At 40.8% G+C, this 72,089-nt stretch overlaps 2 protein-coding genes, 1 long non-coding RNA gene and 1 other non-coding gene across 4 annotated transcripts; 1 reads left to right on the top strand and 3 right to left on the bottom strand.

The window, feature by feature from the left end:
• Positions 1 to 108: 108 nt before the first annotated feature.
• LOC141636562 (small nucleolar RNA R71) lies at positions 109 to 214 on the bottom strand. Its single transcript, XR_012541168.1, has one exon. It is a non-coding gene; the product is annotated as a small nucleolar RNA R71 (small nucleolar RNA).
• An 18,672-nt stretch (positions 215 to 18,886) lies between these two features.
• Positions 18,887 to 19,426, bottom strand: LOC141632730 (uncharacterized). The gene has a single exon (XM_074445247.1). It carries the CDS (start codon positions 19,424 to 19,426, stop codon positions 18,887 to 18,889), a length of 540 nt encoding a protein of 179 aa, XP_074301348.1.
• A 34,019-nt stretch (positions 19,427 to 53,445) lies between these two features.
• On the bottom strand, positions 53,446 to 55,380 carry LOC141626944 (uncharacterized). Its single transcript, XR_012536509.1, has 3 exons — positions 55,170 to 55,380; positions 54,291 to 54,377; positions 53,446 to 53,634 (listed from the first exon to the last, which is right to left on the bottom strand). It is a non-coding gene; the product is annotated as an uncharacterized LOC141626944 (long non-coding RNA).
• An 8,944-nt stretch (positions 55,381 to 64,324) lies between these two features.
• Positions 64,325 to 65,158, top strand: LOC141632732 (uncharacterized). Its single transcript, XM_074445248.1, has 2 exons — positions 64,325 to 65,045; positions 65,103 to 65,158. The coding sequence occupies exons 1-2, from the start codon at positions 64,325 to 64,327 to the stop codon at positions 65,156 to 65,158; spliced, it is 777 nt and encodes a 258-aa protein (XP_074301349.1).
• Positions 65,159 to 72,089: the final 6,931 nt, after the last annotated feature.

A 72,089-nucleotide genomic window follows, 5' to 3' on the forward strand; every position in this document is an offset into this window, starting at 1 on the left:
CCAGGGAGTGGCTGACTGATTTGGACCGCATAGCTGCGGGGGTCACAGACTGGGAGACCCTTGCTCTTGCTTTTTATAAGAGATATTTCCCTCCGCAGCGCACTAATCAGATGAGGGCCAAGATTACCAGTTTCAAACAGGCACCTGATGAAACTTTCTATGAAGCGTGGTGCCGTTTCAAGAGGTTGGTGAGGTCTCTTACTCACCATGGTTTTGATCCGTGGTTCCTATCCAATCAGGTCTACAATGGGTTATACGATGATCACAGAGCCATACTTGATGCATCATCCAACGGAAGATTCCAAAATAACATTGACGATGATAAGGGATGGGCCCTTATTGAAGAGATGGCGACCCACTGTGCTGAGTATGGGAACCCGAGGGATAGTATTAGAATAGTTCATGCAGTCGATAAGCAAGTTGTGGCTCAGCTGGAAGCCATGAATGCTAGATTTGATAAGTTGGAGTTGCATTCTGCTGGGGAGCCTCAGACGGTTCATGTGCTTACTAGAGGGGAGGTTGTCACATGTGAGAGGTGTGGGAGCAACGACGATCAAACTGCTGTGGGCTGTCTTACAGAGAAGGAACAGGTCCTTGCTTTTCAACAATACAGGCAAGGAGGGGGTTCCTATTATAAAACCAAGGGGCAGTCCATCCCAATTTTAGGTGGACAAGTCAAAATGTGCTCAATCCTACCCCTCCTCCACAGCAGCAGCAACCATATGTCCCTCCTCATAAGGCTCAACAAGGCTTTCATAAGCCTCCTTCCTTTCCTACACCTAATCAAGGTGAATCATCTTCTGGTGGGGTAAGTGATCTAGGTGAGTTGAAGACGATGTTGCAGTCTTTGACAAAGCAGTCGCAGCTAAGTGACCAATAAAAAGATGCATCTATCAAGGCACTTGAAACTCAATTTGCCCAGTTAGCCGCGAACCAGTCCACAAGGAAACCGAGACATTTACCGTCATAAGCCGATAAGAATCCACATGAGACGGTGAATTTAATTAATTTGAGGAGCGGTTATTCATATGAAGGACCGAAATCAGACCCGAGGAAGGTAATTACTGCTGATGAACAGTGCACTGTCGAAGAAAAAGAGCTGCCGACAAGGAAAGTACTCGATCGACTAATTTCTAGAGGTCGATCGAGTAAAAATGCTGAAGAAAGGGCTCGATCGAGTGGAATTTCTACTCGATCAAGTAAACAGGAAAAAGAAGAGCTCGATCGCATAAATAAAACTGTTCGATCGAGTGAATTTGCTGAAGAATCTGCTCGATCGAATGATATTTTTGGTCGATCGAGTAATGCTGATAAAGAACAACTCGATCGATAGCCTTCTAGTGCTCGATCGAGTGAAAAATCACCTGAAAGACAATGTTCGAGAGGAAAGAAGTCTGGATTGAAGGAGTTAGAGCTTGATCTGGCTGATACATTGGAAGAGAGGAACAAAGGGCTCGAAATACCCATCACGGTGCCCTTCCCGAGGCGTCTGCAGAGTACTAAGGCTAATCAACAATTCGGCAAATTTGCCGAACTCCTGAAAAGCTTGCAAGTCATTGTGCCATTTGCCGAATTGCCGACACATGTACCCTCTTACCTTGAATTTATGAAAGAAATTTTATCACGTAAGAGGAACATTAACGACCATGAGATGGTAGCTTTGACCGAGGTAGGGACGACCCTAGTTCAGAATAAGTTACCTCCCAAACAGTCAGACCCGGGCAGTTTTTCGATTCCATGTCATATTGGTACCCACTTAATTGATAACGCGTTATGCGATCTTGGCGCTAGCGTGAGTGTCTTACTGCTGTCTCTGGCTAAGAGACTTGGTTTGACCAAGTTTAATTGCACAAATATGACTGTTCAGATGGCCGACCGTAGTATATCACGACCACTAGGTGTCATAGAAGACATACCTGTTAAGATCGGGAGGTTCTTTATTCCCGTTGACTTTGTTATACTTGACATCCCCGAAGATACCCATACCCCTTTCATTTTAGGGAGACCATTCTTATTTACTGCCCGTGCGGTGATAGACGTCGGGGGCAAGACATTGACTTTCCAGGTTGGGGACGAGGAATTGATATTCCATGAGTCGAAGTCCCGAAGGGCTCGCATGCAAGCTCAGCCTTGCAATGCCCACTCTTCTACTGACCCTCCTATTGACACTCCAAATGAAGATTTGGAATATTGTGCTGTTATCGTGACCCCTCCGCCTCAGATTGAGAGCAAAAAGGAGGAAAGTTCGTGTGGTTTCCTTGCTGCAGGTACAGATGAAAATAATGAAGGAGTTGTCAATGGTTATTTTGCAATTAATATCAGTCAAAGTGGGAGCGATGATGTTAAAGCTGGTGAGAAAGGAGTAAGGGCGAGAAAAGTTCGCGCGTATGTGGACGTCAACTATTCTCCTCCTAACGATTCAAGTTCAAGCTACTGGAAATTGAAGAGGACGATTAATGTTGCTGAGATGATGTCCTCCAGTCAGAAGCCCTCCGAGGGGCTACTGAATTGCTTTGAGAAGTGAGCGGGGAAATGCCCGTGTACCAATTTGTATAAACAATTTTTAATTTTCGTCGGATTTGTTTATTGCATTTAATTAGGACAATTAGAATTTAGACATTTTTTAGCATAGATTAGAAGACTATAGACTATTACTTTTCGTATTTGGTATTTTGGGATATTTTTGCGAGTGTTTTTATGCAGGTTTGGGGAACTATACGCAAATTCAAGAGCTTACACGAGGAAAAGACCTCGATCGAGTACTTTTTGTACTCGATCGAGTGGAATTTGTTCGATCGAATGGGTTCCTGTTGCTCGATCGACAAAAGCAAAAAAAGGGAGTTCTCGATCGAGTAACTTTTTACTCGATCGAGTAGATGAATACAAGAAGTTCTCGATCGAGCAGTTCTAAACCACTCGATCGAGTGAAATTGGAAATTACACGCAGGGAGTCTCTTTAACTACCTCCTTTGTTTTATTATTTCGTTTCTTCTTCATTATTTCGCCCCTTCTCCCTTATTTGCGATCAAAAAACCCCAAATCCGCCATTTTTCATGCCCATTTACCAAATCCACCACCTACATTTTGCTCCTTGCTAATTAATCGTCATTTGCGCTCTACTTGCCCTTTGATTTACGCTATTTTACACGGTCAATTGAGGATTTTAGGGTTTCGCTATTTTTCGATCAAAAATCGTCATTCTTGCTTGTTGATTGTCGATTAATTTCTATTTGTAGGTTCCTTATCATCAAGTAAGTAATTCCTACACTTCTTTGCATTTTAATTTCATTAATTTTGCTTTTTATGAAGTGAATTAGGAATTAGGGATTCGGTGCTCATATTAGGTCGAATTTTTCGACTATAATTGTAATTCTTTGTCCAATTTATCTTATTTGATGATTAATTCCCATACCTCATTGATGATTAACATGTTTAATTTGAAATTTTTCGGGAAATTTGTGATTAGGGTTCATCCTAGTCGAAATTTTCGACTGTCATTGGGTCTATACTGCTGGCCATGCTTAATTTGTCTCAATTGTTGATTAAATTGCTGCCAATTATGCCTGTTACCCGCACCCTATCACGATTTACTTGTGTTATTCGAATTTGTCGAGGAAAATTTGGGAATTTTTGGGCTGTTAGTCGAATTTTTCGACTTTCTTTGGGAATTTTCACGCTGTTTACATGCTGTTTTCTTGAAAAATTCCCATGCCCTATTTGTTTAGGATGGATTCTAGCTCTGTGCCTTCTACGAGCTCGACTTCTAGTTCGTCCTTGTCTGAGACGGTGGTCCATGCTGTCACCACCGCCTCCACTTCTGTTAGTACCGCAACTCCTGTGTTCTTAGTCTCTGCTGCTGGTACTGTTTTTACACCTGCTAGCACTGCTGCTAGCCCTGTTTTAGCTACCACCTCAGTCACAGCCACTACTACTTCTAGCACTGCTGCTAGCCTTTCTTCCTCAGTGGTGGTCACAACTGCACCCACCTACCTCTTGACCCGGTGAGCACACCCGTGGCGGACTCACCGCAGCACCGCAAATCGCTTTTAGGGCGGCCCTAGTTCCTCGTACCATCACTGGACGGTCTTCTACTTCAGGTTCTAGCGGTCGCGGTCATGGTCGTGCTACACCTGCTGCTGGCCGTGTCACGATTCGAGTGGACGACACCCTCGACTCCCACCTTGCGTTCCCCCAGGTAACTTTTATTAATGGTGTTCATCGTAAGAGGTTTTATGACTTAGTTGACTGTGACTTTATCCCTACGCACTTTCTTTGTCGTACGTCACTTTAGAGGCTCGACTTCTACGAGCCAGTCCGTGAGCTTCTACGGGGCACGGGGATGGCCGGACTTATCACTATGAGTGGCCACACTTTTAGGGAGCTGAGCCTTGAGTTCTTCAGCTCCTTTACCTTCTCCTCCGGGGCACACGACGCTGTCCCTACTAGTCTTTCTGTGTCTTTTCGGTTGTATAACCGGACCTTTTCTATGACACTTGAGGAGTTTGGTACCCGACTCAGCCTTTCCTTTACGGGCGCCATTGTTGCCCCTAGGAAGGTCATTAGTCTGCTTTGGCACAGACTCCTTTTCACGAGCGAAAGCTCGCCCAGGTCCACCTTCCCCCCGCACGTTACTTCCTCAGACTGATGGAAAGTACTATCTTTAACCGAAAGGAGCCAAACAACATCAACAACAACGAGCTTTCCATCTTAGACGGTTACCTGAACATCGACGACGAGGGTCCCTTTACCCTCAACATCGCTTATTTGACCGCCAAGTACTTCCAGGCTCAGGGAGAGAAGCTTATGGGCACTATTTTCTGCGGTGGCATAGCCACCTTTCTTGCCCGTTCTCTCCTCACTGTCTTGCCTCGTGACTTACCTTATATAGACGGTGATAGGTATCTGAGCCTAGCCACCATGCACTCTCAGACTTGGCTGAACACAGACTACCAGACATGGAAGATAGATGGTTCCCTGTCAGTAGACCTTCCTTGTGACACTCTCCCCCGTCTAGCCCCTTTGCCTACTGTTGCACGGGGCGCCCGACCACCACCTCTAGCCGAGTACCACCTCCATGTCCGCCCACCTACTACCTTACCCACCGCTAGGAAGCGGTGTAGACTTGAGACCGGAGAGGGATCCGCACCTTCCACGGGTGGCCAGCTTTCCACGGCCACACCTACCCCGATCCCTACTCCTACTCCTACTCCTACGTCTGCTGACCAGACACAGACACAGCCGGTTCTACCGGCTAATTTTTGTCCTCCTCCGCCCATTGAGGCATCCTCGGTCATGGACCAAGGGCGCCGTGACGGTTTGTTAGTTGAAATTGCAGAGAGACATGCTCGTATGGAGCAGGACATAGCTTTGACTTTGTTCCCTCTATACGACTATCACATGAGGCGACACCGTCCGATCCCAGAGGGTTGGCCACACCCTTCCTTCTACCAGTTCCCAGCTGAGGGGTATTCGGAGTCCGCTAGTGAGGAGGAGAAGGAGGAGGACGAGGACCCGGTGACGGCGGCGGAGAGAGCTCGAGCTGAGCAGAGGAGGAGGATAGAGCAGGAGGTGGATCCGGACTACCCGGTGGAGGACGTGCGTGATGACGAGCCTGACGAGTAGCTGCTGGTCTACTCACTTCCCTAGTTTTCTGGCTGGTTTGGGGAAGTTCGTATTTTGTATGTCCCATCTCACTCTTTTATTTTGTCTCCTTTTTCTTTTTCTTTTTATTATTCTTTTATAGGTTGTATATTCCCGTTCCCCTGTATATATCTGCTTGTGTATGCTGGAGGACAACGAGGGCGTTGTCCGTTTCGGTTTGGGGAGGGTATTGCATCCTTTTGAGTCTGCATTTGCATTTGTTTTGCATTCACGTTTATATTTTCAGCTTGCATTGTTTATTTATTTCATTTAAATTTTAAAAAAAAACCAAAAAAAAAATTAGAAAAATTTCAAAATTCAAAAAATATTCACGTTTATTTTGCATATAGGTTGAGTCGGAACGGTTGATTCCCGTGATGATATTGCACTATAACTTGTCATTTTACTTGAGCCTTGCACTTTTGTTGATGGTTATTAGCTTTGTCATACGCATAGTCTACGAGTTTTTGTTCAAATATAGCTGACTGTTTAGACTTGACCTGATAAATTGTCAATATACTTTACAATTTTTGAGATTTAGAGCCCACAACTGGTGACATTCATGACCAGTTCATTAGGAATTGAGAGTAGTACTCCTTGCATAGCATGTTCATCTTTTTTGCACTTATATGACATTCGATTTCTTGTCAAATGCACACATTCGGGTTTGTGGCCGGTGTCACATGCAGGGGGGTGCTTGCAAAATTTCCCTTTTTATTATATTTTTCACCCATTTAGCTCCACTTAAGCCAAAACTTGCCTTTTTGACCCATTAGATACATCCCAAACTGAGCCTGCCTAGTCAAGCTAGTTTAGTATATCTTATGTGGTATGATTTTTCCGTCTGCAGTTTGGCCCGTATCATTTTGTTTGGAGTTGGTGTAAATAAAGGTAGAAGGAAAGAAAGAAAAAAAAAAGAATTGAAAAAAAAGAAAAAACGTGACGAAAAAGAAAAAGAAAAAAGAAAAAAACAGAAGAAAAAAATGTTGATTCACGTGAAAACCAGAGGCATGAACATCAAAGAATTTGAGTTGGTTTGATTCATGAGACCGTATGTGCTACTTTTATCTTGTGACGGTCTCACTCCTCCGTGTTATTCTATACTTTTAAGGAGATAGTGTATGTGAATAGTGAGTTGTGTGCCAAAGAATTCGGACGGTCTTATATGGTCTTGTTTAGGAACTAACTTGACGCTTTTACCTCCATATTACCATAACTTGTTTTGCCTTTTCTCACATGAACGTCACTATTCCAATATCATTTGTAAGCCCTCGGCTGTGACGGAAATTAATGGTTGGAGTGTGTGCATTAGTACTTGAATTGTCTTTCATTTTGTTTGCATGCATGCTATGTAGGTCGTAGTTAGGTGAGTGACTGTTTCTCTTTCTCCCTTTCACATATTTTATTCACCCTTTGCTTCATGAGGGAAGAGTGACCACGTGAGAGTCCGATTTTGTTGGTCTTGCAAGGTCGATAAGTTGGCTATATTTCTAAAACAACTTATAACTCGTTTGCGTATCGACTGCTTAGCTATAACTGTTAATTTTTGTTGCATTAAATTGGTTCAAGAAGACAAGTTAAGCTAGCTCTGAGTTTTCATTTCCGTTCCATTAGTTGCATTTTAGTTTACTCTAGGACGAGTAAAGGTTCGGTTTGGGGAGATTTGATACGTGCATTTTGTATAGTGTTTTTAGCCTATTTCAGCACGTATTTCCATGTACTTTTGTACTGTTTATATAGTATTATGCCCCGAATTGGCTACTTTGGTTCGTTTTGTCCATTTTGTAGAAATGAACGTGGAAGTAGTAGAATCGCACCATTTGCGTCCCTTTTTGCATGCATTTTGAGGAGACGGGATTGTTCAGACTGAGATCTTGCATTGGGATGCGTGAAGGAACGGTCTACGGAGCAGTCGGTCAGGAGTTTGAGCTGTTTTGGAGGAAGAACACTCGATCGAGATGTTTTATTGGTTGATCGAGTGGTTTCTATGGTTGAGGTTGGTCGATCGAGTAGTATTGTACTCGATCAAGAAGTGCTGGAATTAGGCGTTACTCGATCGAGTAACAATTTTGGTCGATCGAGTAGATATTTTGGAGAAGTACTCGATCGAGTGGTTTCAGACTACTCGATCGAGTGGTTTTGGCTGTCATGGGCTTTAATTAGTCCGTGAACGTGTTTTAGCTTATGGACTTGGTAATTTTCTATTTAAACGCATAATAACTAGGTCATTGGCATTGAGTTTTTTTCACCTATCATTTTTGACATTACGCTTGAACGCTTCTCTTTTCCTTTCACTGTAACTTTGCTTTCGGGGTTATTTAGCTCGGAATTAGTCGTTCTTTACGCCGGATTATTGCGATTGTAATCTCTTTCTCCCCTTTTAATATTAATCTCTCTTTTATTCATCTTAATTACTTGTTTTGTTCTTTCTTAATTTTCTGCCCTAATCTTTGTTTATGCATTTTCATTATTATTTCATCATGCTTAATGTTAGTTATTTCATTGTTATTAGTTTTGATAATATTAATAGCATGAGTAGCTAATCTATTTCATGTTAGGATTAGGGGATCTACGGTAGAAATGTGTCGATCTAGTAAATAGGTTAGATGAATTAATTGTGAGACTCTATCCCCATAGCAATATAACTGTATTTACCGACTTAGTTGAGTGCACGCTTCTGAGTATCCCTTTTAATCTAGTAAAATTTAATACTGGATCGGATGATTGGACTAAATAGGCCTGCTATGAACAGTAGACTACCCTGACGAGGACGGAAGTTAAGTTAGTTGTAATTTAGGATAGAAAGTGGACCGGAAGTTCCATATCCGTCTCGCTGTAATTTATTTAAGTTGTTTACAGTTGAGTCACTGGACTGCCGTAGTGAACCGAAATCTTGACATGTCCCCTCTCTATTGATAGTTTATTCTCATTTTCTGTCTTTATTGCTCTTTCTTTATTTCTCTTCCTTTAAACCCTTAATTAGTTTAGAACAATCAAATTACAAACCCCCCCATTTGTGACCAAATAGACGGACCTTTACAAATATCTTGTGTCCCTGAGGAGATCGACCTGACTTCCCTAGCTATATAGTTAGTTTAGTTAGTTATTATTGATAGGTATACGACAGCCCTGTCACTAAGACCGACTGCTCACCATAAAGGATCACGGCGGACACAACAGAAACAAACAAGAAACAACCACACAAGGTCAGTAACTGAGGCAAGACACAACATCAACTACCAGCATGCTACATATACAACCAGACACACACACACACAGAGCAAGTCACAAGCACTCCAGCCAATCACCGTCACCGACTGTCCACTGGACCAGCCCTGCCAGTGGGGTACCGCAGCCGTTCCCACCTAAGCCCCGCTCATTACATCGAGCGATAACCCTGTCCCATTAATGTGCAAATCCCCTCCCCTGGCAGGTTCCACGGAGGGCGAAACTAGGGCGTGAAGCCACTCCCGCAAGTGACTCCACTTAGCCAAGGACGCACCTCGAGAACCATAGACAATCAATCACAGTCATCTGCACCACAACAACTACCAACGAAATAACACTAGACAACAAACAGAAACTGAGTAGGCGAACCTACCTTTAGCAACCACAACGATTCCTCATCCTATCACGCAGCACTCATCAATCAAGCAACACCTATACATACAATACAACCCTCCATCACTCCTATTCCAGCCCTAACTCAAAACACAACAACAATGATGATGATGATGATGACATACCTACGCATAGAAATCCGGCAAAAAGAACGCTACCCGACTCAAGTAATCCACTCCTATGGCACAAGCATCCTTAAAGGCTCCCATGGACGGATCTATGGTGGAGGGAAGGTGGAGAGACGACATTTAGGTTTTGGGAAATAGGCGGAAATGATTTGCGGTTTCTCAAAACACGATATATAATTCCCCGCTAAAAAGCCACCACTCTATCGAGTAACCAACTTACTCGATCGAGTGAGCCCTACTCGATCGATTAACCTCATCTAGATCGAGTAACAACCAAGGTAAAGGCTATATCGCCACTAAACACCACTCAGAAGGTTTCCGAAAGTCCAACAAGGCATCTAAGGTAAGTCAACATTGGTCAAAGGGTCCCTAAAAGGACGGGTATTACAGTCTTCCCCCCTTAAAAAGAACTTCATCCCCCGAAGTTCGACTCATTCTCCCCCAAACCACACGACAAGAAACCAGAGTCGACACCAGCGTTTACCCGACACAGGTCAACAACACTACTCAGAAATATTAACCCCCTTATGTATGTCCATCAAACATCATCATCGTCAATTGCCCAACACACACCACATACCCAAGTCTCAACGAACCACTACTTGAGTTACTGAACACATCACATGCACCAACACAACCGACTCGACTATCGTTTATACTGCTACATCAAATTATTCAAACATGCATCAACGCAACTTCGAGACTGTACTTTCACTGGTCGCAAATACCAATACCAAACATGCAACACAACGGTCCTATCCACAGATTCACAACAATGTATGATTCATAGCCGCACAACGCAAAACCACTACTGACAACTAACGAAAGATTACTGAAAATAAGAAATAACGACATGTCATCTTGTTCGACAATTACTCATTCTCACTTAAATATACAATTTCCTCAACCAAAACTATTAAAACAACCATAAACTCGTACTTGGAATGTAGCAGAGATATTACAAAATATTACAAGCATACGGCAAAATTGTTATAACTGTACCTTTTTTTTTTTTGCGACATTACTCTTCCCTTGTAAAAAGGAACTTCGTCCCCGAAGTTCACCATCCGAAGACCTCCCTGTCTCTTAATCCGACATCTATTACATCTTATTGACATTACTTATAAACCATTCAACACAACTTTGCTTACCCGCACACCACTTCTAACGGACATTATGTTGTTACAACTCATATAAACATGAACTCTAGAAATTACACACTTCCTCTCAGACACATAGACACATATCTCACGTGACAATCCTAGCAACCTTTCCACAACTCGATATGAAACATTACTCTGAAGAAATGGAAATATTATAAACATATTACTCGATTAGTCATGACAGATGGTATGTGCATACAGATCTCAAGGTAGTACGAATACCACTAAAACAGTGTAAATTACTCAAGTCCCTATCCACCCATGACATCAAACTCTACATAACCATTACTCATAAGCTATGGGTATATACACCTGCAAATATAAACTTAAACGACTTCTCTTGCATGCCAAATTCCCGTAACAATATGTACCATCCTCCCGTCACATCTATATCTCACAAAACTTCATTTATAACGTAAGCACGAATCAAAAAATAACTAATAATGCGACCAAAACATGTTACGAACCTTCAACGGTCATGATAAATATCGAAACATCCAAAAATAAAAGCATTCAAACATTTTAATTTTTGAAAAGTGCCTGTAACAGTGTCACTCGATCGAGTGGGTTAGGCACTCGACCGAGCTAGCCCTACTCGATCGAGTATCTTAGCTACTCGATCGAGTAGCCCAAGATCAGAATACTCCTTAAGTAGACACACCTGCAGCTACTTGATCGAGTGAGGGACACTCGGTCGAGTGGCTGCAGGTAAAAAATGCTCTAAATTTCAAACACAAGCTATAGAATTGTATAACCACGAGTCGGGATGATATCCCGACCACTAATCCTGTAAAACAAGTTTAAAATAAGCAAGTACGGCCTTATGGCCACCGATACAACCAAGTTCCAAAATAAATTACCGACCGAAACAACTAATATCCATCAAAACCACAAACATAAAAGAAATGAACGGAGTATCACTCCTTCTGCTGCTGCTCGTTCATCACATCCTCATCTCCACCACCACCCAAAGTGCCTGCTGCCGACGTACCCAGACCCGCATCACCACCGGCTCCAGCATCTGGCCTCACGTACCAAGGGGTGAAACCATCGTAAGGGTACGCCTGAGGCTCTCCCCAAGTAGACATGTCCACCCCGTAAGAGTGGAAAACCTCGCTGCTGTCCTCGACTCCCCTCCACCAAACCGGATGAGCTCCCAAGGTACCAATACCCTGAACATACCCCATCTCATGCAGGTTCCGAATAGTCAGTGTAGAAGACACTCTCAAGGCAAGGTAGCTCTCACGCCTCTCCGGGGTATAAAAAAGAAGGGTAACCAGGAAACGGATACTGTGGTGGTACCGGCTGCTGTTGTTGAGTCTCGGCCACTCTCTCTCGCACTCGGCGTGGCCCTTTACCAATCCTAGGTCGATCCTCCTCAGCCCTCACGTTCTCCCCCTTCCTCGGCTCAGGCATGACTCGGAGGATCTCTGGGTCGATGAAGTACGTCTGTCTCGCAGGACACGCATCCCCCCTCCTCCTCGTCAGAATCGGAAGATATAACCGCCATAGGTAAAGGCTCTGTCGGTGGGAGGTGCTCAGGAGCTGGTATCTTCATCCAAGTCATGCCCGACACCCTCCAAGCTAAACTATCATCCTCCATGGTTCTCAACCATTTCAGGTCGAGGAAATAAGCTCTATCCATGGTAGGTACCGGGGTGGCTAAAGGGGTGTAGGCCGAATAAGCCTCAAAAGAAGTTAGCTTCTCAGCCAAACGTGTGGCAATGGCACCACACTATGGCGGGAGCACTAAAGGTCACTCTCTCAGTCCGCTCGGGGTTAAGGTACGCCATCAGAAGCATCAACTCATGTGAGTTCAACTTACTCACATTTAATCTCTCGTAGAGGAGGCACGACAAAGCACGAAGAAAGATTTTCAAAGTGACATGTTGCACATCATTGATCAACATGTTGCTAGCAGTGGGAGCTGATTTCCCGGTGATACAAGGCATAAGACTGCTAACCCCACACTCGGTCGGTATGTCACGAAGGGCTCCCTTGGTAGGCTTAGCCAAGCCAAGGTGGGAAGCAAACATGTCCATGGTCAAGACAAAGCTGGTATTCATGAGACGGAACTCCACAGTTTGTTCCACCGGCTCGTATTTAAACGAGCTCATGAACTCGAGGGTCAGAAAAGCATACGAATGCTTTCATAGCCGATAAAGTCTGGTCAACCCCAAGGTCTCAAAGATGTTCCTGACATCAGTCTCAATACCCAGATCATCCATGAGGGTCGTGTTAATGCAGCAGGTCAGTCTCATCTTACGAGTCTGTAAAGCCACAAACTTCTTTCTCTGTGTGAAGTCAACAAATACCACAAACGGGTATTCGGGTATAGCCGGGACTACCGGTCCACTCCCCTCCCCAATTTCCGGCTCAGAAGCCCTGCCCCTCTTACTCTGTCTGGTTCCTATGTTTAGTCTCGGCATCTGTTTCAACATACCAATCAAATATACCACCACATATACACTAAAACGTACCAAGGCATACACATTTGATTATAAAAGAATCATCTAAGTACACACTATCACCAACAAGTCCAAAATTACAAGAAAATTTTCCAATTCTTATGAATCAGACGGTCTCAAACCTTCAAAACATATTTATATACAACCCAAGTTCACAATAACATGAGACGAATTTCAGTTTGGGGCACTTTTAAGACGGAGTTTTAAGACAAATTTTGGGGTGAAAATCACAACAATCGACTCCATACATGATATAAACGACATAGATTACTCAATTTTCATCCTTTTACATACAATAGACAACCAAAAATCAATTCAATTCCTCAAACCCTAAAATTTTCGGTTCATAATACATCCAATTTAATTCGATTTTTTTTGCATACTTGACAACAATAAACATCAAAGGAAAGCATCTGTATCATATTGCAACAATTAGAAGCAAGTTTTAACACATGTAAATCCATTTTTCGACACTTTTCATCATCATATATGATTTTAATTGATTAAAAACATTAAAATAGAGTAAGCATTCATACCTTAATCAATTAGGAAGTAAAAAGAACGAATTTAAGCAAGAAAATCACCAAATTGAAGCACCTCAATCACAAGAATCAAAGGATTTGAGAGGGAAAAAATGGATTAGGGTTTGCGGAAATAAAGAAGAAATAAGAGAATGAATAAGAAAAAGGGTTTATGAAGCCACAATTCTCCGGGTACTTTAGCTTACTTGATCAAGTAAGTATCTTACTCGATCGAGTGGCCTCCACTCGATCGAGTGGGAGCTACTCGGTCGAGTTTCCGTAGGGGATTCCAACTTTCTCGACGTTATAGCTTCCTAACTAGATCGAATGAGGTCCACTCGGTCAAGTAGGCACTCATAATCGGTCAAGCAAGGCTAAATACACGGTCGAAAATACAAGATTAATTAAAGTTCCCTGCAAAACAGCAACGCGTGTCGATTCCAAAATAACTTTGGAAACCGTCACAGATTATCATACTCATTCACGTAGTATTACTACCACACAAGCTCAAGAAATATATTCTCGCAAACACACTACTCCACTAAACACCTTCGCTTTTATTTTATGACAACCGTTAACCGATTAAATGTTTAATCTCTTAGTTTTATCACGCACATTTTCACACATGTCCTCTTACTTCTACTCGTGTCTATAACAAAGAAATTCCAATCATGCATTAGTATCTTTGGCAATGCAACCACAAATCATATCATTCTAAGCATTCATTTAATCATTCAACCATTATCTGCCATTCAACTCTACTAGAAATTTAACCATGCCACAACATATACAAACTAGTTTACTCAACTTAATCATGTCACATGCGGAAGCATTCAACTAATCATCTATCATATTCATTCAATATTACTTTGATAATCATCACCACAAATCCACGACTCATAAATTATTAGAATTACTACACACACAAGGCTCACAAATTCATCATATTGACTACTAGCACCAACTATCCGGAACAAACACTACTATAAAAGTTTCACCGCTTTTACTCCTTTCACACGCACTTCCATCTGTGCACAACTTTCACTTTTCTCATTATCATCACACACATGCTAGTTTCAACAGAAGTTTTATCAAAAACAATTCTAGCATAACCATCACACACATCACACACATTAGGCACATAACTGCCGAGTCAACATCCCCATACCCGGTGACTGGCTTAAGCATAATGGGGCCATGATTTTGAAATGAGGGCGCCTACTCACCCAAAATCTAGCATCAACTGGGGCTCCCAAGATACATACACCAGGTTCATTTTATTAGACTCTCTACGTTCATTAGGTTCATTTGTTACAGTTTCCAAAATCGTCTCTCTGATACCACTTTGTGACACCCTCATATACCAAGGAGCCTTAACAAGGCCTTCCGTAGCATATAAGGACCTCGTCATCTCGGTTGCCCGAGGAAAGTAATCATCAAAAGTCGATAAAAGAGCATTTATAATTATATTACAAGTGATTAAACCAAAACTACTGATACAAAAGATACAACTCATCAACACTATGTAGACTACTCCTGTCATGGCTCGTGAAGACTCATCCCGCCAAGACTCTGGCCACCATCCAAGACATCACCTGCTAAGACCGACTACTCATCATAAGGGATCACGGCAGACATAACATAAACAAACAAAAAACAACCACACAAGGTCAGTAACTGAGGCAAGACACAACATTAACTACCAGCATGCTACAAATACAACCAGACACACACACAAGTCACAACCACTCCAGCCAATCACCGTCACCGACTGTCCACTGGACCAGCCCTCGCAGTGAGGGACCGCAGCCGTTCCCACCTAAGCCCCGCTCATCATATGGAGCGATAATCCTGTCCCATTAATGTGCACATCCCCTCCCCTGACGGGTTCCACGGAGGGCGAAACTAGGGCGTGAAGCCACTCCCGCAAGTGACTCCACTTACCGGAGGACGCACCTCGAGAACCATAGACAATCAATCACAGTCATCTGCACCACAACAACAACAAACGAAACAACACAACACCAACCGCTTATCATAATCAAGCAACCACACTGACACTACAATCAACACAACAACCGACACACTAGACAACAAACAGAAACTGAGTAGGCGAACCTACCTTTAGCAACCGCAACGATTCCTCATCCTATCACGCAGCACTCATCAATCAAGCAACACTTATACATATAATACAACCCTCCATCACTACTATTCTAGCCCTAACTGAAAACACAGCAACAATGATGATGATGATGATGATGACATACCTACGCATAAAAATCCGGCAAAAAGAATGCTACCCGACTCAAGCAATCCACTCCTATGGCACAAGCATCCTTAAAGGCTCCCATGGACGGATCTATGGTGGAGGGAAGGTGGAGAGATGACATTTAGGTTTTGGGAAAGAGGCGGAAATGATTTGCGGTTTCTCAAAACACGATATATAATTCCCCGCTGAAAACCCGCCACTCGATCGAGTAACCAACTTACTCGATCGAGTGAGCCCTACTCGATCGCGCTCCCTAGCTACTCGATCGATTAACCTCAGAAGGTAAAGGCTATATCGCCAATAAACACCACTCAGAAGGTTTTCGAAGGTCCAACAAGGCGTCTAAGGTCAGTTAACGTTTGTCAAAGGGTTCCTAATAGGACGGTTATTACATCCTCGGCCCAATTTGCTAAATAAACCTTGATGGGCTCATCTTCATATTAGGCCAATAAGCGGATTTTGGCCCAAACATTCACTCACATTCATAAACATCATCATCCAACTGTCAACACCATCGAACTCATAAACATCATCATCCAACTGTCAACACTATCGAAGTATTCTCCCATTCCTAAACATCGCACTACTACAAGCACGACTGTGACCTTTAATAATATCAACCACAATATAAATCCATCCTTTATTCTATGCCAAGGCTCAAACTTCCAATTATACAGCAACATGTACAACCATTAAGCTCTCTTTGTCGCATCCTACTCCTCTTAAGATAAGTGTTACGTCCTCGTAACCCACTAATACTAAATCTTTTGCTATACTTTCCAAAATCCTCATCACCACCGCATGTCAACGATAACCGACGAGAACCTCAACACCTACAACAATCCCTATATCAAGGTCTCTCTTCCTCTAACAGTCCTCCTTCCTCAATTCATTCTGCACTCCATCTAATCTATACCACAAAATCCTTAGCATAACCAATACTCCAACTCTTCCACATTACTGCAAAACGACATACCTCTTTATCTAAAGCACCTATCTCCAAAAGCATAACTCACGATCCAAACTTGTTACACACACTCACACTTGATCTTCAAGTTCTTTTCTTTCATTACCGCAAAACTCATCCATAACATAACATGATACTAATTTCCAACACCCTATACTCACTGTCCCAATAAATGATTATGAACCATCTGCAGCTTCCAGATATGTACAACACATGTTCCACAAATCACTCGCCATTACTATGTCAACCAAAGCCTCATCTAAAAGAAGATCACAAGTACTCCAACAACCTCTCGCAACTGTGTCCCATCAACAGGATATCACTATACCATGAAAACAATGGAAACATACACAACTCTCTTCCATATCATACTCTACCTTCACTCTGAAGCTGAAACTGGTAAGAAAAATCAACAAACAAAACAACCGTGTATTTGTCCAAACCGAAACTCGCAGGAAACAGCAGTAAACAAAACAACAATCTATGTATAACTGGTATGTACTTTCGAAAACTCGTATCGTAATCATCCCTCCCACTCCACCACAACCGATGACGGCATCGCAACACCGCCACCAACAGCCGCATCGCAGCGCGAAAATACCCGCATCACAACACGAAGTACCGTGCCCGGATTACCACCCGAGGCACAACAACCACATCGATAGTCATCACAACTTACACAATTCCCATAAACACTGACTCAGTATAACTTTCCGGACAAGAAAACTTCCTCAACACCACTTTACTAGATCACAACACAACATATTACACGGAATAAACATATATCATTAATACACATACAAGTAGAACTAGCCATGCCAGATCACCCAAACTATCACTTTTGAATAACATTCCATTAGGTTACCATACCCAACATATATTACAGAACATTTAGATAACAACTTTATAACAATCACACCATACCACTTCTCGTGAGGTCAGAACCTCACACAAACATTTATACACATCATAGACCCGTAATCACATCCAACTAGTCAACTCTGATCACATAAGTTACCACTTGATAAAGGTTACCTCTCGCCCGAGATTATTCGTATGCCCCTCATAACACATTCTCCATTCGCATAACCGTCACTTCCTGCCAAATAGAACCATACCACTAATACTCCACTACTAGCATCCGCCTCCTATAACCATATCATACTTCCTCACAACTCACAACCATACATATTAGTCCGGCCTCTACAAAATCAACCACTAGTGACAACACCACAACACCACCACTATCCGTATAACAAATCTCTTACACTCACCTCTAAATATAACAGTTCCTTTCCTATCTTTGGTTAGCATTCCAAATAACGAACATCAAACCCATCAACAAAATTCACCTCAACATTCTTCCCAATTCTATCCTTAATTGTATCGTCGCCTAACTCTCCACCAAAATCTCATATCGTGCAGATACTCTACCAACTTCTTACTCCCTTAATTCCTTGAAACTCATGACTAACATGTTGTTTTGAAACTCCTATATAACCATTAACTCACATCCTCATGATAGTGTCATACATCTCGACGATTCCTTACTTCTATATCACAATACTTCGGTCAACATTCTCCTAGTTTACTCCCCTCATTCGTTTCTTTTTACACTTGACAAAATCAATTAACGATTCAACTCCTTATTCCTTCTACCTAACTCTTTAGTGCTCCAGTCACCTTCCATTGCTACAAAACTCAAATCCCTTTATTTCATATCAGTACCATCTCACTGTTAATTGCCCAAAGAAATCACACATTAGTTTCACCCCTTGATAATACAAATTCATAAACTCGACCATTATCTACACATCGCGGCACGACTTGATCTCACTTTACACCATTCGTTTCCATCCCTCATTAACGACCTTCCATCAATTATAACTGTAATCAACACAATCCTAACCATCTCCCTCCATAAATCCTTACACATCCCAATTTGCCAATATTTGCATCCCTCATCTCAACCTTTTCATTCTTACATTCCTTATACTTTTTTTTTAGGTGAAATGTGAGTATGTATATTGATATTCCAAAAAAGAAACTATTCCCAATTTACACTTTACCAAAACTGGAAACACAACTCAAAGGAAACAAAATCAATCAGAAATCGAAACCCAGCTGGTTTCTCAATCCCGTCTCATCCTGTCCATCTCTGAGCTTCACAAAGCTGCGAATCCTCTGCTGTATCAGCTTCTTCATCCTCTCAGCAACTAGCGCAGGCTTTACCACACTAAGCTGTATTCGGGCTTGATTTCGATGATACCAAACATAATACCGGTAAGTATTCAGAATCATTGCTAAAGCTTTCCATTTCATGGAGTTTCTGTTCTCCGCCATCAAATCATTGATATTAGGAAAAGGTCTAGCAATCCAGTCTTCAATGTGTCCACGAACTTTGCAGCTAAATGTGCAATCCATGAATAAGTGGTCAATTGTTTCAGCATATTCATCACACAAGATGCAGGAATCATCAGTACAATAACCATAGGCAAAGAGCTTAGATTTGGTGTTAATCCCTTCTTGTAAAATCAACCAGGAAATGAAAGAGTGTTTGGGCAAATTCCAATCATTCCAGGCAACTGTAGTCCAATTTTGTTTGGGTGCTATGCCAGTGAGCCATTCATACCCATTACCAATCATGTATCCTTTCTGATGGGGTGTCCAGCAGCCGTCAGTGAACCCACTCTTAAGCTACTCCTTCACCTTACAGATAGTTTTCCAGGTCCAAGTAGCATCATTTGCAGGTGTGTATTCATGCCAATTTGTGCCTTTTAAGTAAATACTATCCACCCATTTAATCCATAGTCTGTCAGACTTCGTATAGATCCAATTTACTAGTTTTCCAACAGATGCTATGTTCCAAATACTAGCCTTCTTAATGCCTAATCCTCCTGCAGACTTTGCCATCGTAACTTTATCCCAACCAACCAAAGGGACTCTGTGATATTCAGTGCTACTATCCCACAAGAAGTTCCTGCAAATGGCTTCAACTCTCTTGATGGCAGCTCTAGGTATGACAAACATCGCAGCCCAATAGTTATACAGTGTGTTCAAAACTGAGTTGATAAGAACTACCCTACCAGCATATGACAATTTTTTGGCTCCTAAACTCTTTATTCTCATCACCATCTTCTCCACAAGGCAACTACAATCTTTTTTAGATATCTTACCAGGCTGGATTGGGACCCCCAAGTATTTAAAGGGCATTGTTCCTTTCTGAAATCCTGTGACTGATAAGATATCCCTTTGCAGGTCTTCTGTCATACCATTGAAAAATATTTCTGACTTCGTGTTATTCATCTGCAGGCCTGAAGCTTTTGAGAAAGAAGTGAATGCTCTCATCAGGAGAAGTATAGAGGGAGCATCTCCCTTGCAAAACATTAGCAAGTCGTCAGCAAACATGAGGTGAGTAAGCTTTATCCCCTTGCATAATGGATGGTAATGAAATGGCCATCTAGCAGTAGCATAAGCAATGAGTCTAGTTAGGTAATCCATGCAGATAGTGAAAATAAGAGGAGAAACTGGGTCACCCTGCCTGAGGCCTCTCTGTCCCTTGAAATATCCAAAGTTGTTACCATTCAGAACTAGTGTATAGGAAGTAGTTCTGATACAAACCATTAGGATCTTGATGAATGATTCAGGAAATCTCAACCCTATCAGTAATTGTTCCACAAAATCCCATTCTACTGTGTCATAAGCTTTCTGCAAGTCTATTTTGAATAAACATCTTGGAGAGACATTTTTTCTTGAATACTGATGCACAATGTCCTGACAAATCAATACATTCTCAATAATGGACCTTCCTTGTACAAAAGCCCCTTGACTCTCATGGATTATGTCTGGTAGAACCATAGCTAGTCTATTGCATAGAAGTTTAGAAATAACCTTATATAGGACATTACAACATGCAATGGGTCTGAACTGCTTAACTGAAGTAGGCCTCTCACACTTAGGAATCAAGCTAATATTTGTTGCATTTAGCTGAGTAAGAAGTTGACCTGTATTGAAAAAATCCTGAACAGCCTCCACAATGTCCTTTCCAACCAATTCCCATGAATCCCTAAAGAATCCACTAGAGTACCCATCTGGACCCGGAGCTTTCTCAATAGGTATAGAGAAGACTACCTGTTTAATCTCCTCAGCAAGCACTGGAGCATTCATAAGATTGATGTGCTCATCAGTACATAGTTTGCCATACTCCAGCACTGATTGCCTCACAACTTCAGTTGGTTTTTTACTGCCTAACAGACCAATATAGTACTCTAGGAAAGCCCCCTGAATACTAGGAGTATCAGTGCATCGTTTCCCATTCTGGTCTTCAATCTGAATGACAGTATTCCTCATACACCTTCTTCTAATACTAGCATGAAAATAGGCAGAATTAACATCTCCCTCCTCAGTCCATTGTATCTTAGATTTTTGTCTGAGAAAGCTATCTCTAGCATTAGTCAATTCTCTGAAGTGCTCCATAGCTGCCCTCTCCCTAGTAATAAGAGCTTGGTTGGTGGGGTCTTCAACAATTTGCAATTGAAGTTCAGCCAATCCTTGTTCAGCTTTAGCAGTCTGTAGTTCAATGTCAGAAAAGCATTCCTCATTAAGACCCTTCAAAACAGTCTTCAAACCTTTCAATTTCTTGGCAATACAAAACATTCTAGTCCCAACTACTGGAGTATCCCACACTGCCTTGATCCTAGGCAAAAACTCACTTGCACGACTCCACATGTTAAAGTACTTGAAACTTCTAGCCATTGTGGTACTTAAATTCTTATTAGAAATAACACATGGGTTATGATCAAAAAGCCCCTCAGGATGAAAGTGACCCACCATTTCTGGATACATGTTTAGCCATTCATCATTAACTAAAAACCTATCCAATCTACTGAACTTTCTATGCTCAGCATCCTGCTTGTTTGTCCAGGTGAAGAAAGCCCCAGTGGCCTGAATATCAGTCATCCCACAAGAATTCAGACAGTCTATAAAATCTTCCATATCCTCATCCCTAGTCTGTCCCCCTAATCTCTCTTCAGGATTTAACACAGTGTTGAAATCACCTGCTAGAGCCCATGGTCCAGAGCTGGTAAGGGCAATCAGACTCAAACATCTCCATAACTCAATTCTATCTTTGCCCTCATTAAAAGCATAAATCATAGTTAAGAAGAAGCTTTTCCCAGTAACTTTAACATTGATCTGTGCATGAATAAACTGAGGATTATATTGCAAGACTTGCACATCAAATAACTGTGGTTGCCAAAGCAACCACACCCTTCCTCCCTTATGAGTATGACTGTTAGTAGTAACACACCAACCATCAAACATATTAAGGGATATGTTTGTCACATTTCCACCATTTATTTTTGTCTCAAGTAAGCCAAAAAGACCTACCTTATTATTATGCATAAAATTTTTAACTACTTTCTGTTTATTTACACTATTTAACCCTCGAACATTCCAAAAACCAATGTTATTCATGAGAAACAGGCTGATTTGGAGGGTCACCTGCTTGCTTTGCACTATTCTGTTGTTTCTCAATTTCATCCAAATCAATAGTCTCCTCAATATCACTCTCATCAGTGTTCTCACTCTGTTGAACAGGGTTATGATTTGGTGAACTCTGCAGCACAGGGAACTCAGTTGCTGAAAGAGTAGATTGTACTTTAGGCACTGGTCTCCACACCTTCCTGGTAACAGGGTGAATGTTTTTCTTAGACTGACTTTTCCTACATTCTTTAGTTTCATGCCCCATACCTTTGCAATTCGTGCAAAGACTAGGTTTCCAGTCATACTCAACTTTAATCTGCAATAGACATCCATTTTCAACCTTAAATTTAACACTACTAGGAAACTGATGCCCCACTTGTAATTCCACCATCACACGGGCATAGCCTAGTCTAGTTCTGGCCTCAGTGCCTTGATCAGGCCGAACATAAGGCCCCACCAAAGCAGCTATTTTGGGCAAACACTTACCCCAAAACTTCAAAGGCAGACCATACAACTTAATCCATGCTGGTACCACCTTAACTTCCTCTTTAAGAAGATCCATATTACTTTGCCAAGCTTTAACTATAAGAGGTTTATTATCAAACATATGATACCCAGCCTTTAGAACCTCATCTTTGCTCTGCACTGTCTTAAATCTGACAAGAAAAATTCCATTTGGAAGGAATGATATCTTATCAACTCCATGTTTGCCCCATATCCTGTGAATAAACCCTTCTAAAACCTCCCATGGAGGATTTGCTCCTAGGACAAAACATACAACAGCCTGATTCCAATATGTCACCTCCTCCTGCACATCCTCTACAGTGAATTGCAAAATATCTTCCTCTATGTTTTCAGGTTGTGTAGGAGGAGTCTCCACCAGGTTTGTGCTTGTCTCAGTTGTATTTTCTATATCATTCTGATGAACAATTTGCGAATTTGTATTAGGTTTCTTACCACGTTGTGTCACAAATGTTGTGTTTGCAGCAGGTTCCTCTTCATCATCAAAGGACAGACCAACCTTCCCATTGACTTCATGCATAGGCTTGGTGCGCAGAACATCACTATCAGATGGTCCCTTCTGTCTTCCTCCATTAGGGCTAGGTCGAACCTTTTTTATAGACCTTGCAGCAGTTTTATTCTTAGATTTAGAAGCAGAATTTCTAGCCATAATGAAGAAACAATCAAACCCTAACAATGGTGAAACTTCGAAATTTTTGTCTCCCTGTAATCGCCTGTCATATTTTCCATATTCTCTTACATTCCTTATACTTATATCACCCCTCGTCCACATACACTTACCTTTACATTACTCCAACTCGTGATTATATCACTCACCACAACTCACAAAACATTCTTCTTGTCTCGGTGTACGCATCCATCTTCCTTTCTTTTACCACTATTCATCACAACACCATATAACTCATGTCCTCCCCATCAAACTCATACCCATTATAAGGTGCTACTCTTACATCATAAGATTGGGTAACTTACGCATCAGAACCAACACATACGTAAAACAATGCATAAAGAAGTAAAAGAACATCTTTCAATTAAACATGATATGCGATGAAGTCAAAAGATAATCATATGACCCAAAACAGGGGTCACTATATCGAGTACAGTCTACTTGATCGAGTAGGTGAAGGTCAGAAGCACGTACAACAAATTACCAGGGGTACTCGATCGAGTAACAAGAGGTGCACTCCGATCGAGTATCCTACACATTTTTCAGCACTGTCTAATTTTCGTAAAACGGTCATATCTCACTCGTTTCTTGGTCATTTTGGGCATGCGACCTATCGTTAGAATCGTAAATGAACACGTTATCACCTGCAAGTGGAATCACATCAAAATCATATATATAACTCAAGTTATAACAGTTTAAAGACACTTCTTTGTAATTGAGCAACATAACTATTTGATTTTCCATTTCAAACAACTTAAACATCAACAAAGTGAAAAAAAGCGACTCGATACTTGTAAAACCAGTACCCCAACCACATGTTACTATCTACCAAAAGCCAAACAATAACATCTATCATGCTCATATAATATTCAACTTATCAATCATGTACTATCCGCATGCTTTAACTTTATAACTTTTCGTAAAAGAAAACCTACTTATACATTATAACTCCTATTCCCATGTTACTAATACAACAATATTACAACTCCACTTCGTCACCTAAACATATTCTTAATCACGAAACTCATATTCTCATGCAATTGCCACTCCATCTTTTCCAATCAATTCATCCATTTCAACCACATTCTTCATCCAACATGTGCATATGAAACAATAGTAAACAAGTATATAACTTTATCATATAACTTTACGCAAACAAAATCATGTATAATCATATCACATCCCCTAATCACATGTTACTAGTATAGCCACATTATAAATTCTCCCTTTCATCACATAACAGGCTCTTAATCATAAATCATATTCTTATGCAGTAATTACTTTATCTTTTCCACCAAATCATCCATCATACACTTTATCCAACATATGCATATGAAATAACAGTAAAGAAGTAGCTTAACCACTAATCATATTACCATATACGATTACTATCATCCTTTCCACCACATCCTCCATTCAACCATATACCATTCATCCAACAAATTAATATATATACATATTCATCCAACATATACAATAGAACATTAGTAAACATATAGCGGTCCCATAACACCCCATAGTGACCGGTTTGAAGTTCTAGGGCGAGTTCGCGACTTTAGGACGTCTCCCAAGTCTTTGCATTAGCTCCTAAAAACTCCTACGCGGGTTCATTTTATTTTGACTCCCTAGATTCATTGGGTTCATTAGTTATAGGTTCCAAAATCGTCGGCTCTGATACCACTTTGTAACACCCCCGTACACCAAGGTGCCTTACCAGGACCTCCTAATGCATGGAAGTGCTACCATCTCGGTTACCCGAGGCAATGTATATCAAATTGACCATAAAGAAACATTCTTTAGATAAATAAGTTTAACTGATTACATATCCTAAACCCAAAACGGTAAAGTAAAATACAACTGCTCTCAAAACTGTAAACCAACTAAGTGAAACTGCCTTAACAAACACAGCGGAAGACTAAAGACTCTGATATGTGATGACTCCATTCCGAGCTAGATCCCGCGCGTATCCAAGATATACCTGCTAAACAACTTCTCACCACCCCCGAATGGATCACCACAGTTTTTAAAACATTTAAATGGGGTCAGTTACTGATTACACAAAACACAATATATAAGATACAACACACACATTAACCAAACTCCATCACAACTCCACACACCTGACTACACACTAAAGTGTGTAGTCCTACTAGAATACCCATCGCAACAGATATTCCTCGCCGCCAGAGGAGGACCGCAGCCGTACCGACCTAATCCCCGCTCATCTCATCCGAGCGATAACCCATGTTCATTAATGTGCACATCCCCTTCTCTGGCGGGTTCCACAGAGGGCGAATCAAGGGCGTGAAGCCACTCCCGCAAGTGACTCCACTCAGCCGAGAGCGCACCTCGCGAACCACAGACAAACAACAATAACTATGCAACAACAACTCCAACACAAAAAACCAACATGTTATAGATCAACAATAAACACAATCACCATCAACACTTATGTAACCAATAACCGAGTAGGGAAACCCTACCTGGAAAGGCAACCATTAAGATCGTCACAATCAACGAATAAGAAACCTTCCTCTACGAAATCACCTCCTATCAAACATACAATCATACAATCACCATCTAATAAACACAATACTCCCAAAACCCCCAATTTACCCAATTAGGGTTTCAACCAAAATCAATGAAACTGATACCGTCATCAGGTCCCAAAAATAAATACCTAAGTACAACTAACAAAAGTCAGCGGTAAGTAGGGTCGATCTCCACAGGGAGGCGGTCACTATCTACTTGTCAATTCGGTCTGTCTATGGTCACGAAATGGGAGTTTTAATTGTTTGAACTAAACTAATCAAGATTAAAGGAAGAGAATTAAGGGTAAGAGGAATTAGCAAGCGAGAGAGAGAACTAGGATTGTCGGGTCATCAATGAACGTCAGTTAATTGCAACTAAGATCGTAGATCGGTCGATGTGTTGGTCTAAGGGGCAACGAATATCTCCTTCCGGTCTCAATTCGCCCTAAAATACTATTAGCTTAGCTTCCGCCCTAACTAAAGCATCCTATTATGCACTGCGGGTCTCACCCCTTCCAACCTTCCGGTCTAGGTCAAGGCTTACCAAGGTTAAAAAGGCTAAGTGCATCGATTCAATTAGCTAGATACAAGTATGAGCAGTGATTAACAACATAGCGACAGCGAAAGATCTGTAAACTAATTAGTAATTAATAACAATCCATTGACTCCCCTAAATCCTAGCAGGGGAATTAGCTAGACATGAATAAGAAAAGAGCAAAAGATGAGAAAGAAACAAACATTGCAAATTAAATAAAGTGAGTAAAGGGAGAGAGAAAGTTACAGATTAAGTTCCAGCAACAATAAAGAAAAGAGGTGTTTAACAGTGAAAAGAGAAAGAAAAGTATCATAAGTGGTGAAAGAGGAGTCAAGGAACGGTGTCCAAGATGATTATGACCTAATCTCGACTTCCTTTATATAGGGAAGTCATTAGTAACATAAAATAAACCTAACACGGGTTAAAAATCCCGAGTATATAAGCTAATCACTCGATCGAGTAACTTTATATCACTCGATCGAACAAAACCAAGCTAAAACCTCTCGATCGAGTACTTTAGGTACTCGATCGAACACTTATTAAATAGGCACTACTCGATCGAGTAGAAAAAGGGGTCGATCGAACACAATTGTACTCGATCGAGTACTTTCCAGCGCACAATTCCTGCTTCGCGCACTGAATTTCAAACGGCTGCCATTTCTGCGTTACTTGGGCAAACAGGGCGTTTCCTATGGCGTTGGAAAGCTAAGTGGACAGGTTTTCATCTCCAATTAGAATCACCTGAATATCGGTATCAGAACTCGATATATGGCTCTTCAAAGTAGGCACTAGTAATTTGAAGTTCTTCCTTTGCTCGCCTAGCTATCTTACTCCTTTGCGCATGTCAAAATAGTAGTTTGCAAGCTCCGACTCAACTCATCTCCCAAATGCATGCATAGGGACATGGTTTAAGCTTGATTATGCTCATTTCCGATTTATACCTGTAAATAATACAACACAAACCAAAGTAGCCAATTCGGGGGACATTTGTAGCTAAATACTACACAAAATGCATTGAAATGCGTGCAAATGAAGTACAAAATACCTATATAAAATACACGCATCAAATCTCCCCAAACCAAACCTTTTCTTGTCCCCAAAACAAACTATATGCAAAATAATGGAACGGAAAAAGAAAGCTCAGAGCTAGCTATAACTTGTCTACTTGAACCAATTTAATGCAAACAAAAATGAACAGTTACAGCTACAATGGTCATTACGCAAACGAATTATATGATGTCCATAAATAAAGTTGACCTATCCACCTTGCAAGACCAACAAAATCGGACTCTCACGTGATCCCTCTTCTCTCATGAAGCAAAGGGTGAATTATATATGTATAAGAGAGAAAGAGAAATAGTCACTCACCTAAACTGCGACCTACATAACATGCATGCAACAAAAATGATAGACGATTCAAGTACTACACATACATTCCAACCAACAATGTCCGTCACAGCCGAGGGCTTACAAATAGTATGGGAAAGTGAGGTTCAGGCGAGAAAAGGCAAAACAGATTATGGAAATGTGGAGGTAAAAGCACCAAGCTAGTTCCTAAACAGGACCATATAAGACCGTACGAATCTCAACTGACTATAAAATAAAGTACAAGTACCCTTCATTGGCACACAACTCACTGTCCAAATACACTATCTCCTCAAAAATATATGAATAAAATAGAGGAGGGAGACCGTCACAAGATAAAAGTGAACAAAAACGGCCTCAGTTGAACTCAAACCAAAAATTTCCAAATTTTTCATTCTTTTCTTCACTGATCACACGTGGATTTGTTTTCTTTTTCATTTTCCTCTTTTTTTTTCATCCTTCACATTTTTTTTCTTTTTTTTTTCAATTTCTTTTTTATTCATTTCTTCCTTTCTTCATTTTCCACCAACTCCAATAATGAAAACAGGCCAAACCGCAGACGGAATACACATACCACAAAAGACATACTAACTAGCTTGACTAGGCAGGCTCAGTTTTGAATGTAGCTAATGGGTCAAAAAGGCTAAATTTGGCTTAAGTGGAGCTAAATGGGTGAAAAATGTAAGAAAGGGGAAATTTGCAAGCGCCTCCCTGCATGTGACACCGACCACAAACCCGAATGTATGCATTTGACAAGAAATCGAATGTCATAAATGTGCAAAAATGATGAACATGCTATGCAAGGAGTACTACTCTCAATTCCTATGTAAACTGGTCATGGATGTCACCAGTTATAAGGCTCTAAATCTCAGAAATTGTAAAGTAAGTTGCCAAATTATCAGGTCAAGTCTACACAGTCAGCTTAATTTTTGACATTAACTCGTAGATATGCGCAGGACTCGGCTAATAACTATCAATTAGATGCAAGGCTTAAGTAAAAATGACAAGTTAAAGTGCAATTTCATCACGAAAATCTACCGTTCCGACTCAACAAATATGCAAAAATAAACGTGAATTTTTTTGATTTTTCGTTTTTTTTTTAAATAAAGAACAATGCATATGAAATATGAAAATTAAACGTGATAACAGGAATGCAATAAAAGCTGAATCCAGACACAGATATGGATGCATAACCTCCCCAAACCAAACCTTACAATGCCCTCATTGTACCCAAAAATAGGGAAAGGAAATGCAAACTAAAGGGAGAGAGTGGAGATGCAGAAAACTCACAAGATAACGCGAAGTAGGGGAGGTCGCTAAATAGCTCCAGAACAGCGTCATATGAAGCAAATCAAAACGAATCTACTCGATCGAGAGGGAAGAGGACTCGATCGAGTAAAATGGGCTGCAACAATGCTCGATCGAGGAAACAAAAGGCCTCGATCGAAGGGTCATTATCTGTGGATGCTCGATCGAGAAGAAGAATCATTCGATCGAGGGTGTTGAGTACTCGATCGAGTAGAATTGCGCTCGATCGAGAGTTTCCTAATGCGCGAACTCCTAGGCCTCGGTGAAATACCTTCAAAAGACGCGAATAACAACCACAAATGCAACAAAGGACCAAGCCTAAATTGTTCAGAGTCTATGGTTCGAAAACCATTTATTACACACACAAAACTGAAATGTAAAAAAGCTAAAAAATTTTCTGGGATGCCTCCTGGGTAGCGCTAGTTTCAGACAGGTCCCAGCTTGACCATCTTTTCTTCATCCAGCTGCTCCAGTCAGTCACGATCAAATCAACTCAAAGCCCTTAGCATTAGATCATAAATCTGCGCATGTGTTAAACAAGAGCATAAGTAGCACCAAAATAAAAAAGGAGCATATGAAAGAAATCTAAAGTATCGTCTGAGCCTAACAAATTTCCGATGCCAAATACGGTGAAACATTATTAACTTATTTATCCAACTGGGGGGTGGAGTATTGAAATACAAACCATAGGTCATATGAGGTAGTGTACTTTTTATACCAATAATAAAATAATTATCGTTAATTACCTCAGGTTGATTGCTCCTAACGTCGGAATCATTGACAAAAGAGTATATTACCTCTTCCGTGCTAGGAACAATTACTGACTTAGCTACCATCTCATCTCCCTCCTTTGTGGGTTCTGTCCCATATATCGCAGCCTCTAAAGCATCCAACTTGGCTTTGAAAAGGGGAGATTCACCGTAATCATTGTCCTCATCAAAATCGTTATCCAAAACGAATCAAGATGACATTTCATTACTCTCCATGGCCAAGATCAAAGGTACTCAAGCCTTCCCTTTGACGATCTTTTACCTAGGATTGTCTAGTTAGGACCTGTAGGACCTATCAAAACAACACTAGAGAAAAAGATGAGAACTGCCTCAAGAAATTAATCCCTTGAGGATAAAGACAGACAAAAATAAACAAGCAAATAAAATAGTTGCCTCTCCGGCAACGGCGCCAAAATTTGACACCGTCGTCAGGTACCAAAAATAAATACCTAAGCACAACTAACAAAAGTCAGCGGTAAGTAGGGTCGATCTCCACAAGGAGGCAGTCACTATCTACTTGTCAATTTGGTCTGTCTATGGACACGAAATGGGAGTTTTAATTGTTTGAACTAAACTAATCATGATTAAAGGAAGAGAATTAAGGGTAAGAGGAATTAGAGAGAGAGAGAGAACTAGGATTGTCAGGTCATCAATGAACGTCAGTTAATTGCAACTAAGATTACAGATCGGTCGATGTGTCGGTCTAAGGGGCAACGAATATCTCCTTCCGGTCTCAATTCGCCCTAAAATACTATTAGCTTAGCTTCCGCCCTCACTAAAGCATCATATTGTTCACTGCGGGTCTCACCCCTTCCAACCTTCCGGTCTAGGTCAAGGCTTACCAAGGTTAAAAAGGCTAAGTGCATCAATTCAATTAGCTAGATACAATTAAGAGCAGTGATTAACAACATAGACATAGCGACAGCAAAAGATCTATAAACTAATTATCAATTAATAACAATCCATTGACTCCCCTAAATCCTGGCAGGGGAATTAGCTAGACATGAATAAGAAAAGAGCAAAAGATGAGAAAGAAACAAACAATGCAAATTAAATAAAGTGAGTAAAGGGAGAGAGAAAGTTACAGATTAAGATCCGGCAACAATAAAGAAAAGCGGTGTTTAACAGTGAAAAGAGAGAAAGAAAAGTATCATAAGTGGTGAAAGAGGAGTCAAGGAATGGTGTCCAAGATGATTATGACCTAATCCCGAGTTTCTTTATATAGGGAAGTCATTATTAACATAAAATATACCTAACACGGGTTAAAAATCCCGAGTATATAAGCTAATCACTCGATCGAGTAACTTTATATCACTCGATCGAACAAAACCAAGCTAAAACCTCTCGATCGAGTACTTTATGTACTTGATCGAACACTTATTAAATAGGCACTACTCGATCGAGTAGAAAAAGGGGTCGATCGAACACAATTGTACTCGATCGAGTACTTTCCAGCGCACAATTCCTGCTTCGCGCACTGAACTTCAAACGGCTGCCATTTCTTCGTTAATTGGGAAAACTGGGCGTTTCCAATGGCGTTGGAAAGATAAGAGGACAAGCTTTCATCTTCAATTGTAGTCACCTGAAAATCAGTTGTAGAACTCGATATATGACTCTTCAAATTAGGCACTTGTAATTTGAAGTTCCTCCTTTGCTCGCCTAGCAATCTTTCTCCTTTGCGCATCTCAAAATAGTAGTTTGCAAGCTCCGACTCAACTCATCTCCTAAATGCATGCATAGGGACATGTTTTAGGCTTGATTATGCTCATTTCTCGTTCATACCTGTAAATAATACAAGACAAACCAAAGTAGCCAATTCGGGGGACATTTGTAGCTAAATACTACACTAAATGCATTGAAATGCGTGCAAATAAAGTACAAAATACCAATATAAAATACACGCATCAGAAAAAACATAAAAACTTTACTAGGATCTTACCCACAATACGACGGTCTCAACGGCGTAAAGAATACAACAATCCGACGAATCTAGCCTTGAGGATTTGATAGCAATGATAGAGAGAGAAGCTACGTAACTTTGTTTTATACTTGTGAAGTTTAGAAAAGTGTAAAAATGAAAAGAAACTGACGGATTAAGTTTATATATCTTCCTCACGTTGCTATCAAAATTCGTTAAAAATAACCCGTAAAACCAACTTACTCGATCGAGTAAGTAACTTACTCGATCGAGTACCCTTCAGCAGAACATTGTTTCATAAACCAAACATACTTATTTGACAGAGTAAGCCCTACTCGATAGAGTACCCAAAGACATAGAAAACCGTAGTATTACAATTTCCCCTTATCTCCTTATTTTCACTGGATCTGGCCAGGAATAAGGGGATAAAAAATTAGGCCAGGCAAAAAATGAGAGACTTACCGGAAAAAAGTTTGAGTTCTATTCAACTTCTTAATGGCTAGTGTCCATTAAATGAGGTAGGTTCATCAAACCCTAGGAGATTCATGAATTGAACTCATCCACTTGTGTTATCCGTAAGCTTGATTTGTGCCTATAAATTGACTTAAGCCATCAATTATTCCTTACTTTCATTCTTCCAACTTTCCAAACTTTTTCTTCCTCTTTCTCTGATTTCCTTGTAAGATAAAACACCGTTTCAAAACTTCATATCAAAAAATGGCTGGTGGGAGAAGAAGAATTGATGCACCAAAAACTATAGAGGCTGAGCAACCTCCGGTGGTGGTTGATGTTCCTGACGTCATTCCTGAGGATGAGGTGATTGAAGTTTCTGCCCCTGCAGAAATTCTGGCACTTATGCATAAAGATGTCAGCTTTGCCCCCTGTAAAGTCGTTGTCTGCTTCATTTCCCGAGGCTAAATAACCCAAACCCTCTTTTGAACAATATTTAAAGGGTAGAGGTCTCCTTCCCAGTGATGCTGAGGTTTGGGTTCTAGAAATTGGTCCAGTCAGGGCCAATTGGTATAGTCCTGGCTAGTTTTGTATTTTCGAATGGGCATTCAAGGGGGTTGTAAGCTTCCTTTTACTCCGTTCATTGTTGATATTATGAGGGCTATCAAGGTTGCTACTTTCCAACTTATGCCTATGGTGTGGAAAATTGTTCAATCTGTTGAACATTTGTGTGCCAAACACAACTTGGTGATTACTGTTGAAGATTTCAAAAATGTCTATCACCTTAAGAGTAATACTACTGGGCGTTTCAATTTTCACGTCAGGGCGAAGATGGCTCACTTGATAACCAACTTTGATTCAGGCAATGATAAGAGATGGGCAACAAGTTATATGTTTTTCAGGGCAGATTCTATTGCCCCTGACCTGGAATATCTCAGTTATCCAGCCGTGGAGGGTGGTATGTATTTCCCTGTATACAATTTAGAACATAATGATCTGTAAAATTTTTAATATAAACTTACTTGTATTATACCTCAGTTGTTAATTGGGCTTGTGATCCTGATGCTGAAGGGTCGGGTGACCGTATTGCAACCTTCATGGCCCTGTCAGAGGAGGAGAGGACTTGGCCTACTTGCCTTGGCCAAGAGCCTGTGCCTCATTTTAAGAAGGCTAAACTGAGCACTTACAAGGCTGCCAAGGGTGTTAAGGTTTCAGGGCCCTCAACATCTAGAAGTAAGTTTCATTTTCCTGCGTTGATATTTATGCCTGAGGATATGTTAGTATTGCTGATATAGGATTTCGTCGTTGTTTTAGCAGGATTTTCCTGGAAGGAATCCGGCCTGATAATATAGTAATCAGGGTATCTAGTTCTATATGTTTGGAATAATGTAAGTAAAACAATAAGGGAGGAATTAAGTATAAGGAACAGTGTTTTTATTGTCTTGATAAGCCGAGTACAATATTGTAAGTAAATCTGAATATTCAAGAGTAGAAAGAGATAAGGTGTAAAATCAATAAAAATATAATGTGTCTCCCCTTACAATTGCTTAGATTCTGCTATTTATAATTCTCTACCTCCTCCCTAACGTTACAATGAATAACGTTATAAATGAATAACGTCCTCCCCAAAGGTAGGAGTTGTTGCCGGATTAATAGGGCATGTCCCCTATTAATCCGCTTGACTTATTCTTATTTTAACGAACCTTGGGCTCTTTCTCTTCTTTCCGTCCAAATTCATAATTGATAGAGTCTTTTGGTTGGACTTGGTCTTCCTTGAATATAGGACACGGTTATTTGACTTGTACAACTTTGTATTTCTTGTTTATCTGCTCAATCCAGTTTGCTTTAATAGTTTGCCAAGTCATTCTATCTTGACCATCAAGCTTCTCTTCCAGGATTTAGTAGCCTGCCTACCATAATATTCTTCAACAGCTAAATAACAGTTAGATTTGTCCGGTCTTCGCATTCTTCAATCAGCCTTGTAAGGTCAGGCCAGGTTACGGTCAGGCCAGGCTAATCTGGGCCTAACAATTGCCCCTTGACATTTTACCCGTGCTGGATCAGGCCAGGGGTGAAATGTCAATTTTTACCGGGCTGAATAATAAAGAGACTTACACTTAATCAATGACTCTTAGACTCCTAGTTACCGTTGAACACTATAACGGCTAGGTGATGTCATGCTGAGAGTTTTGCAATCCCTAGGGTTTTCACACCGTTATAGATTTTCTATAAATACGGTATTTAGGGCAAGATTATCTTTCACCAAATTTCCTCCACTTTCTTTGCTAAATATTCTTCTAAAATTCTTCTGAAATTCTTCCATACTTCTCAGTAATCCTGTTCTGTATTTTTCTCAACAATTTCTACAATAAATCAAACACTTAAGAACATGGGAGCAAAGAAACGCCCTACATCCCGAGAAAGTCTGCTGTGCGAGCTGAACCTATAAGCGTCCAGGAACAAGAAGTGATGGAGATTGATCCTCCTGCTCGTCTTTGTGGCTTTTAAGTACCAGGATTCTGTATTCACCGCCCTTCAATCTTTGGATCCTTACTTTCCTGAAGAGAACTTGTTGAAAACAAATTATGACAAGATACTAAGGGAGAAGAAAATAATTCTGAATCGACCGAGGTATGGATTCCGAGTCTTGTCCGATTAGGGCTAACTGGGTATCACCTGGTTGGTTCTGTATTTTCGAATGGGCATTCAAAGCAGGCTGTAAGTTACCTTTTACTCCCTTAATGATTGACACCATCCGTGCTATGGAAGTGTCACCTTTTCAGATTATGCCGATGGTTTGGAAACTTGTTCATTCCATAGAAAATTTATGTGCTAAACACAATCTTGTGATTACTCTCAATGATATTAAGGCGGTATATCATTTTAAAAATCCTTCATTGGTCGTTTTAATTTGAGAATTAAGTCAAAGATGACTCCATTAATTACTAACCTGGATTCGAGACGACAAGAGTTGGGCAAAGACTTTCCCCGTTTATCCGGACCGAGACTGCGGGATCGGGCTTTGATTACTCCGAGATATCCTCCTTTGGAGAGTGGTAGGTTTCCTGTACTTTTATTTTGTAGCTATATTGAATGAGAGTGAGGTACATAAGTCTTACCTGTATATTTTGTTTCTGTAATGTTTGTAGCTCCTGATTGGAATCACGATCCTCTAGATGAAGAGGCTATTGCAAGGATAGATGCTTTCCTTGCCATTCCTGAGGAGGAGAGGACCTGGCCAGCTTGCTTGGGCAGGGAATTGTTGCCCCGGTATATGAAGACCAAGGCTGATCGGGGTTAAAGTACCCAAAGGCAAGCCTAATTCTACTGCTCTTTCCTGTACGTCTTCTGTATGCCTTTATGTTGGCTGTTATCTTCTTGTCGTTCTTTGCTTGATATTCACGTATATTTTTATATATTCAGTGTTTAGGTCTTCTGCTAGGCTGGCTAGCTTTTCTGCAAAGGATTTGAAGGCTGGGGTGGCTAGGATTGCTGAACAGTCCAGGAGTCAGGAGGCTAGCGGGAGTGACAAAACGCTTGATATCCTGGTTTCTGAGATTCAGCCTCTTCAAGATCTTCCCAGGGTAACTTCACCGGAGATTGTCCAGGCTCAGAAAAGAAAGAGGGAAGATGATATTTTGGCAGAGGAGGAAGGAGAGAAACAGCCTATCCCGGCTCAGCCACTCAGGAGTATAAGGCAAGTGCCTGCTAGGATTGATGACATGGATGATGCCCGGGCTCGGATAGATGAGTTTTCTGCGAAGATGAGCGACCAACTATTGTCTGCTAGTACCCTTGATTCGTCTACCAGGGTGGTTTCTATTCTGACTTCCCTTGTAACAAGGGCTGCTGAACTCGCTTCCCAGGCTAGGGAGGTTAGTTGTAGAGGGATATTTTTAATTGTTTATGTGCTTTTTGTTTTGCCTCGTATTTGCCTAATTGATTTTGTATGTATGCAGGGGTTGGATCTTTGGGTCACTCGCTTGTCGGCTTAGGGACGCCTGTGCCAAGGTTACTAATTTGGAGGAAAAGGCGGGATAGGCTAAACCGTGACTGCGCACACATCCGGGGGTAATGAAGTGGTACTTGATCTCGATTGGGGACAGCTAAGGAGGCGGTCGGAGTGCTTGTGGTTTGTGAGGTGGCTGCAAAGAATGCTGAGAAAGCTGTCAGGCAAGAGTTGGAAGCTGAGAAGCAGGCAATGCAGGATCAGTTAAAGAAAAACGAGGAGCTTGCTGCTGAAAAGGAGTTGGTGGAAGCGCGGTTGGCTGATGCTGCTAAGTACTTCTTTGGGAAAGGTCGGGTTGATGCTATGAGAGATCCAGAATCTGACCGGGCTAACTGGAATCCGGACCGGGATGAGATGGCTTTGGACGCTCAATATCCTGATTTGGCCAGTATGGGTCAAGAAGAAGAAGTGGATTCTCCTCCTTCCAAGGCAAAGTCTGGTGATCAGGAAATGGTGGATGGTTGTGAGTCGGTTACTGGCTCAAAAGTAACTTAGTTTTTTCTTTTGGGTTTTGGTCTATCCAGGGGGAATGTCCCTGGAATGAATATTTAGAGTATATTTCTCAAATTTTTTGGCTCATCCAGGGGGGATGTCCCTGGAATGGATGGTTATTAGGTAGGACCAATTATTTTGGGTGAATAAATATTTGGTCTTTGTTTTATTTCTTTTTGTGTTTTGACAAGGTACTTTTGTGATGTTGGACGTGTACTGGATCTGGCCGGTTATTCGACTGGATCGGGCCAGTTTTTCGACTGGATCAGGCCAGTTTTTGTGCTGGATCTGGCCAGTTCAATGTGTTATGGGTGGGGTTGTTACCTGTCTGGAGGGCTTATATCCCTTGCCTGTCTGGAGGGCTTATGACCCATTTATGTCATACAGTCTAGGAATAGATTTTCCAGGTTGTATGTTATGTTGAGCTCAATATTTAAAGGCCTGTTTTGCAACTGAATTTTGGATATCAGTTGAATATTTGGTGGGGGTGGCCCCCAATCTTTAAGATTTGTTTTAAATAAGATGCAATATGTAAAACAAGTGTTGAAGATTTCACTAAGTAAATATGAGAACATAGATAAGTACTTGGGCACGTAATTTGAAGAAATCATATATGCGTTTATTCATATAACTGCAAGTATCATACATGTAATTTTCAGGCAAGAAGTGTTTAAAGTAAAAAGTTATACCTGGGTTGTGCGATATATTCTATATGTGAAATAATTTTAAATGTGTAATATTCCAGGCTCTTGGGATCATTTCGCCGTCCAGGGTCTGCAATCTATAAGCTCCCTGGCCTACTATTGAATCAATCAGATAGGGGCCTTCCCAGGTTGGGGCCAATTTGCCAGCATTCTTTTCTTTTGTGTTTTGGAATACTTTCCTGAGAACAAGATCTCCTACCCTGAATACCCTGGCTTTGACAGTTTTGTTGTAGCTTCTCGCAACTCTTTGGTGGTATGCTGCTAATCTGATGCTTGCTGCATCTCTTAGCTCTTCTGTTAAGTCCAAGCTATCCTCCATTAGAGGTATATTGTTTGTTGTTGTGTTCAGGCTACATCTGGCTGATGGAATGTCCACTTCAGCTGGGATTACTGCTTCACATCCATAAACCAAGGAGTAGGGGGTTTGGCCTGTGGATGTTTTTGGCGTGGTTCTATCACCCAAAGGACCGGGGGAGTTCTTGACCCATCTGCCTTTCCTTTTTTCCAGCTTTTTCTTTATGCAAACGATTACCACCTTATTACGGATTCTCGCTTGACCGTTGGCTTTTGGATATCCTGGTGTGGATGTTACCGATTGATGTTCCATTGAGCACGAAGGTCATTGTTCTTTTCCCACAAATTGTGTGCCATTATCACATACTATTTCAGAGGGGATGCCATATCTACATATGATGTTGTGTTTAATGAATGCTATGACGTCCTTCTCCTTAACTTGCCTGTATGATTCAGCTTCTATCCATTTGGAGAAGTAATCAGTCATTGCTAACATGAAAACCTTTTGTCCGGGTGCTTGAGGTAGGTTTCCTACTATATCCATGCCCCACTTCATGAATGGCCATGGTGCGGATATGGAATGTAGTTCCTCAGATGGCTGGTGGATATATGGTCCGTGAATCTGACAGGCTTTGCATTTAGAGCTAAAATCCAGGCAATCGGCTCTCAAGGTAGGCCAATAATAACCGGTTCTGAGTACTTTGCTTGCCAGGCTTCTTCCACCTTTGTGATTTCCACAGTATCCTTCATGGATTTCTGATAATACCTGCTCAGCTTCCTGTGGTTCCAGGCATCTGAGGTAGGGCCCAGCCTGTGATTTCTTAAAAAGCACGTTGTCAATAATAGTATATGAAGCAGCTTTTATTTTTAGTGCTCTGGCATCTTGCTTATTTAAGGGAAGGATTCCCTGTTGTAGCCAGTCATAGTAGGGTTTTGTCCAAGAATTAGCAATGTAGATTGGGAAACTCTCATCTTGTTTATTTATTGCAGGTTCTAATAAATGCACGATGGGTATTTTGTCGAAGTCAAGGGGACTAAAGTTGGATCCTAGGCCGGCTAAAGCATCGGCCTGGGTATTTAAATCCCTGGGAATTTGGTCAATATTAAAATTTCTAAATTTTGATTTTAGCATTTGAACGACATCTAGATAAAGCATCATTTTGGGGTCTTTTGCGATATATCCCATTTACTTGGTTGGAGATGAGGAGGGAATCGAGACGTACCTTTAAGTTTTGCACACCAAGATCAATACATACCTTTAATCCGGCTATCAGGGCTTCATATTCTGCCTCATTGTTGGTGGCCTCAAATGCACAGCTTATAGCCTGTACTATCTTATCCCCCTGTGGCGATTTTAGTACTACTCCTAGGCCTGTGCCCCTCGTATTGGCTGCTCCATCGACAAATAGGGTCCATTCTAGGTCTGTTTGGTCGCCGGGTCGGTTTATTTACTTCTTTTATTAGGTCGGGTTCTAAGGTCGGACTAAAATCAGCCACAAAGTCTGCTAGTGCTTGTGACTTAATTCTTTGTCCTTGGTTCAAATGTTATATTGTATGTGCTTAGCTTGATGACCATTTGCACATTCGTCCTGGGACAATTCGGTTTCCTAAGTACAGATTTGATAGGAAGATTGGTTCTGACTATTATAGGGTGACTTTCAAAATATGGTCTTAATTTTGTGCAACTCATAATTAAAGCTAAAACATATTTTTCTAGTAGGCCATACCGATCTCTCGCATCCACTAGACTTTTACTTACATAATAGACAGTCTTTGTTGTCCGTCTGCTTCTTTGACCAGGACTGCACCGACAAATTCTTGGGACGATTATCTTGTCGGGGTTCATCTTTGACTGGTTTTGCCAGCAAGGGGGGAGAGGATAGATATATTTTTAGGTCTTCAAAGGCAGCCTGATGATCAGGTGTCCATTGAAAGTCCTTGTTCTTTCTTAGCAGGTTATAGAACGATTTGCATCTTTCTGATGATCTTGAAATGAATCTGTTCTGTAATCTATTCTTCCAGATCGGCTTTTGTATGTCTTTGACTGTCTTTGGTGGTTCTAGCTCCAGGATGGCTTTGATCTGTTCAGGGCTGGCTTCTATTCCTCTTTTTGTCACCATGTAGCCCAGAATTTGCCTGCACGAGACTCAAGTGGCATTTTTGTGGGTTGAGCTTCATATTGAATTTTTCCAGTATTTGAAAGGCTACTTCCAGGTCTTTGACGTGGTCTTCTGCCTTTTTTGATTTGACTACCATGTCATCTATGTAGACTTCCATGGTGTCTCCTATCTGATCTTTGAACATCATGTTGACTAGCCTTTGGTAGGTTGCACCTGCATTTTTTAATCCAAAGGGCATAGCAGTATAACAATATATACCTCTTTCAGTGATGAAAGTTGTGCTTTCCTGGTCTGCTGGGTGCATTTTTATCTGATTGAATCCGCTGGAGGCATCCATGAATGTCAACATTTCGTGGCCTGCAGTGGCATCTACCATTGCATCGATGTGTGGTAGGGGAAATGGATCTTTTGGGCAGGCTTTGTTTAAGTCAGTATAATCTACGCAGACTCTCCATTTGCCATTCTTCTTTTGGACGACTACCACGTTTGCAAGCCAGTCGGGTACATTACTTCCCGATCATTCCCATGTCCAGTAGCTTGTCAACTTCTTGGTTGATAATTTCGTGCCTTTCTGCAAAGAAATTTTCTTCTCTTTTCTCTTTACGGGGTTAAAGGATTTGTCAATGTTCAACTTATGAGTAATAACATCAGCATCTATACCGGTCATATCAAAATGTGACCAAGCAAAACAAGACATTTTAGTTTTGAGAAAGTGACCAGATTCGGTCGATTGAGTCGGGTGCATCGACCCTACAAGTACTTTCTGTCGGGAATTCTGGGTCTAATGTGACCTCTCCTGTTTCCATCTGTGTTTGTGCTATATATTCTTCCCTGACAGGGGACTTTAATTGCTATGCAAGGGACTTACCTGACTTTGAGGGTTTCAAAGCCTGAGTGTAACATTCCTGAGCCGTCCTTTGTTCTCCTCTGATGGTGGTTATCCCCCATTCTGTTGGAATTTTCACGCATTGATGGTATGTTGATGGGATTGCTTTGACATTGTGGATCCATGGTCTGCCTGTGGATTACATTATACGAGGATAGGCAATCCATTACTCCAAATTTCTCATATGAAGCCACGCCTTCCACATAGGTTGGCAGGCTGATTTCTCCCAAGGTGTTCTTTGTTTCTCCACTGAATCCAACCAGGACGCTGGATTTCTTGATGATCTTCCCTTCGTCTATCTTCATAGCTTTAAGGACGTCAAGCATCACCAGGTTGATTGAGCTTCCTCCATCTATCAGGATTCTTGACACCTTTGCTGTGCCGATTTGCATGGTGATTACCAGTTTGTCATGGTGTAGATCGATATTCCTTGCGGTCCGAGTCATCAAAGGTAATAGCAGGCAATGACTTGGGCCTGGGAGGAGGTTGGAGTCTGGACTCCCTGGATATTCTTTTAGCGGCTGAGCTGGTCAGTCCACAGATTTCTGATCCTCCATTTATGAATTTGACTTCATAGATGGGAGGAGGAGGAGGAGGGTCTCTTTTGTTTTGTCCTTCATCTTTGTTCTTTGGCTGCTGGATTATGTCTTTCAAATAGCCTTTCTTTAGAAGATATGCCACCTGTTTCCTGAGCTGGATGCATTCTTCTGTGGTGTGCCCGATGTCCTGATGGAAGTCACACCATCTTGTTGGGTCTTTCCTGGGGTTGTCGGATTTCTTTGGCCATCCGACCGTATCTCCCGGTTTTCCAGCGTTTGATCAATCCTGCAGTATTGATAGAGAAGTTATATTCAGGAATAGTTGGAAGGCTAGAAAGGTTACCTTTATGTTCTTGTGCCATATTGACTTCGGATCGTTCGGGCCTGGAATAGGGTCTTGATCCGGGATTGCCTCCTTTCTGGTAGGAGCTTTTCCTGTTAGTATGTCCATAGCCTTGCTTTCCTCCGGATGAGTTCGTTCTGAAGTTGAGGTCTTCTTCTAATCTGACATGCTCTAAGGCGATGGATTGAACAGTGGCAAAGGTTGGGCATGCTTTCTTGGTCAGATCTGCATAGATGTCACTGTCAAGCAAGACTCCTTGCCTGAATGCTTCTACTGCTGTTTCTTCATCACATCTGGGAATGGCCACCTTTTCTTTGACAAATCTGGCCAGGAATTCCTTGAGAGATTCTTCAGGAAGTTGTTTTATCCTGAACAGGTTGCTTGGTCTCTTGGCCATATCTCTGCTACTTGCGAATTGTTGATTGAAGGCATTGATCAATTCTGCAAAATTCTTGATACCTCCATTTGGGAGATTGATGAACCATTGTAATGTCGCCCGGTCGTGGTTGTGCCAAAGCCTTTGCACATGCGAGACTTGCCTGAGTTCACTGGGTATTGAGGCGACCAACATTTTTGTTTGAATATGGCAACATGATTTTGTGAATCGAAGTTCCGTCATAAGTTCTCATGGACCAGAACAAAATTTCTTGGGAGATCAATCTTTGCAATTTCGTCCAGCAAAGGGTGAATCTGCAAAGTCATCGACTTCTACTTGACCACGGTCCGCACTCCGGGTATATTTTCTATTTTGTTGTGGAGTTTTTGGATTTCTGAAGCATAGCCATCATTATCGCTTTGCTTCGCTTTTGTTTGTCTCATCATTGGGAATGGTTGGAGTGCCGGATAATGTATCCTTCTCCGGGGTTCCAAAATTAGAGAAGTCTATATTTTTGATAATGGATGAGAATGGGGTTCCTGGTTCAAATCTGGTCCTGGAACCCGAAGCCTGATTTTCCAATTTCTTTTTCAGGCTAGACTCGATTCCTTCACTATTGATTTACTTGTCACTGAGCCGCCTTCTCTTGGATTGTTTCCAATTCTTTGATCTTGGCTAGGGCAGCCGCTAATTGTTGTTCTGCGGTGAGTTCTACCATTTTTGTGTGTGAATATTAAATGAAAGATGATAAGGAGAATTTTATTGGTTGAAGAACTAGATGCCCCACGGTGGGCGCCAATTGTTTTAGCGGGATTTTCCTGGAAGGAATCCGGCCTGATAATATAGTAATCAGGGTATCTAGTTCTATATGTTTGGAATAATGTAAGTAAAACAATAAGGGAGGAATTAAGTATAAGGAACAGTGTTTTTATTGTCTTGATAAGCCGAGTACAATATTGTAAGTAAATCTGAATATTCAAGAGTAGAAAGAGATAAGGTGTAAAATCAATAAAAATATAATGTGTCTCCCCTTACAATTGCTTAGATTCTGCTATTTATAATTCTCTACCTCCTCCCCAACGTTACAATGAATAACGTTATAAATGAATAACGTCCTCCCCAAAGGTAGGAGTTGTTGCCGGATTAATAGGGCATGTCCCCTATTAATCCGCTTGACTTATTCTTATTTTAACGAACCTTGGGCTCTTTCTCTTCTTTCCGTCCAAATTCATAATTGATAGAGTCTTTTGGTTGGACTTGGTCTTCCTTGAATATAGGACACGGTTATTTGACTTGTACAACTTTGTATTTCTTGTTTATCCGCTCAATCCAGGTCGCTTTAATAGTTTGCCAAGTCTGTTCTATACCGACCATCAAGCTTCTCTTCCGGATTTAGTAGCCTGCCTACCATAATATTCTTCAACAGCTAAATAACAGTTAGATTTGTCCGGTCTTCGCATTCTTCAATCAGCCTTGTAAGGTCAGGCCAGGTTACGGTCAGGCCAGGCTAATCTGGGCCTAACAGTCGTGTAGCTACCAGGGCTTCGGTAAGAATTGCTGGTTTTGGCCTGTCCGTGGTGAAGGCGGGAATTTCCCAAATTACGGGGGAGAAGTCTCGAAGCAGCGAGGCTATAGGGAGTGATAGTACTCTTTAAATTCAGGTTCCTACTCACCAGGCCCAACTGGTGTCTCCTCCACAGGCTGTGGGTGATGCTGACAAGTCCAAGTAGGCTAACAAAAGGAAAAAACAAGAAGAGCTTTCTAAAGGAGTCGGGGCTGTTGGTGAAGGTGTAAGCGAGGTCAGGGAAGTCAGGGCCAGGCTTGGTGATGTATAGTTTGCCAAGGAGAAGATCCAAGCTCATACCTTCTTTGTTGATGATCCTTACTCTATGTACCAGGCCGAGGAATCGTCTGCCCAGGCTGTAGCTCCTATGTATTATTCCAGGGATTGTGCTGCAAACTTGGTTGCTATGATGCAGGGGGTATGGTTCTTTTTCTCTGGTTTTTATCTTACTTTCTCAATTTCTGGTCCTACTTACCTACCCGTGATTTCGTTGCAGAATGTAAATGACATGTTGAGGGGTGCTTGTGAACTAAAGTCCTCTAACGCCAAGAATAATGTCCTAGAGTGGGAGGTGCAGTGTTTGAAGAAGGATGCAGAAGCTTTGAAGACTGATTTAGAGGCGCTAAAATAAGAAAATGAAGCGTTGAAGAAGGAGAATGAGGCAGGAAAGGCAAAATTGGTTGTTGAAACGTCCAAGCAGGGGTCTGCTCAGAATGCAGTGAAATCTGCTCAGGCCAAACTTGCTGCTATCCAGGATGAACTCAAAGCTGAAAAGCAGGCTATGCAAGATCTTTTGAAGGCAAATGAGAAGCTGACTGTTGAGAGGGACACGGTGCAGAGCAGGTATAAGGATGTTGTCTTGTACTTCTTTGGCAAGGGTCCGGTTGATGCTATGAAGAAGCCTGTTGAGGTCAGGCCATACTAGAACCCTGAGGAAGAAATAGTTGATCTTAATACTGCCTACCTGATCTTCACAAACTGCATGCTGATGACGAGGTCGACTCTCCCCCAACTAAAGTCAGGAGTGATGAGGTTGATGAGGATGATGAAGAGGAAGAGGTTGCTGATGAAGGCATTGGTTCTGCCACTACCTCCAAGACAGGTTGATAATTTTGCTTAGGATAATTTTTTGGCCAATCTAGGGGGGGATGTTTCCTGGACAAAACTTCAAATATTTTAGCTGGTTTTTAGCCCATCCAGGGGGGATGTTCCCTGGAAAAACATTGCTTTTGATCTTCTTGCGATATAAATAAGTATGCAATTTGAAGCAGCTTTTTGATTTCCTCTACGTGCTTGGTTTGAAATTTTTGTACCTGTTAAGATAAAGCCTGTCAGGAGGGCTTATGGCCCACAGTTTGTTTAGGGACAGATGGCCCTCGGCCTGTCTTGTGGGCCTTTTGAGAAGGAGGGATAGTTGCCAATGAGCAGGGCTTAAAACCCTCAACCTTTCAGGAGGGCTTAAGACAAGTAGTCCGGATTTATTTCACCATCTTACCTGTCTTTTGTACCGAGCTCTGTTTTTTATGTATTTTTGGATATGACAAAATGTTCGAGATCTTTAGTGATCTCTATTTGTCATAGCTTGTGAGGCATTTCTGGAATGCTGTTCAGGTTGGGTGGAGTGGCCCTCAATCCTGAATATTTGTTTAAGCATGCAAATATATTATACTAAATAGTTGCAGAAAAAGTGTAAAACAAGTTTTCGAGATTGAATATAGTGGTTTGAGATATATAGTAAAAGTTCAACTTGTCAGACAATTTCAGGTAGCAAGAAATCACATAGAAAAAACATGGATCATTTTATTCAGGATAATTACACATAAAAGCATTCCATGTAAGAGATAGGATTGATAGCCTTACCTGGTTCAGGCAAAAATAAATGGGCTTATACATGAAATAGTTTTAAGTGAGAGATATTCCAAGATCTAGGGATCATTTCTCCGTCCAGGGTTTGAAGTCTGTAAGCTCCCCATTCTACTATTGAATCAATCAGGTAATGGCCTTCCCATGTAGGGGCGAGTTTGCCTGCATTCTTATCTTTTGTATTTGGAAAGACTTTTCGTATGACTAGGTCCCCTTTGCTGAATAATCTGATGCTTACATTGTTGTTGTAGCTTTTGGCTACCGTTTGTTGGTAGGATGCTATCCTGATTTTGGCTGCATCTCTCAGCTCTTCAGCCAGGGTCAGGCTGTCTTGTATCAGTAGCTGGTTTTCCTCAACAGTATTCAGGCTACACCTGGTGGTGGGTACGTGGATTTATGTTGGGATTACTGCCTCACAGCCATAGACCAAGGAGTAAGGTGTCTAGCCAGTTGATGTCTTAGGTGTAGTTCTATCAGCCCAGAGGACTAGAGGGAGTTCTTCAGCCCATCTGCCTTTTCTTTGCTTTAGTTTTTTTTCAGGCAGTTAATCACCACTTTGTTGCTGGATTTGGCCTGGCCGTTGGCTTTTGGATAGCCTGGTGTAGAGGTCACAAGATTAATGTTCTATTGTGCACAAAAGGCCATTGTTCTCTTTCCCACAAATTGTGTGCCATTATCACAAACTATTTCTGATGGGATGCCATTACGTCATATGATATTTCTCTTGATAAATTATATGACGTCTTTTTCTTTAATTTGCATGTATGAGTCAGCTTCTATCCATTTTAAAAAGTAATCGGTCATGGCTAACATGTAGGCTTTTTGCCCAGGGGCTTGTGGTAACTTGCCTACAATGTCCCATCCCCCACTTCATAAATGGCCAGGAGGCTGAGATGGAATGTAGTAGCTCAGATGGTTGATGAATGAACAGGGAGTGAAGCTGACATGCTTCACACTTCGAGCTACAAGCTAGGCAGTCAGCCTTAAGGTAGGCCAGAAGTAGCCTGTCCTCAGAACTTTGCTTACCACGCTCTTACCTCCTTTTTTATTTCCACAGTATCCATCATGTATGTCCTCAATGACTTGTTTAGCCATGTGTGGTTCCAGGCATCTCAGGTATGGACCATCCTAAGACTTTTTAAATAATGTGTTATTAATGATGGTGTAGGAGGAAGCTTTGATTTTAAGGGTTCTTTCTTCGAGTCAAAGAAGAGACGAAGTGTCGATGAAAGGAAAGAGATTACATCAAAGGATTCTGTTGTTTCGGCTGGGATTTCACAAAATAGAAACGTCCTGCCAGGGGAATTAAGGAGGGGTGATCTAACTCAAGTAGTTTGCCTGACTAGTATTGCTAAGTAAATAAATACGTAAAAAGTAAAGACACAAAGATCTTATACGTGGAAAAACCCTGGGAATAAGGGAAAAAAACCACGGGCACCAAGCCATGAGAGATTGTTACTATGATTTTGAGTAGCCTGACAGAGTATTTGTGAATCAGGCGTGACAGGTAAAGGATATTTAATATATTTTGAATACAAGAATGAGAGTGATTGTATGAGTATATCAGTGTATGTCCCAATGTCCCTTCTGTTTTTATCTTCTCTTCTATTTATATTAGTCTCCAAAAGTAGCTTCCTCTCGTCTGTTTAGGGTTTCCTGGTAAATAGGACTCGTGCCCTATTTACCCGGAAGTAGTTAATTGACTGTAGCAGCATTTTAGCTGTTGTTTTTGACCCTTTCTTCGATCTTCTTCTTTTTAATTGGTCTTCCTTGTTTGTAGGGACCTTACTTATATGTCCTGGTCGTGTCTTTATTGTAGCCTGTCAGCTTGGATAATGTTTCTCTTATGCTTGATGTAGTTTCCTTTCAGATCAGGCTTAGTAGTTGTCTGTCCTGTGCTTCTCTCCTGCTTGGTGCCTGTCTGTATACTCTTAATGCCTGACTTGGAGTATTTCATGCTCAGGTCTTGGCTTTGAACATTGCCTGGTCTTTGTTAGGCAAGGCAGGATAATTCTGGGCCCAACAATTGCCCCTTATCTACTTATTCCTTTATTAGGTCTGGCCGGGAATGAGGAGATACAAATTTGGGCCAGGCAAAAATTATGTAGGAATCTTTAACGGATTAAGAGTTGAGTTTGATTTAGCTTCTGTAACGGCTATATTTCCATAAATAGGGTAGATTCACAAAACCCTAGGAGAGTCATGATTAAGCTCAACCACTTGTTTTCTTGCCCGTTTAATTTTGCGGCTATAAATATCTTGCCTTGTTTATTTTGCTTCCACATTCCAATATTCTAAGTTCTTCTTTCTCTTTCTAGAATTCACTTCTGCAAAAAAATAATCTTGATCAATAAATAAAATATGGCTGGAGGTAGGAGAAAGATGGCTGCTTCTAAAGCCCCTGCTGAGGTTGAGAAGGTTCCTGCTGAAGTCGAGAAGGTTCCTGCTGTTGTCGATGTCCCAGATATCATCCCTGAGGATGAAGTGGTGGAGGTGGTTACTGCCCCAGAAATTTTATCCATGTCATATAACGGGGTTGAATATACTCTTGTTAAGGCTTTGGCTGCTTCTTTCCATGACGCTAATCAGTTAAAACCAACCTTTGAGCATTATCTGAAAGGCAGGGGTCTCATTCCTGCTGAGGCTGAGGTTTAGATCCCTGAGAGTGGTCCAGTCAGGGCAAATTGGGGTAGTCCAGGCTGGTTTTGTATTTTTGAATGGGCATTTAAGGGTGGATGTCAGCTTCCCTGTTCTCCTTTTATGGCTGAAGTGATCAGGGCTATTAGGGTCCCTCCATTCCAACTCATGCCAATGGTTTGGAAAATAGTTCATTCAGTTGAGCAGTTATGTTCCAAACATAAGCTAGTCATCACCCTGGAAGATTTCAAGAATGTCTACCACTTAAAAAGTCATTCCACTGGTTGGTTCAACCTTCGAGTCAGATCAAAGTTGGCTCATCTGATTACTAACTTTGATTCAGGGGATGATAAGGGATGGGGCTCAGACTTATATGTTCATCATGGTTGATTCTATTGCCCCTGACCTGGATTACCTTAATTATCCGGCTGTTGAAGGAGGTAATTTCTTTTTTTGCATTGTATCTTGATTGGAGATGCAATATTTTGGGAAGTAAAATTACTTGCTTTTGTCTTTGCAGTAAATGATTGAGTGAATAATCCTGATGCTGAGGGGTCGGCTGATCGAATTGTAGCTTTTATGGCGTTGCCTGAGGAGGAGAGTACATGGCCTGCCTGTCTGGGGCAGACATCTATGCCTCGTTTCAAGAAGGCTAAATTAAGTACTTATAAACCAGTGAAGAGTGCTAAGGCTTCAGGGGCTTCCTCGTCAGGGAGTAAGTTTTGTTTATTTTTATTATGAAGATCTTTGTTTTGGACATGTTTTTATGTTGCTGATGTAGAACCTCGTCGTGCAGCCACCAGGGCTTCTGCCAGGATAGCTAGTTTTGGTCTGTCCTTGGTGATGGCATGTGTTTCCCAAATCACAGGGGAGAAGTCTAAGAGTAGTGAGGCCATAGGGAGTGACAGTGTTGTGCAAATTCAGGAGCATGTGCAGGAGGTACAAGTGGCATCCCCTGAAAAAGTTGTGGATGAGGGTGGTCGTCCTGAGAAGAGAAAAAGGGTAGATGAATCATCAGGAGGGGTTCATGAGGTCAGGGGGGTTGGGCTCGGTTGGATGAGGTTCAGTTTGCTAAGGAACAAATCCAGGCTCAAGCTTTTATGGTTGATGACCCTTATTACCAGTATCAGGCAGAGGATTCTTCTGCCCGTGCCTTGGCTGCCATGTATCGTACCAGGGATTATGCTGCCAACCTGATCACCATGCTTCAGGAGGTATTTTCTTTTTGTCTAATTTTGTGTGGGTATTTATGTGTGTTTTTTTGTTTTTGTTTTTTTTGTTTTGTCACTTAAATGGGTATGTTTTCTTTGCCAGAATGTCAATGATATGCTGAGGGGTGCCTATCAACTAGATTATGTCCATAGCCTTAAAGATACCCTGGATTGGGAGGTGCAGATTTTGAAGAAGGATGCTGCAAAGTTTAAGGCTGAATTAGAAGCATCAAAGGCTGAGAATCATTCTTTAAAGGAGGATAATGAGGCAGAGAAAGCTCGGTTAGTGGTGGAGTCTTCTAAGCTGAAATCTGCTCAGGATGCCCTGAAAGCTCTTCAGGCTAAATTTGATAATGATTAGGAAGAGTTGAAGGCTGAGACGCAGGTTATGCAGGAGCAGCTGAAAGTAAATGAGGATCTGGCTGTTGAAAGGGATTTGGTGCAGGGGAGGTATAAGGATGTTTCTACCTATTTCTTTGGTAGGGGTCGTGTGGATGCAATGAAGGAACCTGTCGAGGTTATGCCTTTTTTGAATCCTGACCAGGAGTTGGCCAACACTACTTACCATGAGCTTTGTAAACTATACGCTGATGAGGAAGTGGACTCTCCACCATCCAAGGAGAAAAGTGGCGAAGCTGAGGAAGGGGGAGATGATGAAGGGGAGGATGAAGAAGAAGAGGAGCCTGTTGATGAGGGGATCAGTTCTACTACAGCTTCTAAGGCAGGCTGATTTATTTCTTGTTTTGTTGTATTTTGGTTTTCTTGGTTTGGCCCACCCGGGGGGGGGGGTGTTCCCTGGACAAACATTTTTTTGTTTTTGGTTTTCTGCATTTTGTTTTGTCTTACCCCAGGAGGGATGTTTCCCTGGGCAATTTCAATTTTTTGGAATAAATATATCATCTTCTTTTCCTTTGACTTCTTTGAACGGCTTGAATTGTACCTGTAAATCATACATTTGGCGTTTTTATTAGAATAATGCCTGTCAGGAGGGCTTATGGTCCTCATTCCGTTGTTAGGAAATGATGGCTTTTTTGCCTGTCAGGAGGGCTTTTCTGAGAGGAGGGTGGTTGCCAGTCAGGAGGGCTTATGGCCCTCAGCCTGTCAGGAGGGCTTATTTGGACAAGTAGTCTGATCTATTTCACCATTCTACTTGTTTTTTATGTACTGAGCTCAGTTTAGGTTTTAGGTTGGGCAGGCAGGTGCCAAATTTATTGTAGAGCATTCCAGGAATGCTTTTCAGGTTGGGTGGAGTGGCCCTCAATCCTGAATATTTGTTTAAGCCTAAGTGCAGTATGTAACTAAAGAAAAGAAGGCGTAAAACAAGTTTTCAGGATTCAATAGAATAGGATTCAAATAAGCAGACTAGGCAGAGCTAAAAATAACAGGCATGTTTTCAGGCAAATTGGCAGATAGCAGGAAGACAGTTTTTGTAGGGGTTTGCTATAAGATTTTAGTTAAACGTATAAGGAGTTGATAGTTTTACTTATTTCTGGTTTAGACATGAAATAACTTTAAGTGGGAAGTGTTCCAGGATCTAGGGATCATTTCTCCGTCCAAAGTTTGTAGCCTGTAAGCTCCTTGTCCTACTATTGAATCAATTAGGTATGGTCCTTCCCATGGGGGAGCTAGCTTGCCTGCATTTTTCTCTCTCTTGTTAGGGAATACTTTTCTTAGGACGAGGTCTCCTTCCTGGAATACCCTGATGTTGACCTTCTTGTTGTAACTTCTGGCTACTGTTTATTGGTAGGAGGCTATCCTGACTTTGGCTGCATCCCTCAGTTCTTCAGTTAGGATCAGGCTATCTTGCAATAGTGGTCTGTTTTCTTCTATGGTATTCAGGCTGCTTCTGGTGGTTGGTACATGAACTTCTGCTGGGATTACTGCTTCACAGCCATAGACCAGGGAATAGGGGGTCTGGCATGTGGCTGTTTTAGGTGTAGTTCTATCAGCCCATAGTACTAAGGGGAGTTTTTCAGCCCATCTTCCTTTTCTCCTTTTTAACTTTTTCGTCAGGCAGCTAATTACTACTTTATTACTGGATTCTGCCTGACCGTTGGCTTTTGGGTAGCCTGGTGTGGATGTGACCAGGTTAATATTCCATTGTGCACAGAAATTTGCTGTCCTTTTTCCCACAAATTGTGTACCATTGTCACAGACTATTTCTGAAGGTATTCCATATCTACATATGATATTTCATTTGATGAATGATATGACATCCTTCTCTTTGACTTGCCTGTATGAATCTGCCTCTATCCATTTGGAAAAGTAACCAGTCATTGCCAGCATGAAAACTTTCTGTCCAGGTGCTTGAGGTAACTTGCCTACTATATCCATGCCCTATTTCATGAATGGCCAGGGGGCTGAGATGGAGTGTAGTAGCTCTGGTGGTTGGTGAATATAATGGGAGTGAATTTGACAGGCTTCACATTTAGAGTTGTATGTTATGCAGTCAGCTCTCAGGGTTGGCCAAAAGTAACCTGTCCTGAGAACTTTACCGGCCAGGCTTCTGCCACCTTTATGATTTCCACAGTATCCATCATGTATATCTTCTATAACCTGATTAGCTTCGTGTGGTTCCAGGCAATGCAGGTAAGGTCCAGCCTGTGACTTTTTAAACAACATGTTATTGATAATGGTGTAGGTAGAGGCTTTGATTCTTAGGGTCCTCGCTTCATTTTTATCATTAGGGAGTGTCCCCTGTAAGAACCAATCATAGTATGGTTTGGTCCAAGAAGTTGTGTCCTCATGAATGGGACAAGTTTGATCAGGCCTTTCTATGGTTGGTTCCAACAGGTGGACATTGGGTATTTTATCAAACACAGCAGGGCTGATGTTTGATCCCACGCTGGCCAGGGCATCAGCATGGGTATTTAGGTCCCTTGGTATTTGGTCAATGTCAAAGGATTTGAATTTTTTGCAAAGGTTTTTGACATACTCTAAATAAAGTACCATTTTTGAATCATTTGCTGCATATGTTGCTTTGACTTGATTAGAAATTAAGAGAGAGTCAGTTTTTACATTGAGGTTTGCTACACCAAGTTCTATGCATACCTTAAGTTCAGCTATCATGGCTTCATACTCAGCTTCATTGTTTATAGCTTTGAATTCACAACTAATAGCCTGTGCAATTAGGTCTCCCTATGGTGATTTCAATACTAGTCCTAGGCTAGTCCCTCTCATATTTGTTGCTCCATCTACATGTAGGGTCCATTCCTGGTCTGATTTATTGGTGTCTAGGTGGTTGACCTCTTTTATGAGGTCTGGTTCTAGGGTAGGACTGAATTCAGCCACGAAGTCTGCTAATGCCTGAGACTTAATCGTTGTCCTAGGTTCAAAGGTTATGTCATAGGTGCTGATTTGTACTAACCATTATTCCATTCTGCTTGACAACTCAGGCTTTCTCAAGACATATGTGATAGGCAGGTTAGTTCTGACAATGATTGGGTGACTTTCAAAATAAGTTCTAAGTTTGGTACAAGACATGAATAAAGCAAGTACATACTTTTCAAGTAGGCCATACCTTGTTTCTGTATCTAGGAGTCTCTTACTTACATAATAGACTGGATGTTGTTGGCTGTCAATATCCTTGGTCAGGACTCCACTTACTACTGTCTCTGTGACAGATAGGTAGACCGTCAGGAGTTCTCCTTTGTCTGGTTTGGCAAGTAGTCGAGGTGTAGTCATGTATGCTTTAAGATCTTGGAAGGCTGCTTAATGTTCACACTAGTACAGAAATGGCTTTTGGCTATGGTTAAAAAGGACATTTGGCTACGGTTCCTCGACCGTAGTAAATCGGGGCGTTGCCTTAGATCAAGTAGTTATGGCTACGGTCAGGAACCGTAGCCAAAAATGACTTTTGGCTACGGTTATTAACAGTAACCGTAGCCTAAAGCGACTTATGGCTACGGTTATTAAGATTTAACCGTAGCCATAAGTCACTTTAGGCTACGGTTCTCTTTTAACAACCGTAGCCGTTTCTCAATTAAATTTTTAAAAAAAAAATTATTTACAAAAAAATGATTTATTATAAATGTAAATTCTTTAATTAAGATCATAATAATTAATTACAATACCAATGTTTAACATACAATTACCATTACAAATCAACATCAGTATCAAGTTCTCATAATATTCTACCTCACAACTAAGCAGCTTCCTTCTTGTGCTTCTCTTTCCCGAGCTTCTTCTCCTCTTTGCATTTTCTCTCTTCCTCTGCATGTTCTCTTTCAATCCTCTTCTCTCCTCTGCCTCATGCCTCTCCCTCGCCTGAGCAACAATAAAATGGGTGTGGATAAGTCAGGCAGAAAAACAATTTCACGTAACATGATGGTCCTATTTCAGTCTTAAGCCAGTTACAACGAACCTGCATCAACATTCTAATGCAACAGCTAGCAGGTGTGTGACATACACACCAAAAATTAGCTTCCAGATGAGCACAAAAGAAAATATTCAAAACCAACCAAATACAAAAAATGTCATTAATTCACTTCTCCCTCAATCCGAAATAAACTCTAATCGCCTGACTATTGCCCTCCACTTTGCCTTCTAGCCATTTTTAATGCAGAAATACCGCAGAAAACTCTAATAACCCGACAAAACAATGATGAAACAAGAATTATTCAAAGGTTTAAACAATTGACACATTTATATATTGTTTTTTTAATAAATTAGTCGGCGATAGTAAGAGAAGCAGAAGTACAATTTTACATGAAAGCATATCAGAATGAACTACAATTTTACATCTGGTACTCATGAAAGCATTATGAAAACCCAGCCAATCCAAAATAAGTATTGCTTCCGAAAGTTTTCATGGTAAAGAGTAAAAGGTACGGGAGTAAGGATTCAAGAGTCTGTGGTCATTTTATGCTCAAGACACAGCACTGAACAACAAAAACAAAACCCTTTTTTTTGCAAAAACTTACATTACAATTGATATCATGGCCGCTGCCCGCATGATGTTGTATGCCGGCATATATTCGCTTACTATTCCAAATTCCCTTGCAAATTAGCTGGCAGTAAACACATGATCTTAAAAAGGTATAATCATAATCCATCTGACAACTAGTGTATACCTGTATGCCGGTAGTTTGATAGGTCAATGTACGCAAAACCTGATACAATCAATCACAACATAAATTGAAATCCTCCCTCCACAATGTAGCTGTGCTATAAGTAGAATACTTGATTGAGAAAGTAAAGAACATCATAAATTACAGAGAGTATACATATGATAGCAGGACAATTGTCAGTAGTACAAGTGAGATAATTGAGAGATTTATGGTCGAATTTCAAGAGAAAAGTAGGGTGAGCAGCATTTGAATATCGCCAAAGTTAATACCATTGAATTTCAGTATAATGTAATATGCTCAAGTAGTCGACAGTAAAACATTAATGCCGTATTCCACGAGTTCACTAATCAGCAAATAGTCAGAAAAGAAACGACAATTACCCCATGTTCAAAATGATCTAGCTTCATATTCAGTATAATGTAATATGCTCAAATTAGGTTCTAGAATCCCAAATTAAAATTCAATAGTATTCCCCGGAGAGATGGATTTGTACATTTTGAATTGAACTATTACCTGCATATTCAGTGAATTGTAGCCACCAAGACTATTACCTGCATATTCAATAGCAAAGCAAGGGAAGGATACAAGTTAAAACCAAAACTATTTTCTGGGATAGAGGGATTATAAATCAAAAGATAAATTTCATAGACCCCTACGATACTTGGATAATCAATGAACTTTGACTCACAGTAGATGATCTTGAAATTGAAATTGGACGGCTTTGAGCTCTACCACTATGTACTAGGTTGGCAGCGGCTGGCTTATATCATCCAATGATGAAAAAAGAGGGGTCTCCGGAGGAGTTAATAACCTTCCAATTGAAGAGGTAAACACGATGTTAGAACTATCGCCTGAAACTTTAAGAAATACAAAGCACGATACCCAGCAAATAATATCGGTAAACGTTATGCTTGTTTATCCACTCACTCACAACACTTAGTAATCAAACACATACACTCCGTATAAAATAAGAGGAGATCTAGAAGTGGTGGTGTAGAACTATTATGAACAGCAATGTCCACTAAACGTGCCTATAAGCTGTGTATCCTTCCTTTTTTTCTATTCATTATTCATTATTTCTTTGTTTTCTACATTTCTTTTATTTTTATTTTAGAAATTCTTCCTTAATAACTAGTTGTACAGAGGAATTCATAGCCCACACTAGCAGCGTCAGCTGTCATCAGATTGGGAGAAAGTTTTCCAGAGACTTAGTCACTAGCGTCGGGGATGACAAATTCAATCTTTGGGCCATTGGTCAATCTTTTAGCTTGCCCCATATAGGAAGTCATATGAGTCAAAATACAATCATTTCAACATGTAAACAAATGTATTACACCATCAAAAGAGTGAGTGAGAAAAAACTATAAGGTACTCATAGTATAAGCAAATGTAGCAACATTACTTAAAAACAAGTATAACTTAATAATAGGACTTAATGAAATAAAATTGAGATTTAAGATTTGGGGCTAAAAGCCTTACAATTTGTTTATTATATGTCGAGTTAGTTGTTCTGGATTAAAATGATCCGACATTGTGTCACATTCGCAATACAAGAAGCATAAAAACTTTAACTGCATATTGCTTTATTTCATATATCCTAAAACTAGAGATAGTGAGCCTGTGAAACTTTGTCCCCATTTGGCAATGGAGACTCATAAGTCATAAGAGCGTGAGCTTGATATTACGTTCATGACCCTTGTATTGCACTTGACACCTTTTGTTATGCCTACTTCACCTCGAAAGCAGTATAGTTCACAAATATATGCCTACTTCATACTTCATCCATTCATTCCATTTCAAAACCATTAGTCATTCATTCATAGTTTTATTTTCAACAAAAATAAGAAAATGGAATCAATGTGGCAGCAGAATATGCGGCATAAAACTGCTCCACAATTGATGAGACATTCATTATAAGCTAGCATACAAGATTAAATGATCTTGTTCACTGAAGATTGACGATTATACCTAATTCTAAACCGATTAACATAGAAAAACTCCTAATTCAAACAAAAACCCCTAACAATCAAACAAAACTAAGAAACTAGAAGAAGAGGAACTTTGCAGCTTAGAAATCATAACAAATCTCAACAATGGGCTCATAAATATCAATTCTAGTTTCCTTTACTGCTCGAATTTCACTGATTAAATCATAAGAAATCGCAAAAACAGGAAAAGGGAAGAAAAATAAATCCTGGTACCTGGCGACGCCAAAGGAACACCACCATCAGGCTGGCCAGTTCCATATCGTTAAAACCCTAGTAAATTCAAACTGTGATATACTAGTAGGGTAATAATACGTGTTATTGTGGTTATTATTGCAGCACCTTAAAAAAATGAGAGGAATTACGATTTCAATAGGCGCAAGGGAAGGAGAGGGATAGACAACGACAACCAGCGAGGGAGAGTCGGGGGAGGAGTGAGCGGAGAGTGAAGGCCGGCAGTAAAGAAGCGGAGCGGTAGGGGATTAGGATGAGATGTGGATTTGTGAGATAGGATTTTTCGTTGTTGAGGGTGATAATGTTTTGTTTTGACAGTAAAATGGATTTCAGATAAGGTTTTGACAGTATCATACGGAGTATATGATACTTCTACGATTGTGGGCCGTTTATTATTATAAATGGCTACGGTTCTTTAAGGACCGTTGTCTTTAGAATACTTTTGGCTATGGTTATAGAGCATAACCGTAGCCTTTTATTTTTATCTATATAATTGGCTACGGTTGTTTTTCAATAACCGTAACCTTTTATAATAGGCTACGGTTATTTTTTACGACCGTAGCCTTTTCTAGTTGCCTAATGTTATTTTTCTACTAGTGTCAGGTAACCATTTGAATGACTTGTTTTTCCTGAGGAGGTCATAGAAAGACCTGCAACTTTCTGATGATTTGGATATGAATCTGTTCAGGGCTGCAACTCGTCCTGTCAGCTTTTGAATGTCTTAGACTGGCTTGGGAGATTCTAATTCCAGTATAGCTTTTATTTGTTCTGGGCTAGCTTCTATTCCTCTTTTGCTTACCATGTATCCCAAAAATTTGCCTGAAGAAACTCCAAAATGGCATTTAGAAGGATTGAGCTTCATGTTGAATTTTTTCAGGATCTTGAAAGCTGTTTCCAGATCCCTGACATGGTCTTCTGCCTTTTTTGTTTTGACCACCATGTCATCAATATAAACTTCCATTGTATCCCCTATTTGGTCTTTGAACATCATATTGACTAGGCGTTGGTATGTTTCCCCTGCATTCTTCAGGCCAAAGGGCATTGCTGTGTAGCAGTATATGCCTCTTTCCGTGATGAATGCAGTGTGTTCCTGGTCAGATGGGTACATCTTAATCTGGTTGAATCCACTTGAGGCATGAATAAATGTTAGGAGTTCATGTCCTGCTGTAGCATCTACCATTGCGTCTATGTGAGGGAGTGGAAATGGATCTTTTGGGCAGGCCTTGTTGAGGTCTATGTAGTCTACACAAACTCTCCATTTACCATTCTTTTTTTGTAATACTACCACATTGGCTAGCCAGTCAGGGTACATGACTTCCCTTATCATCCCCATATCCAGTAGTTTGTCCACTTCTTCATTAATAATAACATTACGTTCAGAGGCAAACTTTCTTCTTTTCTGTTGCACAAGCTTATAAGATTTGTCAATATTTAGTTTATGTGTAATGATATTTGCATCAATACCAGTCATATCAAAATGAGACCAGGCAAAACATGAAGATTTATTTTTAAGAAAGGTTACTAATTATGGTTTGATGTTCTCAGGGACATCAGATCCTACCAGTACATGCCTGTCAGGATACTCAAGGTCTAAAATTACTTGATCTGTCTCCATTTTGGTTTCTGCCACATAAGTTGTCCTGACAGGGTACTATAATTGCTAGGCGAGAGACTTACCTGCCTTGGAGGGTTTCAATGACTTAGTATAACATTCCTGGGCAGATTTTTGTTTACCGTTTATGGTTGCTACTCCCCATTTTGTTGGTATTTTGATGCATTAGTGGTAGGTGGAGGGTTTGGCCCTCACATTATGGATTCATGGTCTTCCTAGGATGACGTTGTAGGAGGATACGCAGTCCAGGACTCCAAATCTTTCGTATGAGGAGACTCCTTCGACATATGTTGGCAGGTGTATTTCTCCCAGTGTATTCTTTGTTTCTCCACTGAATCCTACCTGGACATTGGACTTCTTTATGATTTGACTTTCATCATTCTTCATTGCTTTAAGGACATCAAGCATGATCAGGTTCACTGAGCTGCGTCCATCCACCAGGATACTCAGGACACGTGCAGTTCCTATTTGCATGGTGATAACTAGGCTATCATGGTGTAGATCAGGAATACCCTGCATATCAGTGTCGTCCAAAGTAATTTGAGGTAAATTTCTAGGTTTAAAAGGAGATTTCATTTTTGACTCCCTGGCAATTTTGTTTGCAGCTGAACTGGTCAAGCCACAAATTTCACATCCTCCATTGACGAATTTGACCTCATAGATGAGTGGTGCTGGGGACAGGTCATGTTGTTGCCTTTCTGGGTTCTTTCTTGTTTCATCATCTTCCCTATTCTTTGTTGGCATCAGGTCTTTCAGATATCCCTTCTTTAGTAAGTAGGCCACTTTCCTGCGCAATCCCAGGCATTCTTCTGTTGTGTGCCCTATATCCATGTGGAATTTGCACCATCTTGTAGTATCCTTCCTTGAGTTAGGGTTATCTGACTTCTTTGGCCATTTGACAATATCTCTCATATTGTCAACTCTCTTGATCAGTCCTGCAATATCAACAGAGAAGTTATATTCTTGGATAGGTAGATAAGTATAGGAGTTACCTCGTTGTTCATGTATGTAGTTGACTTCTGATCTGTCAGGTCTTGTGTAAGGGGATGACCCAGAACTGCTCCATATGTGGTTGGAACTTTTTCTGTTGACTTTGTCATATCCTGAATTGTTGTTAGTGTTGTCTGCCTTGTAGCCTTTATCTTCTTCTAGCCGAATATAGCCTATGGCTAATGCTTGAACATCTTTAAAGGTATGACATGGCTTCATGGTCATTTCATCGTAGAAGTCACTATCCAGGGGTAGCCCTTGCCTGAGAGCTTCCACGGCTGTTCCAACATCACTTCTGGGGATTGACACCTTTTCCTTGTTGAATCTTGTCATGTAAGATCTAATTGATTCACCAGGCTTTTGCTTGATCATGTATAAGTCACTGGATCTCTTCTCTAGTTCCCTGCTGCTGGCAAACTGATGGTTGAAGGAGTTGACCAGGTCGGCAAAGGACTTGATGCTTCCGTTTGGCAGGTTTATGTACCATTGCAGGGCAGGCCCATTTAGGGTTGTCCCAAACCCCTTGCATATGCAGACTTGTCGTAGTTCACTGGGAATAGATGCTGTCAACATTATTTGCTTGTAATAGGCTACATGATTTTGTGGATCTGTGGTCCCATCATAGATTCTCATTGAGGGAACCACAAATTTCTTTGGTAGGTCTATTCTTGTTATTTCATCCACAAAGGGTGAATCAGTATAACTTTCTGGATTTGCTTCCTCAATTGGGGTAGGAACTCTAGGAATCTTTTCAAATCTTTCATGGAGTTTTTGGATTTCCTGGAGCATAGCCATTATGATTGCTGTGTTGGTTTGATCTGGTGGGGTTTCTACTTTTTGGATTTCATCTGAGTCTGTTTCTTCTCCTGCTTTGGACTTTGGTGGAGTAGGAGTGCCAAAGTTGGAGAAATCAATGTTCCTGATAATTGAGGAGAATGGTGTGCCAGGTTGAACTTTCAACTTTGATCCTGAAGTTTTCTCTCCTAGCCTTAGTTTCAGGCTGGATTCCGATTCCTTTAATTTTGCACCTTCAGCTTCAGCCTGGGCCATTTTTTGTTTCAGCTGTTCCATTTCCAACAATTGTTGTTGGGCGACAACCAGTTGTTGTTCATTGCTATCTCCTGTCATTTCTCAAGTTTTTGTATTGTTTGGTTTTGGGTTTTTTATTATTTTTGAGCTAGATGGCCAACGAAGGGCGCCAATTGTTTCGGCAGGGATTTCACTGAACAGAAACGTCTTGCCAGGGGAATTAAGGAGGGGTGATCTAACTCAAGTAGTTTGCCTGACTAGTATTGCTAAGTAAATAAATAAGTAAAAAGTAAAGACACAAATATTTTATACATAAAAAAACCCTGGGAATAAGGGAAAAACCCACGGGCACCAAGCCATAAGAGATTGTTACTATGATTTTGAGTAGCCTGACAGAGTATTTGTGTATCAGGCGTGACAGGTAAAGGATATTTAATATATTTTGAATACAAGAATGAGAGTGATAGTATGAGTATATTAGTGTATGTTCCAATGTCCCTTCTGTTTTTATATTCTCTTCTATTTATATTAGCCTCCAAAAGTAGCTTCCTCTCGTCTGTTTAGGGTTTCCTGGTAAATAGGACTCGTGCCCTATTTACCCGGAAGTAGTTAATTGACTGTAGCAGCATTTCAGCCGTTGCTTTTGACCCTTTATTCGATCTTCTTATTTTGAATTGGTCTTCCTTGTTGGTAGGGACCTTACTTATATGGCCTGGTCGTGTCTTCCTTATAGCCTGTCAGCTTGGATAATGTTTCTCTTGTGCCTGATGTAGTTTTCTTTCAGGTCAGGCTTAGTAGTTGCATGTCATGTGCTTCTCTCCTGCTTGGTGCCTGTCTGTATACTCTTAATGCCTGACTTGGAGTATTTCCTTCTCAGGTCTTGGCTTTGAACATTGTCTGGTCTTTGTCAGGCAAGGCAGGATAATTTTGGGCCCAACACCTATCTTGGGGTAATATCCCCTGTAAGAACCAATCATTGTATGGTTTGGTCCAGGAGTTTGTGTCCTCAATGATGGGACAAGTTTGATGAGGCTTAGTAATGACCAGTTCAAGCAGGTGAACAATGGGTATCCTGTCAAGTACAGCATGGCTGAAATTTGATCCTAGGCCGGCTAGGGCATCAGCCTGGATGTTTAAGTCTCTTGGTATCTGATCAATGTAAAATGAACTAAACTTTCTGCAAAGGTTTTTAACACATTCTAAATATAGGATCATTTTTTAATCCTTTGCAGCGTAGGTTCCTTTGACTTGATTTGAAATTAAATGTGAGTTAGTTTTTACCTTGAGATTTTGAACGCCAAGATCTATATATACCTTGACCCCAACTATCAGGGCTTCATATCCAGCTTCATTGTTTGTTGCTTTAAATTCACAACTAACAGCCTGAGCTATTATATCCCCCTGTGGTGATTTTAGTACTAACCCTAGGCCAGTTCCTCTCATATTGGTTGCTCCATCACATGCAGGGTCCAGTCCTGATCTGATTTTTGGGTGTCTAGTTAATTGACCTCTTTTATAAGGTCTGGTTCTATGTTGGGACTGAAATCAGCCACATAGTTTGCTAAGGCCTGGGATTTTATTGTCGTTCTAGGTTCAAAGGTGACATCATAAGTACTAAGCTGGACTGACCATTTTGCCATTCTGCCTGACAGTTCAGGTTTTCTCAGGACGGATTTGATAGATAGATTTGTTCGGACTATTATTGGGTGACTCTCGAAGTAAGGTCCGAGTTTTGTGCAGTATACAATTAATGCAAGTACATATTTTTCAAATAATCCATACCTTATTTCTGCATCCAAGAGGCTTTTACTTACATAATAGACTGGATGTTGTTGGCCTCAATTTCCTTGAACAGGACTCCACTTACTGCTGTTTCAGTGACTGAAAGGTAGACTGTTAGGAGTTCTCCTTTGTTTAGTTTGGCCAGTAATGGTGGAGTGACCAGGTAAGTTTTTAATTCCTGGAAGGCTGTTTCATGTCCAGGCATCCATTGGAATGACTTGTTCTTCCTGAGAAGGTTGTAGAATGACTTGCATCTTTTAGATGACGCGGATATGAATCTGTTCAGGCTGCAACTCTTTCAGTTAATCTCTGGATATCTTTGACTGACTTAGGTGACTTTAATTCCTGGATGGCTTTTATTTGTTCTGGGCTGGCCTCAATTCCTCTCTTTGCCACCATGTATCCTAGGAATTTGCCTGACGATACTCCAAAGTGGCATTTGGAGGGGTTGAGTTTCATATTGAATTCCTCCAGGGTTTTGAGTGCTACTTCCAGGTCCTTCACATGATCTTAGGCCTTTTTTTATTTGACTACCATGTAATCTATGTAAACTTTGCTTATGTCACCAATTTGGTCTTTGAACATCATATTCACCAGGCGGTTATAGGTTACCCCTGCATTCTTGAGGCCAAAGGGCATTACTGTGTAGCAATATATACCTCTTTCCGTGATGAATGCAGTGTTTTCTTGATCAGCTGGTTGCATTTTGATTTTGTTGAATCCACTTGAGATATCCATGAATGTCAGTAGTTCATGTCCAGCTGTAGCATCCACCTTTGCATCAATGTGAGGGAGTGGGAATGGATCTTTTGGGCAGGCTTTGTTTAGGTCTGTGTAGTCTTCAGAGACTCTCCATTAGCCATTTTTCTTTTGTACCACAACCACATTGGCGAGCCATTCAGGATACATTACTTTCCTAATCATTCCCATGTCCAGGAGTTTGTACACCTCTTCATTAATGATTGTGTTGCGTTCATGGGCAAATTTCCTCCTCTTCTGCTGTACAGGCTTGAACGAAGTGTCAATATTGAGCTTATGGGTAATCACATTGGCATCTATACCAGTTGTTAAGCCTGATATTCCCACGATATGTTCAGGGTACTATCATGCCCTGGCCTGACGTTCAGGATAGAAGCCTCAAGATAACTCAGGCTTGGCACCAGGCAGGAGAGGACAACGGTCAAATATGAAGATATTAGTTGACCAAGTCAGCAAGCATTATATGGAATAATTATCATATAATTATGGTAATTAAATTAACAATCAAGGAGAATATTTAGTCATTATTACGGACCATTCATCCGGGTAATTAAGTACATTGAAGACAGTAGTAATTAATGGCGTCATTAAAAAAGAATATTATGCCATTAAAGAGGAAGATTATGCGGATATGTGAAGATTACTATATAAAGGGGGCTGAAGACCATTTGAAGACAATTCCTAATACACTCCACCATACGAGACAAGATTACAATCTTTACTATTGAAAACACTTAGAACAAAATACATTATTTAGCTTAAAATACAATTATTCTCCAAATATTATAGTGAAATCTTTCTTGGCTTGGTGCCCGTGGTTTTTTGTCATTCAAGGGTTTTCCACGTATAAAAACTATTGTCTCACTTTTTCTCTTTACTTCTTTTTCTTTACATTTTATTAAGCCTGCCCTGCAGCCATACACAAGATAAACGAGCTAGTTAACCCTGCTAAACTCTCTACCCTAACCTGATTCAGCCCTGCGCAGAATGTAGATAAAACAATTGGCGCCCACCATGGGGCATCTAGCTTATTAAATATCTTTTTTCCCTTTTTTAACAAAGAAAATCCAAATAGAAACTATAAATAGCCACTCCAACCGTAGAGGAACAACTGGCTGCTGCATTACAAAAAGTGGCTCAATCTGAGGCTGAAATCCTACAATTGAAAGAATCTGAGTCAGCCTTGAAACAGAAGCTGGAGAAATCCAAAGGATCAAACTCCAAAATCCACCCAGAAACCCCATTCTCATCAATTATAATCAAACACTTTGATTTCTCAAACTTTGGAAGTTCGAGTGGTGCCAAGAAAGTGATCAACATTGATAATGATGATGATGATGATGATGATGATGATGATGATGATGATGATGATGACATTCCCAAAGATGACAACGAGAAGCCTGGTGAAACAAGAGCAACCGTCATGATGGCAATAGTCCAGGAGATCAAGAAACTCAACGAAAAATTCAAAAAAAATACCTGGAGTCCCTGCCAGCATGGAAGAAGCTGCCCCAGAGAGTTATGCTGACTTACCCTTCATAGACGAGATAGCTGGAGTAGATCTTCCCAAGAAATTCGTGATTCCATCTATGAGAACCTATGATGGAACCTCAGATCCGCAAAACCATGTGGCCTTCTACAAACAAAAAATGTTGGTTGCATCTATTCCCAGTGAGTTTAGGCAGGTTTGCATGTGCAAGGGATTTGGAACCACCCTGACTGGTCCTGCACTGCAATGGTATATTAACCTGCCAAATGGAAGTATCAAGTCCTTTGCTGACCTGTTCAATACATTCAATCAACAGTTCACCATCAGCAGGGAATTGGAAAAACGCTCAAGTGACCTATACTGGATTACCCAGATAAAATATGAGAGCCTCAGAAGCTTCCTTGCTAGGTTCAACAAGGAAAAAGTATCAATAACCAGGTGTGACATCGGCATAGCAGTGGAAGCTTTCAGGCAGGGATTGCTACCCAACAGTGATCTTTATGTTGAATTAACTAAGTATCTTTGTCACTCCTTCGAAGACGTCCCGGCAAAGACGCTTGCCTACATTAGGCTAGAGGAAGACAAGAGTTACATGTTTGGAGGGTCCTGCAATTCAAAAGACTATGATAAGCCGAACAGGAAAAGTGGTGGCATGAGCAAAAACTACAGAAGTGGTCCATATACCAGGCCTGATCAATCAGAAGTCAACTTGACACAAGAACAGCAAGGTAAGGCTAAAATTCATCCACCTATCTCTAAACATAACTTCTGTGTTGACATTACAGGTTTGATCAAGCGACCGGACAACCTGGGGCCAGTAGTCAGGTGGCCCAAGAAGTAAGACAACCCGAATCTAAGGAAGGACCATACCAAATGGTGCGAATATCACATAGATATGGGACACACGACAGAAGATTGCATTACCCTCAGAAAGGAAGTAGCCTACCTGTTGAAAGCGGGATACCTCAAAGACCTGATCAAAGACAGGGGCAGAATTGAAGACCCCAGCAAAAACAATCAGGAGCAGAAGCAGGAACGCAATATCCCTCCACCCCCTCTACTCTACGAAGTAAAATTTATAAATGGTGGATCGGAGATTTGTGGCCTGACCAGTTCAGCGGCAATGAAAATAGCCAGGACGCCTCAAACTAAGTCACCCTGCAAGCCTAACAACATACCACCCATCACATTTAGTGACTGTGATTTGGTGGGAGTCCCTGACATTCTTCATGATGGCCTGGTAATTTCCATGGAAATTGGAACCGCGAATGTAAGGAGGATCTTAGTAGACGGAGGTTGCTCAGTGAACGTGATCATGCTAGACGTGCTCAAAGCCATGAAGATCAAAGAAGATCAAATCACCAAGAAATCCAGTGTCTTGGTAGGGTTCAGTGGCGAGACAAAGAACACCTTGGGAGAGATCTATCTTCCTACTTATGTTGAAGGTGTCGCATCCTACTAAAGGTTTGGAGTCCTAGACTGCCTGTCCTCTTACAACGTCATCCTAGGCAGATCTTGGATTCACAATGTCAAGGCTGTCCCCTTAACCTATCACTAGTGCATCAAGATACCAACAGATTGGGGAGTAGCAATTATCAAAGGTGAGCATAAGTCAGCCCAAGAATGCTATACCGAGGCCCTAAAGCCATTCAAGGCAGGTAAGTTCCTCACATAGCAATTACATTACCCTGTCAGGAGCAAATATGTGGCGCCACCCAAGATGGAAACAGATCAGGTAATCCTTAACCCTGAATACCCTGACAGGTATGTTCTAAGTGGCTCTGATGCCCCTGATTCAGTCAGGCCTGAATTAGTAAGTTTTCTTAAAAATAAATCTTCCTGTTTTTCTTGGTTGCACTTTGATATGACTATAATTAGTGTTGATATTATCACTCATAATCTTAATATTGAGACATCTTTCAAGCCTGTGCAACAAAAAAGACAAAAGTTTACACCAGAAAGAAACGCCATTATCAATGAAGAAGTGGACAAACTCCTTGACATGGGCATGATAAAAGAAGGAATGTACCCTGAATGGCTAGTAAACGTAGTGGTCGTGCAGAAAAAGAATGACAAATGGAGAGTTTGTGTAGATTACACTGGCTTAAACAAAGCCTTTCCAAAAGATCCATTCCCTCTTCCGCATATTGATGCTATTGTAGATGCAACAGCAGGACATGAAATGCTCACGTTCATGGATGCTTCCAGTGGATTCAACTAGATATAGATGTACCCTGCTTACCAGGAGAGTACAACATTCATTACTGACCGAGGCATATATTATTACTTTGCCATGCCATTCGGTCGAAAGAATGATGGGGCAACATACCAGCGCCTGGTCAACATGATGTTCAAAGAGCAGATTGGGGACACCATGGAAGTCTATATTGACGACATGGTAGTGAAGTCCAAAAACGCACAAGATCATGTCAAGCACCTGGAACAAGCATTTTAAATCCTAGAAAGGTACAATATGAAGCTCAATCATGCAAAATGCCACTTTGGAGTTTCTGCAGGGAAGTTCTTAGGCTATATGGTGACCAAAAGCGGCATATAAGCCAGCCCTGAATAGATCAAGGCCATACTAGAGTTACAGTCACCTAAATCTGTCAAGGACATTCAAACATTGACAGGAAGAGTAGCAGCCCTGAACAGGTTCATATCCAGATCATCTGAAAGGTGCAAAACTTTTTACAACATACTCAGAAAAAATAAGGAATTCCAATGGACCCCTGAACATGAAAAAGCCTTTCAAGATTTAAAATTATACCTTTCATCTCCACCTTTACTAGCCATGCCAGAAAAGGGAGAACCCTTGTCGGTATACCTCTCTGTCACTAAAGCCGCGGTAAGTGCAGTCTTAGTAAAGGAAATAGAAGGCCAGCAACACCCTGTCTACTATGTAAGGAAAAGCTTACTAGATGCATAAATGAGGTATGGCTTACTTGAAAAGTATGTTTTAGCTTTGATCATGTCTTGTGCCAAGTTACGTCCTTATTTTAAGTCTCACCCTATAAGAGTTAAGACCAACCTACCATAAAAGCTGTCCTACGCAAGCCTGAACTATCAGGCAGGATGGCCAAATGGTCAGTCCAGCTTAGTACCTATGATATTACCTTTGAACCCAGGACAGAAATCAAATCACAGGCCATAGCAGACTTTGTAGTTGATTTCATCCCTAACCTTGAATCAGACCTGGTCAAGGAAGTTAACGAGTTAGAAAATAAAACCTCAAATCAACAGTGGACCCTGTTCACTGATGGCGTGTCCAACGTAAGAGGTACAGGGTTAGGATTAGTGCTAAAATCGCCACAAGGGGACACTATAGCCCAGGCTGTGAGTTGTGAATTCAAAGCTACTAACAATGAGGCTGAATATGAAACCCTCATAGTAGCACTCAAGGTATGTCTAAACCTCGGTGTTCAAAACTTAAAGGTAAAAACTGATTCACTTCTAATTGCAAATCAAATAAAAGGAATTTATATAGCAAATGATGAAAAAATGATTTTATATTTAGAATATGCTAAAAAAAACTTTGCGATAAATTCGTTTCATTTGACATTGAGCAAATACCAAGAGACCTGAATACCCAGACTGATGCTTTCGCCAGCCTTGGTTCGAATTTTACCCCTGCTATTTTTGATAAGATACCAATTATTCATATACTTAAACCCGCTATCAGCAAACCTGAATAAGTTAGTATTCTCAACACTGACAGTGACTCCTGGACTAAACCCTACTATGACTGGTTCCTGCGAGGCATACTACCTCAAGGCAGGCACGAAGCCAGGGCATTTAAAATTAGGGCCTCTTCTTATTCCATCATCAACAACACTCTGTTTAAAAGATCTCAGGTTGGACCTTATCTAAGGTGCTTTGAGCCACATAAAGCCAAATAAGTACTTCAAGAAATTCATGAATTATATTGCGGCAACCATAAAGGAGGAAGAAGCTTGGCAAGCAAAGTACACAAGAGTGGCTATTACTGGCCTACCCTAAGGGCTGACTGTCTAGACTATTGTGCAAAGTGTGAAGCCTACCAAATACATGCCTCGATTATTCATCAGCCATCAGAACTACTACATTCAATTTCTACACCCTGGCCATTTATGAAGTGGGCCATGGATATAGTAGGAAAACTCCCGGTAGCACCGGGCCAAAAAGTGTTCGTGTTACCATGACTGACTACTTCTCCAAATGGATTGAAGCGGATTCTATCATGTAAGTTACTGAGAAGGAAGTAATATCCTTCATCAGAACAAATATCATATGCAGGTATGGAGTCCCCTCAGAGATAGTCTGCGATTATGGCACTCAGTTCGTTGGGAAAAGAACCAAGGCTTTCTGTGACGAATGGAATATCAACCTGGTGACTTCAACCCCTGGGTATCCAAAAGCAAATAGTCAGGCGGAATCAAGTAACAAGGTAGTCATCAACTGCCTAAAAAAGAAGCTGAAGATTAAATGAGGTAGATGGGCTGAAGAACTTCCACTAGTACTCTGGGCAGACAGGATAACTCTAAAGACATCAACAGGCCAAACACCTTATTCCCTGGTGTATGGTTGTGAAGCAGTCATCCCTGCAGAAGTGCACGTGCCAACCTCAAGATATAACCTGAACAACTTCGAGGTAAATGTCAACCTGATGCAAGACAACATAGTCCTGACAGAAGAACTTAGAGACTGCTAAAATCAGGATGGCCTCATATCAACAAACAATAGCTAAAAGTTATAACAAGAATGTCAAAATCAGAGTTTACAGAGAAGGAGACCTTGTTCTACGAAAAGTGTTCCCAAACAAAAAAAAGAAAAATCAGCAGGCAAGTTAACTCCTGCACGGGAAGGTCCATACTTAATAGACTCAATCGTCGGACAGGGAGCCTACAAGCTATAAACCTTAGAAGGAGAAATGATCACAAGGTCCTGGAATGTAACTCAATTGAAACTATTTCATATATGATTCTTAGAATGAAAACAACTATATCCTATCCTGACAAAGTAAAATTCAAATTTAAACTTATAACTATTTGATTTTTGTTCACTTTGCCTGATGAAATTGCCTGCCTTATATGATAAATATGCAAATTCTATGTGTACCCTATATGAAAAAACTTATATGTTCAACCTTGTTATACATACTTTAATATAATATTTGAATCCTGAAAATATTATACATGAATTGTCGTTGCATGAATAAAATCTTCAGGATTGAGGGCTACCCTATTATAGTTGTACTTTTAAAAGTACCTTTCAAAAATATTCTGCACCCTGTCGTGCCCAAACGAAGGTTGGTAACTGTAGATACCTCATTTCTGCACCTCCCGCAAACCACCCGGTGATGATTAGGCCGCATGTTTGGTATACGGAACGATTTATGACAGTTCGTAAGTTTATCGTCAATTAATAGCTTAAATACTTGTGTCTACCCCTTGGTCGTCATCTACGTGCCATTACGGTCATTTTGACAGAAATTAGAGTTCATTTGGAGTCCGGGAAAAAACCGTTTCGTTTTCTAATAAACTGTTTTAAAATGCCGAGTCAGAATGTTCTAGAATGTTCCAGATATTTATACCATAAAATCAATTTTTAATCTTTTGGTATAATATTTCCCGAAATCATATTTTAAAGAATAAGGAAGTCAAGATCTACCGCAATTCCATAAAAGAAACGCGGAAATCTTTCTTCCGCAGGAGGAAACCTCTGGGGAAAGGACACATCACCTGCTGCGCCTATTTCAAGAGTCGCAGTGGCTACTACGCCTCTTCTCCAGCCCTTTTCTACGTATTTTCAGATCTTTTTGAGATTTTTTTCCAAAGTTTCACTCATACCATAATTCCTCCGTATGATTAGTATAAATAGGGACCTTCGTTCCTCATATTTCTCACGCGAGTGTCCGCCCTTGTCTTCTCCCTTTGCATTCTAAGCCGTGCTCTAAGCTTATTGACGTCTACGTGCTTGATCAATTGACCACGTAAGTGCGGATCCTTCTGAGTACCAGTCTCGTTGCATGACAGACCAATTTGACCAACTCCACCTCAATTAATCAATCAATTGAAGCTAAATCCTCTAACGAGGGCACTTTCATCATATATTCGAGTCGAGCAATCACTAATCGTTAACTTAGTTAATCTCGTTTCGTCAAACATGTAAGTCTGAGGGTGTAAATCCCATATTTTATTATTGTATTTTATTATTGTATCAATTAATGTAAGGTTTACGTCAAAAATATGCTTAAAACCGATTTACCTTTTATCAAACCTATTTTTACGGATTAACAGAAGACAGAGGTCGAGAAGAAACGCAGCAACTGTTGCACCTCTTCGAAGAGTCGCAACATCTGCTGCACCTCTTCGAAGAGTCGCAGCATCTGCAGCGCCTCTTCCTGAGGCTGCCACAGTTCCTGCTTTTCTTCTTCTTCCTCCGTCTTCTGTTAATTCATCTCCTTTCGTTTTTCTTTCTTATGTTCTTTCTTTCATTCGTATGTAATAATTATAATTCATTGTTCTTAATAATTTATCACCTTTAAATTTTGACTTAAATCCCTAATAATCAATATTTGCGGGTTTTCGTCATTAAAATCAAACCCGGTTTTTGGAGATTCGATTTGTTCATACAAAACCTCTGAAAATTCGACTTTTGTATATATTTTCATCTGTTTATCACAACCTTCCTAATAGTTTGACCTAAATAAACCTAATTAATTTGTAATAATTTGGCCTAATTAGTTATAATTCGCTCATAATTCGTTTTAATCCGTCTTAATTCATTCTAGTTAGTTTTAAGTTGTTCGTTATCGCTTTTACGACCCATTCACATGTAAATAACCTGCTAAATCGCTTTTATCCAAGTCAAATATCAATAATCAATCATTAAATCCACCAACGAACATTAACAATCGCAGTTCTGACTTCACAGCCATAACTCACCTCAGGAACAGACGCAGTGACCACTGCGCCTCTTCTAAAAGACGCAGCATTGCTGCGCCAGTTCCGGGTTGAGCTCTATCTCTGAACTTCCGTTCCTGCTTTGACCTAATTCGTTAATTATGTATTAATTGGCTATTAATCCTATTATCACCTCTAATCTGTTTGTTTTAACCTAGTTTATTTTCTTTTGTTTTTTTTCAAATATCCATCTTAAATATATTTTTTGACGTAAATCAATTACTCGTTGTAATTATTGTAATTTTAATTATCGCAATATATTTATTATTTTGTATGATTTATTTATTTGCTTGTTTTCACATGTAATTAATCTAAACCCTACTTCGACATTAATGAGTGCTAAATTATTTGTCAACCGACTTAGTTAATTCACATGCTAGGATTAATCTATTGTTTGTTGCACTGCATGCATATAATCGACAACATATCAAGTATGAATAACTTCCCTAATCATTAGTAGAGGCCGCTATCGAGGAGGGCGGGATTAGGTATTCAGTAAAAGGACTTCCTAATACGTACCCTTACCCCTTACTCCAGATCTCTGTGAACATCCGTGTTCATTGGCATCCACGAGAGTCATTCTAGACATAGAATGCTAAGGGTAACGAGTTCTTGGTGTCTATGTCACTACTTTGTGTCTTGACATGACGCGAAGTATTCGAACGGTTTCCAATTTTCCATAATAAATTGGTGGCGACTCCACAAATGCAAACGCTTTTTTCCCAAGCACCCCCGTGGGCCCCCCGTGTCCACAGTTTGGCGACTCCGCTGGGGAGTAATACACTTACGTGTTGCCAAGGGTGAAACTTGAACAAGGTTAGGGAATAC

The sequence above is a fragment of the Silene latifolia genome, chromosome Y, assembly GCF_048544455.1.
Source record: "Silene latifolia isolate original U9 population chromosome Y, ASM4854445v1, whole genome shotgun sequence".
In the NCBI taxonomy this organism is placed as follows: Eukaryota; Viridiplantae; Streptophyta; class Magnoliopsida; order Caryophyllales; family Caryophyllaceae; genus Silene; species Silene latifolia.

Excerpts from the sequence above, each read along its gene's own strand:
- LOC141632730 (XM_074445247.1), bottom strand. The coding sequence starts at position 19,426 with ATGATTGGTAATGGGTATGAATGGCTCACTGGCATAGCACCCAAACAA.
- LOC141632732 (XM_074445248.1), top strand. The coding sequence starts at position 64,325 with ATGGAAGAAGCTGCCCCAGAGAGTTATGCTGACTTACCCTTCATAGAC. Across the intron at positions 65,046-65,102 it reads CTTGACACAAGAACAGCAAG|GTTTGATCAAGCGACCGGAC; the intron begins GTAAGGCTAAAA and ends TTGACATTACAG.